Raw genomic sequence first — 72,089 nt, forward strand, 5'->3', positions numbered from 1 at the left:
GATCTTTTCATTTTGCTCAAAACTTAATAGATTTCGAGTTTTAGACGATTTAAAATCGAAGAAAAAATATGAGAATAAGCATTTTCGAAGCTTGAAAACTCATGTGTAAATTATTTTGCGGTTGTCAAGTGCCTAAATTGAAGTTTAAACATTCAATTTCAATATCCTGATGAGTAATCGGAGCTTATTTCAATTTATACCGTTGTTTTGATTGGATTATTTAATTAGCACATTGACAATAATTAATTGAATAAATAAATAAATTATTCAAAAAACTATGTTAATAATAAATTATAAAATATTAATGTCAAGTATTTGTTGGTAATTTTTCACATACAAGTACGTACAATATATAGGGTGAGGCAGATAACTGGCCTATTAGAAATATCTCGAGAACTAAAGGCAACAGAATCATGAAAATTGGAATAAAGGGGTTTTGAAGGATGATCTATTAAATGAAAATATTTTCATCTCTTTGCAACTTCCGGTTATACCGGAAGTTGCTTATAACTTCGTTTTTTTAAATGGGACACCCTGTATATTTTTACATTTTTGGATTCTCTTCGATATCTTCTTTTTTAAAATATAAGGTTTTGTAATATTATACAGGGTATTTTAAAAGATAATTACGTTTTTTTATTAATTTCGTAGCAACATTCACACCCTGTAGAATTGTAGTAGTTTGACATCTAAACCTCTACTTACGTTCAAATTATTTTTAATATACTCTACTATTGTTAAGAATCATTAGTATAGCTAAATTTTTAATTTTAGTATACAGGGTTGGTCGAAACTCGGAATGAGTATTTTCTGAGTTTTCTTAAATGGAACACCCTGTATTTTTGTATTGTAGTGAAATGATATTTTATAGTACTTTTTTATTTCTTAAGCATTCCCTATACCTAACTGCTTTAATTTGTGAGTTATTGGTGATTCAAGCTAAACATTAATTGCAACAAAAAATACGTAAAATTTTATTAGGTTGGCCGTGAAAATACTCAATCCCAAATAATTTTTCAGAAATAAATACATATTAATCCAGACTGGTCCTTAAAATTACCAATAATGGTTTAGCTATCGAAATACCTACTTAGTTAAGATTGTTGGTGCGATTAACAATTAAGCACAAATTAAAGCAGTTAGGTATAGGGAATGCTTAAGAAATAAAAAAGTACCATAAAATATCATTTCATTACAATACTAAAATACAAGGTGTTCCATTTAAGAAAACTCAGAAAATACTCATTCCGAGTTTCGACCAACCCTGTATACTAAAACTAAAAATTTAGCTATACTTATGATTCTTAACAATAGTAGAGTATATTAAAAATCATTTGAACGTAAGTAGAGTTTTAGATGTCAAACTACTACAATTCTACAGGGTGTGAATGTTGCTACGAAATTAATAAAAAAACGTAATTATCTTTTAAAATACCCTGTATAATATTACAAAACTTTATATTTTAAGAAAGAAGACATCGAAGAGAATCCAAAAATGTAAAAATATACAGGGTGTCCCATAAAAAAAACGAAGTTATAAGCAAGTTCCGGTATAACCGGAAGTTGCAAAGAGATGAAAATATTTTCATTTAATAGATCATCCTTCAAACCCCCCTTATTCCAATTTTCATGATTCTGTTGCCTTTAGTTCTCGAGATATTTCTAATAGGCCAGTTATCTGCCTCACACTGTATATAAGAGCGACAGAGACGCACCATAAAAACAACGGTCTATATTGAAATAAGCCCCGGCTACCCGTAATAATCTTGAAATTGAATGTATAAACTTCATTTTAGGTACTTGGCCACCTGAAATCTATTATTTTACATATTTATGAGTTTTCAAAGCTCGAAAATGCGTATTTTCGCGTTTTTCAGATTTTAAATCGTTTATAACTCGAAAACTATCAACTTTTGAGAAAAATGACAAGAGACCTTTTCGGTGTAAAAGTACCTAAAAAACCTAAAAACACTTCCATTTTTCGAGCCAAAAAGATAATTGTGAATTTAAAAAATAATTTTGCACGGCACCCCGGGCCCTTCTGATTTGTTTAAAGGGACACTTTTGAACAGGAATCCGCAAAGAAACCGAATCAGAAAATTTTTTATTCGGACGCGGCCCACACCCACAACATATCATATGAAAAGGAAAACTAATAATATCTTATTAGTTCAGAGAAATAAGGAAAAAAAATATCGTGTTGGTGACACATCCCCCTCCAGGCTGAAACCAAATTTTTCGAGTAATATGGTCATCTATAATAATAACCTATATGTTTCCTGCAGCCGATTTTGATGATATACATAGTTATAAACAAATGAAGATCAAAAAACGGTAAATTTTCGCTTTTTTCGTCTATAACCAAAAAGTTAAGTATTTTAAACAAATTTGAGAGTAATAAACTCATAAACCGTATACAAATCTTCAATATGGCGTTCGATGAATATGTCTATCCTTATTGGTTACTTAGAAAATTGCCAAATAAATCATAAATTTTGAGTTTTTATAAATATTTATAACTTATGTAAAAATTAACTTAGAACCTTCTTATTACATAGAATGCTGAGACTTATGGTGCTTAAATTATACCCTAAATTCCAAAGCAATTGGTCAAATAGTTTAAAAGTTATTTAATTTGTTTATCCAAAATTAATTTTTTTTGCAACACTGTAAGTCAGAAAATGATGAAGTTACAGTAATATTTTGGATAGTTTATGAAAGAAGAAAATTTACAGTATTAATTTAATTTAAAAAAATGACAAAAAATAATTATAGATATTGCAAAATAATTTTGCAAAAACATGTGAATTAAAAAAATGGGGGGGGGGCTAACTTTGTCCCTAAATGTCCTAGAACAGTTGTTTTTCTTTCTAAATGTGTATAAAAATTCAGTCTTTCTAAATATGAAAAAATAATTTTTCTACGGGTAACGGTTAAAAAGTTATTCTAATTGTTTATAAGTAAGCAAAGAATGGACATGTTTTTGCAAAATAATTTTACACTGTTTAAAATTATGTTTTGTCATTTATTTTTTCGTACTTCCGGGCCTAAAGTGACAACTTCACTCCCTTGTGACAGGTACTAAAGTGTCACATTTAATCCCTCCGGGATTAAATATTGACGAAACTCCCGGAACGATTAAATCACAAACAAACGAATTTAAGGGATATTTTATTGAAAAATATAATTAATTAGAATGGTAATTAACGTTAATATTCAAATTAATATTGTGACAGTTCGTCATATTGACCAGTCTTTCCTGGGTTAATGCAGCAGGTAACTGACGAGTAACAGATAGGTCCTTTTCATATTGAACTGGTGTTTGTTTCGAAGATCCTGCGGAAACAGGAAGCGAGAATGAGGACTGTGGCATAACTATAGTGGACGAATCGGCGACTTGACCAAATATTTTATCTGAAATTTTTTGTTTATTTTTAATAGACGATTCAATATATCCCTCGGCCACGTTGGAGGATTTCCATCCTCCATGTCTCTTCAGCACGTCTATTGTTGCTCCCGAATCAGCTAACAAAGACGCAGATGTGCGTCTAAAACAATGTCCCGTATAAGACGTCGCATTTTCTAATTTCAAGAAAGCTGCTATTTGCCGTGGAATTGTACCAAACATGTTTTTTCCTACTACTCGCGTAGTACATTCTTTGTTGATGTATTGAACAAAAAATTTTGAATGAGTTGTCCCTGTCTTTCGCAATGCCACATATTTCCGAAATATCGCCACAAAACTGATGGCACTGTTTTCTGAATTTTTGATCACAAAATTTCGGTCAATTTTATTTTTGGTGTTTCTAATCGCAATTAGGAAGGAATCGCCCAAATCTCTCACATCGTCGATTTCTAAATCAACCAACTCTTTTCCACGACAAGCTCCCGCAACGCCCAAAATAAGTGCAACCTACAAAAAAATTGATTTTTTAAAATTTCTGAATATAAACAAATTTCCAAATTTACCTTAAGCATTAAATATTTATCATCCGGAGCCTCCCGTAAGAACTGATCTACCTGCTCAGACGTGAGAATTCTTGACTTCTTTGGCTTAAATCCCTCATTTCTTCTCTTCAAAAAAGCTAATAATTTTGGAAATTTACTTATATCAATATCTTCTCTAATGTTAATAACCGATTTCAGCATTGAGTAATGTGCCCAGAGAGTTGAGGCACAAACCGCTTTTGATTTATCATCGAAGTAGACTAACAGCGCATTTTCAGTAGGTTGTCTCACATTTTTTAAGCGGCACCACTTTTTAAAAGCATCGTACTGCTGCTCGTATAGTTTTCTAGATTTCGGTGGTAACAATTCTTCACCTACTTCGGCTGCTCTTTTATCAATATCAGATACACCTTCTTCACTCATGATACCAATAATTATCAATAACAATGTTTCTTTACAATGACACTAGTAATGACAATGTTTCTAAATTATAACTGTCACAACGCAATGTTACTATGGTAACTTATTTTAAAGACAGTTTATTAAATGAGTTGAAGAGAGAAAAAACTGATTGAAATTATTGAAATAATTAATAAAATCATACCGGAAGTACGAAAAGTATCGTATATACCTTGCGACTGAAGTACATTTAATCCTTCAGGTAAATTATGGCCCTCCCTGCGGTCGGGCCATAAACTTTACCTTCAGGATTAAATGTACTACTTCAGTCCCGCGGTATATAATGTACTATTAATTAAGGTAATAGTATAAATGTTCTTCTTTCATAAACTGTCAGAAGTATTATTGTAACCTCATAATTTTCTGACTTATAGTGTTGCAAAAAAAATGAATTTGGGAAAAATAAATTAAATAACTTTTAAACTATTTGACCAATTGCTTTGAAATTTAAAATATAATTTAAGTACGAGAAGTCTCGGCATTCCGTGTAATAAGAAGATTGTAAGTTAATTTTTACCTAAGTTACGAATATTTATAAAAACTCAATATTTATGATTTATTTTGCAATTTTCTAAGCAACCAATAAGGTTGGACATACAGTAAGCGAATGTCATATTGATGTTTTTTATACGATTTATGAGTTTCTTACTCTCAAATTTGTTTAAAGTGCTTAACTTTTTGGTAATAGACGAAAAAAGCGATAATTTACCGTTTTTTGATCTTCATTTGTTTATAACTATGTATATCATCAAAATCGGCTGCAGGAAACATATAGGTTAATAATATAGATGTCCATACTACTCAAAAAATTTGGTTTCGGCCTGGAGGGGGATGTGTCACGAGAAAAACCTTATTTCTCTGGACTATATTGTTTTTTGGTCACTGTAGAGTTGAATACTTTCCTGGTACAGTAAATAAAATATAAATTAATTGTGTATTGTTTTGATGTTATTATCAGTAACACAGAAGTAGGTAGATATTGTAAATTGGTACTGAGAATATTTTAAAAGTTAGGAATTTATATTTTTAATATTAATGACGTCTTTCTCAAGTTTTTAGACATCTTCAGTTTTGTACATACATAGTTATTAACTTTCTTTAAATCCACTTATTGAAACTGAGAAATTTAAAATAAATAATCATACTTGGTACAAAATGGTATAGGGAACTTGCATAAAATTTTAAATTCGAAAAAAATGGTATAAATCATAACAGAACATAATTTAGAACATGTATCAAAGATAAAAAAGTCTTGTTTGTCTTTCGTTTGGCCCCTAAAGACGACTAAAAATTCAACTTATACCAACCAGCCACAAACAGGTCGTGACGTCACGGGGTTGTATGTTTAGATTCTACACCAATTGTATATATAATTTTAAATTGGACATTATAAACGTCAGTAGAAAATACAGTTATTTGACGTTACAAGTGTCTTTGATTGTTTGAACTATTCATAGAAAACTTGTACTTTTACAAAATGGTTTTATTTTCAATAGTAAACCTTCTTTCCTTTCCTTCAAAAACTGTATCAAACTCCAATTTTAACAAACTGATATATATTAGAATAGTCCTGTCGCCAGTGGGGGTACAACGGCCTCCTTAATTCAGATGGACTTACCCAAGTTTTTTTATGTATTTTGACCCGTAGAACACGAATTTTTTGGGTAACAGTCGATCCGGATGTCGATAAGATTGTTATAAACAAAGAACTTGAGAAATCACATAACAGCGATTTTTCGCAAAACAAAACATTGTTTTGTATTTTTTGGGTCATTCTAAGCAAAAAATGTTTTTACAAGTTTTTTTGTAGGATGCATAGTTTTCGACATAAACGCGGTTGAACTTTCAAAAAATCGAAAAATTGCAATTTTTGAACCCGAATAACTTTTAATTAAAAAATAAAATAGCAATTCTGCTTACCGCATTTGAAAGTTCAAGTCAAATTCTATCGGTTTTGATTACTTTCATTGCTAAAAATTAATTTTTTTATTGTTAAACAAAACTATAAACACATAGTGATTGAATGATGTTTTCAATGCATTTCCCATTTGAAATCGAACGAGTAGGCGCGCATACACACAATTTCTACGTAGATTACTTACATTAAAACGCATGCATTGGGCACGGGAAACACTATGTGTTTATGGCTTTGTTTAACAAATAAAAACTTAATTTTTAGCAATGCAAATAATCAAAACCGATAGAATTTGACTTGAACTTTCAAATGCAGTAAGCGGAATTGCCATTTTATTTTTTAATCAAAAGTTATTCGGGTTCAAAAATTGTAATTTTTCGATTTTTTGAAAGTTCAACCGCGTATATCTCTTAAACTATGCATCCTATGAAAAAACTTGTAAGACCATTTTTTTGCTGGGAATCATCTAAAAAATACAAAAAAATGTTGTGTTTGCGAAAAATCGCTGTTATGTAATTCCTCAAGTTCTTTGTTTATAACAAACTCATCGACATCCTGATCAACTGTTACCCAAAAAATTCGTGTTCTACGGGTCAAAATACATAAAAAAACTTGGGTAAGTCCATCTGAATTAAGGAGGCCGTTGTACACCCCCTGGCGACAGGACTAGAATATAAATATTTTTCCTTTATTCCCCGACGACGAGCTGGCCAAATACCCAAGTAGGTGGAGCCAATAAACTAAAGAAGAAGAAGAAAAATATTCCTAAATATAACCATAAACGGAACCATAGAGTTAAACTCTATGGCGTCACGGGTCGTTTGAACTATTTTAAGATACCGAAGACTTTAAATTTGTACTTCTAAGTTATTATGAGTTTTTGAATCGTGAAATTTTGGAAATCTCATTTTTATACAAAACTGAACATTATTATGTAATAAAAAAAATGTGCAAGTCCCCTATTAGCATGTATCTTTTCTACATTAGTTTCAGTGCAAGCTGTTTGTTGCAAACTTATTAAATCTGAAAACTATTTTAATTAAATGCACAGCTGAAAAGTACTCCCACTTAACAAATATGATAGAGAGGAAATGAATATAAAAAACACACATGACAATGTTTACTTAAATTCAAAATTAATGATTATAATAAGTAAGTATAACACGAAGGGGAAAACTCTTAAGTTATCAGTGAGAAAAATCACATTATTTATTATGTACAACTAGTACAACCTGTCTGAAGATTGGAGCGAGTTTAGTGCAACTGATTCTCATTAGAGAGTTGAGATATTCATCTGTTGGCTGAGATCTGTACCGATTTTTAATAAAGTGCTTCTTGATAAAGCGGCTTCGCACAAATAAGTTGAGCCAAACATAGTACACAATTTTATGGTCAAACATTTTCAAAATTGCCAAACACTTTATTCTGAATTTAATGGCGGTCCGCTCAAAACTAGCCCCCGGTCCCGGACAATAATTGTTATTGCCTTCCTTATATACCTAAATATCGTATCGATCTCTAACTTTGGGGTTAAAAAATAATTGGAAAGGTTATTAGACCTTTACTTTCTATAAACTTTTTAATTTTTGGTTTTAAACACATATTACTCTCAAATCTAGCCCAAATTAAAGATATTTCTTTTTTTTCAAAAAACATATCTCTTGTAATGGGTTATATTTGACATACGGTGTACTCATATCTTAAACCTACTAAATACGTACCAAGTTTGTAATGATTCAAAAATATTTCTTCTTTTTCTTGTAGCTCGTTCTATCGGAGGTTGGCTATCATCACAGCTATCTGTACTTTATTGGCGGCTGCTCTGAAAAGATCTGCTGAACTGCCACTACACTATGCTCTTAGGATTCTCAGCCAGGAAATTCTTCCTCTTCCTATGGATCTTTTACCCTTAACTTTACCTTGTGTTATGAGCCTTAATATCTCATATTTCGCACCTCTGGTAATGTGGCCTAAATAGTCCACCTTTCTTGTTTTGATAGATATTCTTAATGACCTCACATACGATCTTTTGTAGCCTTTTTAACACTTATTTACATTTGTAATTCGTTGGATCCATGGTATTTTCAAAATCCTTCTATAGCAGCACCTCTTAAATGCTTCCAACTTCATTATATTATATACTTTTAGTGTCCAGTTTTTATTTCATACAACAAAGTCGAGAACAAGTGGCATCTTAAGGCTTGCTTAAGGTGGTATCTCCAGAGCAAGGTCTCGATTAACAAACATTTTTTTCATTTTTATAAATGCTTGCCTTGCAATTTCAATGCGTGTCCTGATTTCTCTACCTTGGTCATTATTTTCATTTACCCAGGTTCCTAGATAGTCCAAGTAATTAAGCTTAAGATAGGACAAAACCTCGCAATTTTTACAGAATGGATCGATTTGCTTGAAAATTTAAGAAAAAGTAGTGGATAGTCCCAGGATCAAAATCTATATGATGTCAAAAGGCAATTTTACCATGGGGGTGGTCGCCACCCCATCTCTGGGGTGGAAGTTTTTCATTACTTTTTGACCGCAAAAATTGGTAAAAATATTCATTATAAGCAAAAAACGTTCTATACATTTTTTTGATAAAATTAATAGTTTTCGATTTATTCGCTATCGAAAGTGTTAGTTTTATATCGAAAGAATCAATGTTTTTAATCAGTTTTCTGCTAATAACTCAAAAAGTTTTCGTTTAATCAAAACAACTTTACTTAAGAAAAATGTACCTACGTTTTGGAAAAATAAACAAAACCGTTTTTTTCAATTTTCTTTAAGACCAATAGTAATCCAGCTATACTTTTTTATATGTTAGCTCTTCTTCGTCAAATGCTAAATATTGTAGTTTCAAAGTCAATAGACGAGAAAACTATTAGGTCTGGATCCCGCGTATGAAAAAAAAGTTGATTAATAGCAAGCTGAAAATTGGTTAATAGCTTAAGGGTGTCTAGTCGGATAAACTTTGATATATGGGAACACTGGAACAGGGGCAGTTTTATTTGTGGAACAGGTTAAAAATTTGGAACGGTCAGACCACGAAAACGGCACATTTATTTTGTCCGACAGAACAGACTTAAACTCTCCGAACAGAGATTAAACTCTCATGCAAAAATCAGACTGCTATTTATCACCTGTCATAATTCCTGTCATTTGACATATTCTACATGTTCCACTCATTAAAACGCCCATTTGGTGATAAATAGCAGTCTGATTTTTTCATGAGAGTTTAATCTCTGTTCGGAGAGTTTAAGTCTGTTCTTTCGGACAAAATAAATGTGCCGTTTTCGTGGTCTAACCGTTCCAAATTTTTAACCTGTTCCACAATTAAAACTTCCCCTATTACAGTGTTCCCATATATCAAAGTTTGTCCGACTAGACACCCTTAAACTATTAACAGATTTTCAGCTTGCTATTAATCAACTTTTTTTCATACGCGGGATCCAGACCTATATGCATTTTTCGAGGATAACTTGTTGAAACTGATTTAAAGTATTTAAAAATATCTATCTCCACAAATAAAAAAAAATCTCTAACTCAAAAATTAAGTGACTTATAATGAAAAGAATGTCAGTCCCTTTTTTTCAGTACAAAGTGGTCAGAAACAACCCCCTAATCACCACCCTAATTAAAATTAGTCATTAACCTGATTTGGTCTTCTTTATTTATGTATTATTAATAGGTTCTAGAAGTTTGAACGGCTTAGAACGCTTAGTTTTTAAAGACATGGAGTTAAAAGCGAATAACGAGTTTTTGTAGTTTGGTAAAAAATGCCCTTTTCTTCAGAATAGAAAGATTAGCATCAGAGATACGAAATAGTTATTTTCCTAACAAGTGCAGAAAGTCATACTTTTCCGCACGCGACTGCAGTTTGCCGAACGACGCGAAGCGGGAGTTCGGCAAGCAGTCGAGTGCGGAAAAGAGACTTTCTGCAAGCGTTAGGAACAATATTTTTTCTACGAGTTTTTAAAAAATGACCAAATCTTAATCAATTAATTTAATTAATATGAAAATACATACACAAATTAATTCTTTGACAAGGTTGTCAAAACCAAAGTTTCAGTATAATTGGACGACGATCTTGGTTTCCATGACGACGATTCAAAACCACTGTTATTGTCTACTGATTTGACTTTCGAATATTATGTCAAAATTATTTTATTTCATCGAATTCTCAGTAGTAATTGCACAAGAGCTCTAAAATTCTATATTAATTTTAGAGATCGAGTGCAATTTGTTGCGATTATTTCATGAATAAAACTGTTCAAAACCAAAATTTTATTGTAATTTATTTATATAAGTACACATTAGTACAATTAAACACACAGTTGTTATAAGTATTTGACGGTTGAAAGTCATCACTTTTATAATTTTTAAAACATTAATTGTCATTAATGTCACTGAATGTATTTTTTCGTAGCAACGAAGGGAATCTTACGTAATATACCTACTTGACGACGGGAAATTATCAAAAATTATCAGCTTAATTTAGATTTCTGTAGCTTTCTATTGGTCAGAATCTCCTATGAATGAAATAATCGCGTTAATTTCATTAAAACATGAACACAATAAGATATATTTGAAATAAATTAGTAAATAATATCTAAATATTAGTTTATTACATGTATTATAATTACTTTAAGGCCATATTAATATATCTAAATTAACACGCGTGCGGAAAAGTAAAACGCGTGCGGAAAAGTAACACGCGTGCGGAAAAGTAAAACTTTCTAAACTAAAATGCGTGCGCGAAGTAGACATTTTTGCACGCTCGTAGAAAAAAATATTTAAATATGAAATTGTAGCTTATTTAATTCCCAAAAAAATTGGTTTGCAAAAATTAAAACTTGTAATAACATGCAAAAACCAACTTTACTAATAGACCAGTAAGGATCTGTGAAAAAACGTCTATTTTTGGATGTGAAAGGTGGCATTCGGATTTTTGCAGATAAAGTTAGGTGACACCTTCAGTAATAATAATTGACTTATGCTCCTTCTCAAATATGCCCGGAACATTAATAAAAAAATTAAAATATTTAAAAATTTCGAAAAACGTCGATTTTTTTCTGCTTTCTTTGCTTATAACTTTAAAACGATTCCTTTTGGAACAAAGTCGTAGAGAAATAAAATAAAGATAATTGAATTTTGTATGATATACGACAGGTCAAAAATGTCTTAACGTATTACCTTTTCTGCAATATAGCAATAAATACAAAATAAGGGGGCAAAATACGCCTGTTGTTATTCAATGTTTTTAACCACTTTGGTGGCACTCAGAACCTTAGTAATTCGCTTAAGAAATTCTTTGTAATATACTTAAACCGTCTACCAAATTTCATTAAAATCGACTTAATAGATTTTGCATAATAAGTTTGCAATCTAAATGTTTTTAAAAAAGTTCAAATTTTTTAAAATCTTTCTGAACAAAAAGTAGACCATTTATAAGTTGTCTAATTTTTTAACATATTTTATAAAGAGGTGCTCTACCTATCTAATACACTTTACAGAATTAAAATCGGATTATTTAAGGGGCCTCAGTAATGTTTTGAACTTATAAACAATTTTTTGGCTTATAAACAAATAGCTTTGTTTAAAAATAAAAAAATTAATTTTTAGCAATGCAAATAATTAAAACTGGTATAATTTGACTTAAACTTTCAAATGCTGTCAGCAGAATTGCTATTTTATTTTTTAATCATTTATTCGCGTTCAAAAATTGCAATTTTTCGAATTTTTGAAAGTTTCACTGCGTTTATCTCGAAAACTATGCATCCTACGAAAAAACTTGTAAGAACATTTTTTGCTTAGAATTACCCAAGAAATACAAAAAAATGTTTTATTTTGCGAAAAATCGATGTTATGTAATTCCTCAAGTTCTTTGTTTATAACAATCTTATCGACATCCGGATCAACTGTTACCCAAAAAAATCGTGCTCTACAGGTCAAAAAATACATAAAAATCTTGGGTAAGTCTATCTAAATAAAGGAGCCCATAGCACCCCCTCCTGGCCACAGGACTAATTTGTTTATAAGCCAAAAAATTGTTTATAACTTTAAAACAATGCTGAGGCTGCTTAAACAATCCGCTTTCAATTCTGTAAAGTGCATTAGATAGGTGGAGTGCTTCTTTATATGTAAAAAAATTGACAAATCTTTGTATATTCTAGTTTTTGTTGTGCAAGATTTTAAAAAAAATTAATTTTTTAAAAAAAGTTTAGATTGCAAAATTATTATTTAAAATCTAGTAAGTCAATTTTAATGAAATTTGGTGTACGGTTTTAGCACATTACAAAAATTTTCTAAGCGAATTAGGAAGGTTCCAAGTGTAACCTAAGTGATGGAAAATCATTGAATAAAGACAGGCTTGTTTTGCCCCCTTATTTTATATTTATTGCTATTTTGCAGCAAGGGTGGTAAATTAAGACATTTTTAACTAATCGCATGTGATAGAAAATTTAATTATCTTTGTTTTATTCCTGCACGACTATGTTCCAAAATGAATGGTTTTAAAGTTATAAGCAAAAAAAAGTAGAAAAAAAAACGAAATTTTTTGAAATTTTTAAATATTTTATTTTTTTTTATTAATGTTCCGGGCATATTTGAGAAGGAACATAAATCAATTATTATTAAGGAAGTTATCACCTAACTTTATCCGCAAAAATCTGAATGCCACCTCTCACATCCACCTAAAAACAGATCCTTACTTGTCTATAACCCTTTCAATGACATCTGTTTTTGTGACTGAGGATTTTAAAAGAATTTAATACTAATAGCCTGATAGATCTTGTAAAAACCAACAAAATTCTGTTTTACCAAACTTTCTAAGATAAAAATAAAAAAGTTCCGGTTAAAAATCAATACATTTTTTTGAAAAAAAAAAAAGGAGATATCCAATTGGAAGCATAATAATGTAAGTTGGCGGTGTTTCTAGTCATTGGCCTTATTTATTCTTCTTTATTTAAGTATTAGGCCAGAAAGCCACTGCGAATCCGCTAGGAAAAATATTTCGATTCGGATTTTTTGCACAATCTTACTCAAAAAGGACTCCTTTTAACAAATTTGCATGTTGCCAGGTCCAAAAGTGGGTCAAAATTTTTTAAACGTTTTTTTTTTTTGTTTTTTTCCTAAAATTATTTTTTTGCATCGAAAAAAGTTTTTTTTAGATTTTTTGGATCACTTTAAACAGAAAAGGTCTTTAGTGACTTTTCTCTAAAGTTGATAGTTTTTGACATATAAGCGATTAAAAATTTAAAAATTGCGAAATCGGCCATTTTTAACCCTCAGAAACTATGTGAAAAACTGAAAATTTCGATGTTTTCAAGGTAAGAATATAATCTTGGAACATCGATTGATGAAATCTCGAAGAGTTTTTTCCAATACAATATCGAAACCCCCTTTGTTTTTTAATTTCCAATCAAGCGGGCGCTTGATTGGCAACCGTTGTATGTATAATGTAACATGCGTAAATATATTATGTGCGGAAAAATATTTCGATTCAATTTTCTGTAACCACCTTGTTTGAAAGTATCCCCTCTTAAAAAAATTTGTATGTTGCCAGGATCAAAAAGTCAAATTTGTTTAAACGTTTGTTTTTTGTTTTTTCCTAAAACTAATTTTTTGCATAGGACAATTTTTTTACGTTTTTTTGGATCATTCCAAATAGAAAACATCTTAAGTGACTTTTCTATAAATGTGATAGTTTTCGAGATATAACGATTGAAAATTTAAAAATTGCAAAATCAGCCATTTTTAGCCCTCAAAAACTAAAACTATCTATGTAAAGCACCGAAAACTTCAATGATACCAAGGTATTATCGATTGATGAAGTCCCGAAGCGATTTTTGCAATACAATATCGAAAACCCCTTTGTTTTTTAATTGCTAGTCAAGCGGTCGCTACACTATTTTTAACCTTTGCATGTATATAACATTGTATGTAATATGCGTAAATATAGGTATGTGCGGAAAAATATTCTGAATAAATTTTTTTTCACCATCTTGCTTAAAAATTATTAACAAATTTGCATGTTGCCAGATTTGCATGATTTTGTGATAATATGTTGTTTTCAACATATTATCACAAAATCATGTGGGCAGATCAACACGTGAAAAATCAGGCTCTCTAAAAATTCAATTTTTTGGCGAATAAGAAATAGTTTCTAAAGTGATTTTAGTTACAGTGTGTCAAAGACGATTAGTGTTAAGTGAAGTTATAGAAATAAACTTTTGAAACAGACTGTAAGTACAATAATATTAAATACAATACATAAACTTAAAACAACAAATACAATTTAATTCAACATCAAGCCAAAAAAGTAGATCATTAGAACGTTGATTACAAGCTCCAGAAACTGGAATTTTGAAAGTTAAAGGTGGGAACTGTTGAATCGAACTGCTCCAAAATAACGTAAAATAATTTAATTTAATTTAATTCAATTTAGGGGTAACACATTCGAAAGAGAAACATATTGCTTGAGAAAATCATCTTCCTCTGGCGCGATAGGTGGGGAGGGTGATTTTATCGCGAGCAATTTCGGTAAGAAAATGAACCCCGACGATTACACATCCGACGATAATCGGAAAAGATATAGAGAAAATGAAGAGCAGTCTTTTTCGAAAAGCAAAAAAGTATCAAGAACCCCAGATAAAAGGAACACAGAGGAAGACAAACTAGACCAAATATTAAATATGATGGCAAACTTAACGAAAGAGACACAAGATCTGAAAATTCACGTAAAAGAAATTAAAGAGGAGCAAAGGCAATACAGAGAACAAATGAGGGAACTCCGAATTGAATTAGAAGAATTAAGACAAGAGAATGGTGAAGTGCGAAGAGAAAATGAACACATGAAAAAGGAACTGGAAGATGTAAAAGTGCGCCTTGAAAGACTCGATAGAGCAAGAAAAAAAAATAATGTTATAGTACAGGGAATGACAATAGATACGGGAGATAGAAGATTACTAAAAGAAACAATGGAGAACTTTATGAAAAAAGAACTAGATATTAATATAAAGATAGAAGAAGCTGTGAAATTAGGAAACAAAACATGTTTAGTCAGATTGCCAAACAAAGAGGAAAAAATAAAAGTAATGGAAAATAAAAGAAAACTTAAAGAAGTAAAAGAAGAAAGAATATATATAAACAATGATTTAACGAAAGAGGAATTACAAATACAAAAAGAAATAGTCAAAATAGCAAATGATGAAATAAAGAAAGGAAAACGCGTCCAAATTAAGCACAACAAATTGATAATAGATGGACGGGAGAGGAAATGGAATAAGAACAAGAATCAGTTGGATGAGGTTTTTCAAAACGTTTCAAAAAACTAGCAACTGATGAGAGAATACAAGACAATACTTATTTGGCGATGGACGAGGCAAATAAAAAGGAAATGAGTGCAGATAAATTGATGTATCACAAAAAAGAAATAAATAAGAGCAGACAAGGAAACAAAAATACAAGACGAAAACAAAAAAATAAAAAACATAAAGAACTGAAAATAAGCACATGGAATATAAGAACGATGTTGGCACCAGGAAAAATGCTAGAAATAAGCAAAGAACTAGCAAAGTATAAAATAGATATTGCAGCACTGCAAGAGATACGGTGGGAGGGACAAGGACAGATTGATAAACAAGACTTTACACTATTATACTCAGGAGGAAAGAAGCAAGGACAAAAAGGAGTGGGATTCATGATTCTAGGACAGCTTAGAGAAAAAGTCATAAACTTTAAACCGATATGTGAAAGAATTGCGTATGTAAGAATAAATAATAAACCATTCAATATATCACTATTAAACCTATACGCACCTACAGAAACAAGCAACACAGACGATAAAGACAATTTTTATGATAAGATAGAAGAAGAGATGGAAAAAATACCCAAAGAAGATGTTATAATTATACTAGGAGACCTCAATGCCCAGATTGGAAAAGAAGATTTTTTACAGCAAATTGCAGGAAAACACACCGTACACAAAAACACTAATGATAATGGGCTAAGACTATGTAACCTAGCAACAAGAACAAACATGATAATAAGCTCAACAAAATTTGAACACCCTAAAATGCATAAAGTAACATGGAGGTCACCTGATCAGAAAACGTATAGCCAAATAGATCACATACTAATAAACAAAAGAAAACAATCTTCAATGAAGGACGTGAGAACTTTCAGAGGTGCGTGTGCGGATTCAGACCACTATATGGTCGCAGCCACCATAAGACAAAAAGTTAAAATCCAAACTAAACAGAAAAATCAACAGAAAAAATGGAATGTCAATAAATTGCAGAATGCAGATATTAGAAAAAAATATGAAGAAGAAGTAACAGTGCAAATAAGAGAGAAATATAAAGCAGAGGACATCAAATCAGAATGGGACATGATCAAAAAGTCAATAGAAGAAGCTGCAAAAAAGCAGGTAGGCAAACACCAGAAGAAAACAAAAAACGAATGGTATAACAACGAATGTAAAGAACTAACAGCACAAAAGGTGCAAGCAAGAATTAAATGGCTGAGAACGGATAAAGAGGAAGACAGAGAAAGTTATGAAAAATTAAGAAAGGACGCTAAGAAAATTATAAGACAAAATAAAAGAAGATGGGCAGATGAAAAGATGCAAGAAATAGAACAGGAAAGAACAAATAGAAACACGAAACATTTCTATAAAAATATTAAAGAACAAACCAAAAAATACAAAGGTAAAACAAACGGAATAAAAAATAAAGAGGGAATAGTCATTGTAGAAGACACTGAATATAGGCAGGTATGGGCAGATCACTACAGAGAACTCTTGACGGAGGAATACACTGGAGAAGAAATGCACGAAGAGGAAACGGTGGACGAAGATGCAGACGAAATACACATTGCAGTCTCAAAAGAGCCAACAATAGATGAACTCGAGGAAGTAATACAGAAGAGCAAAAATGGAAAAGCTCCAGGAAAAGACGAAATTAACATGGAACTTATAAAATATGGAGGAAAGGAACTGAAGGAAAAAATACTATCACTATTGAAAAATATATGGAAGGAAGAGAAGATGCCAGAGGACTGGGAGATAGGGCAGGTAATAACAATACATAAAAAGGGAGACCAACAAATTTGTGAAAATTATAGAGGAATAACACTACTAAGCACAACATATAAAATATTGACTTCGATAATAAGAAAAAGATTGTCAAAGATCACGAAGAAGAGAGTGGGACAGTACCAATGTGGATTCACAGAAGGAAGATCAACAATAGATGCTATACACACAATAAAACAAATAATGGAAAAAGCAAATGAATACAAACTGCAATTAGAAATGCTATTCATCGATTTCAAACAGGCATTTGATTCGATTAAGAGAAAACAACTAATGATTGCCCTGGAAAAATTAAAAATCCCACATAAACTCAGAAAATTAATAAATATGACAATGCGAACTACCAAAATTAGCATAAAGACGCAAAGAGGCGAGACAGATGAATTCATTATAAATAAAGGAGTGAAACAAGGGGATGCCTTATCCACGACACTGTTTAATCTAGCTTTAGAATATGTACTACGAAATATAAACAAAGGAAACCTAAGAACAAGAGGTGGACAAATAATCGCATATGCAGACGACATTGTTATTATTGCAAAAAATAGAAACATAATGAAAGAAATGCTAGAAGAAATAAAAGAGAAAGGGGAGACAATGGGACTCACATTAAATGAAGAAAAGACGAAAATATTAAGACTAGGGAAACCAGCAATAAAAGGAAAAACCAAAATAGGAAATTCAGAGTTTGAAGATGTAGAACATTTCAAATACCTAGGAGTGACAATAAGCAAAACGGGTGAAAGAATACCAGAAATAAAAGAAAAAATATTGGCAGCGAATAAAGCTTATTTTGCAAATAAAACACTACTTAAAAGCAAAATACTGTCTATTAAAACCAAGATGAGAATGTATAACACCATAATTAGACCAATATTATTATACGCAGCAGAAACAATGACGATGACTAAAAAAGATGAAGAAAACTTAAGAATAGTGGAGAGAAAGATCATGAGAACCATACTGGGACCAATCAGAACAGAGCAAAATGAATATCGAAGCCGAACAAATGCAGAGATTAAGAAAGTACTAAAAGAAGATATCGTGACCAAAATAAAGCAATGCAGAGTTAGATGGTTAGGTCACATCTGGCGGGCAGGAGATGAAGCAGTGACATATGCTATGATAGAATGGAATCCAGGAGGAAGAAAGAAAAGAGGAAGACCAAGATCAAAGTGGTTGCAAGAAGTTGAAGAAGACTTAAAAAACGCAGGAGTCAGAGAATGGCGGGGAAAAACTAGAGATAGGAAAAAATGGAGAGAAATCGTTAAGAAGATAACATAAGCAAAAGGGACTGATCCTCCTAAGAAATAGGATCTAGAAAGCTTACGCGACTTAGCCCCATATCGGGGTGTACAGTCACTATATATATATATATATATATATATATATATATATATATATATATATATATATATATATATATATATATATATATATATATGTTGTTTTCAACGAGAAAGGACTAAATAGGGCTTTTCATTCACAGTCATTTGTTTCGAGCTTCTGTCATGTGTCACATAATATTAATATATCTACGTCATACGTTATTGGTATCTGGAATGATACAAACCAAAGACGTATGGCGTAGATATATTAATATTATGTGACACATGACAGAAGCTCGAAACAAATGACAGTCGATGAAAAGCCCTATTACATAATGATATCACCAAAATCAAAAGCAGTTGTTAGATACCTGTATCCTGTACCTATCAAATTGAACAATCGTTACTTCCCTGGTATAATAAAGAAACATAACTCCAAAGGGTTTATACTTTTTTTTATCAAAAACCAGTGTATTTTTACTGATTAATTTTTTATGAAGAAATTTTAAATTATACACCATAAAAATAATTTCTTTGCATTGAAGAATGCTGCGGAATCTTTCACAGTAACGCTACTAGTTCATCTTTTGTTCGTGAGAGAGCACCACAAGGACAAAGCACACTATAAATTCTTACCATTTAAAAATTTAATATCTCTATCCATGACTTATAAAGAATATAACCTTTTTAAAAATATATTTTTCCTCATATGAATAACTATCATAAAATATAACACTTTATGCTGTCCATATTTTAAAGTCGCTTTTAAAATGTGTACTTTAAAAAAAAAATAGGAACTTTTAAAACGACCAGCTGTCAAAATAGTAGTTTTGGTTGGTAGGCCTGCGTGTGCTTTTCGAGAGTGCGGTGTTGTGTGTATAAGGTGTAAAAATTGGAAAAACGAATTAACTGTACATATCTGTTACATTTATTAATTTAGGATTAGATGAAGGTAAGCAGGATTTTACTTCATTAATGCAAAGTACCTCACATTACCCGCTCCTAAAATAAGTCTCGGTGTCATAATATACAACATAATAACCAATAATGTTGATGACTTCTTTTTTAAGACCTTTCCAAACCAGTACGTCACGATGTTTGTTCACATAATGTGATACAAATATCTATTTTCGGCGAGGCCAAATAATCTGGAATACCGAAAGCTAATATTTGCGAACTTTTCAAAGTTTACTTATATGCCCTCTGGCTTTGGTAGTCATTTGTTTACAGGGTCATGAAGAGTTCTTTGAACTTTCAACAAAATCGAACTGCTCTTGCAAAATTATTGTACCAATCGCCAAATTAACAATTTCAAATCATTGGTACTTCTTTTGCACGTATTGTACCATGATTTCTTTACCTAGGAGCTTTCAGTTACCAAATCATAGCTTTCTTTGTGTACAGTTAGCTATTTAATTTTTTTGTTTTTATGTTATAGTAAAAAGACGATAAACTATCAAATATTAATGTATAAAAGTATGCAAATTAATATATTTTTACTTTTATTTCACATTCACAACCCATATGGTTATTGTTTGTTTATTTATTTTGTAATAGTAATAATTTATATACCTAAATCAGATGTGTTTTGTTTAGTTTTATCCAATTTTTTAAGAAGACCTGACACATTTAAACCATATTTTAACTTACTTATTTACATTTGACAAGATATATATTTTTCATTCATAAATTAATTATATACTTTATCCTTTAACCCCTTAACAAACCATTTATTTTTCCAAAAACGGCCCCAAAAAATTCATTTTATTAATGCCCTTGCTTCTTCACTTCTTGCAGAATTGAAAAATGTCATACAATGTTGATTTTTGCTTTGTTTTTTATTTTTTTTAAGGGGTGAAGATATATTATACAGTATACTCTCTCTATAACGAACACGAGTATTATGAGGTTTCACTTATAACGAGGTACATTAGGTGTCCCATGAAATTCCTATTAAACTTTAACCCTCCATAACAAGGCATATTTGGATATAACGAGGGAAAATGAGGTCAAAGAACATGTTTTTACCTGTTTTTGGAGCGGTGATGGCTATAAATAAATATCCCAGCTGCCTGTATTCAAAAATGCCTAAAATCTGTGTGCTTATTGAGGTCAGTGATGTAATAAACCCCGCATCCTGTCAACTTCATCCTGTTTGTCCACTGACTCGGTCAAAAGCAACATTCAATCAATATTTAGCATCTTATATTGCTCAGAATGGCTTCACTAACATAAGTAAATGTTTTAGAAAACTACATATTCATATGTATGCACAATATTATTGTTGTCTGATATAACGAGATCGGCTCGTTATATAAAGAGGTAATTAGTCTGCCATTTCAGTTCTTGTTATGGAGGGAGTCTACTGTAATAACAACTACCCTGAGATATCTCTTTGATGTGGAAGAGGTTTTGTTGACTACCTTGCCTAGAGTTTTTCATGTTCGTTTTTCATCTAAAAGCCATTCCCAGCAAACTAATTCAGCAATCTGTCATCTGAATCTTCACTATACCTTGGCTAGAATTCATAATAAATAAAATAACTATTCAATTTCGTAAAATGTCTTTACATATACACAGAGGGACGCAACATGTGTTGTTTACACACTGAGGTCATTTACAAGCTCTCTTCCACTGATTTATTGATGCCATACAACTTTATAACAACTACTACATCTAAATTTATTCAAATTCCAAAAGCCCACCTTGAAATAACTAAATCAATCGCTTAGTTCCCACTAAATAGCCCAAAACGGGGTTGATTATTTTAGATACAAGTGCAAGACGAATTATTTAGGGGCTAGTTTCTTAAGGGGTTGAGTTATTTTAGTAGATGTGTATACTATACAAAAAAATGGGGGTATTTGTGCATTTATTTATTTATTTAGTAGTCTCCTTTTCAAATTAAAAAATCCCCTATTATTTAAAAATCTACTGAAAAGTGAGAAATAAACAACAGTGAAAATGTACCCAAAATTAGGAAAAAGTCATTCAAATTATAGAGATTGTAGTAAAAGTTTTGATTCCCATACTTTATCTAAAAACCATAGACATTTTTAAAGTTTGATTTACATCTAAATTTCATTAGATTAATCTGCTTTTATCTGTTCATTTATTTTACAATCTACTAGATCTCTGCTCTCCTCCCTCTTCTATAGTTTCCTCTTTGTAAGGATATAGTGGTGTCATGTAATTTGTTTGACTATTTCTGTCACAATTATCACTCCTCATGTTCATGATGTTTTGCTTCGGATAATGAGTAATTAGTCGTATCCTTTACTTGGTCAGGCCATAGTACTTGAGATCTTCCTTTGGATCTTTTGTCTGCTACATTGCCTTCTACTATCATTTGTTCATAATAACCAATAATGTTGATGTCTTCTTTTTTAACACCTTGGCTGTGTTTAGAGATATTTTTTATAAATTTCTGTTGAGTATGTTACCAGGCACATAATATGTCCCATATACCCCATTTGCCCCGGGCGTTATGACACATTCAATGCAGCCAACCATTAATGTAGTACAAGGTCTATTTGTCCCATAATGCAGCCACAATGTTAACACATTAATCGCAATGACACCCGACAGATGGGTTTTAGATCCCGTGGCTGTACATGCTCCTACACTCATACAGAAACCTTCACTACTAGGGCAAACATTAAAGTCTGTCTAAGTTGGGCATGCAGGTCGGATATTTTTTGCTTTATTTGGGCGATTAACATGTTCAGACCTTTCCAAACCAGTACTTCACGATGTTTGTTCACATAATGTGACACAAATATCTATTTTCGGCGAGGCCAAATAATATGGAATACCGAAAGCTAATATTTGCGAACTTTTCAAAGTTTACTTATATGCCCTCTGGCTTTGGTAGTCATTTGTTTACAGGGTCATGAAGAGTTCTTTGAACTTTCAACAAAATCGAACTGCTCTTGCAAAATTATTGTAGCAATCACCAAATTAACAATTTCAAATCATTGATAATTCTTTTGCAAGTACAGTGGAACCCCGTTAACTCGGATTAATTGGGACCGCGGCCGATCCGGGTTATCGAAAATCCGGGTTAGCCGGAGAAAATGGTAAAAATTAATAAAATATGGTATGCTTACAGATAAACTCCGTTATAATTGTCACACAGACACTGGTAAACCACGTTCGCATTCCACACAAAACCACACATACAAAACGTCGTCAAAAGTCTCATTCTTAGCTTTATTAACTTTGCACCGATTAAACTGTCTTTTGTTATCATTTTGAAAAAAAAATTCTTCGATTTTAGTTCTATTTTTCTTCCAATCCGATACTGTAGATGTACCGACACCATAATATAATGCTGCAAGATTCACCTTTATCAATTCTACTTAATGCTTCTAGTTTCTTTTCCATTGCCACTACAACATTTTTACGTTTTGTTGCCCTTATAGACAAAAGACACGCAAACACAAAATCTGAATAAATTTACGAACGATTACAAAACCGAAGCGAACAATAATAGGACTTTACTACACATAATACCGTCTCTGATGTTATGTTATTTAATAAAAGTGATGACTAAGACCATTGTTAAAAAAAGAATTTTAATAGTCTTTTCTAAACAATGCTAACACAGACAGTTTCAAAAAAATAAAGGATAATACAGGTGCATGTTGTTTTCGACAATGAATGTGGTGTACCATGAGTCATTTTTACTATGTTATATGTAGTTCAATCCGGTTCCATTATCTCTCAAATATTATATTACATAGAGTTGGTACAAAACCTCGTGAACCTTTAAAATGCGTATGTATAACCGAAATAAAATGAAGCCAAAAACATACGACTATTTTATTTGCTGCGAATTGCGCGACAGGGTCCCATCTGCACCCTGATATTTTCAGTAATGTCGGATTCATCAATCGTTTCGTTCGTATATTGACGTCACCAAATGAATGAATTAGGTTCACGAGATTTTGTAACAGCAATACATTTTTATTGTTGAAATGTTTGTCTGATAAAAATCGGTCCGGGTTAGCCGGAGTTCCGGGTTATCGGGGGCCGACTTATCGGGGTTCCACTGTACTGTATCATGATTTCTTTACGTAGGAACTTTCAGTTACCAAATCATAGCTTTCTTTGTGTACAGTTAACTATTTAATTTTTTTGTTTTTATGTAGTTATAAGTGACAAAAAGATGATAAACTGTGAACAACTAAAATATAAAAATATGCAAATTAATAAATTTTTACTTTTATTTCACATTCACAACCCATATGGATATTGTTTGTTTATTTATTTTGTAATAGTAATAATTTATATAAGTAAATAAGATGTGTTTTGTTTAGTTTTACCTAGTTTTAAGAGTACCTGACCATTTAAACAATATTTTGACTTATTTACATTTACCTAATAAGATATATTTTTCATTCATAATTTAATTAGGTATATCCTTTATAATTTCAGTTATTTTAGTAGATTTGTAACTATACAAAAAATAGTGGTATTTGTCCAATATAAGTACAGTACAACCTGCCATATCCGGACCTGTCATATCCGGACCTCCCCATATCCGGACGGTTCTGCGCCGTCCGGATCTACCGAAATCTACCGAGAAATGCAGTCCTGCTGTTGGACAACGCACTAAAAGAAGAACTAAAAGATGGCGAAATAATGTATTATAGAATCTATAAAACGTGTCTATCGACGAAAGTTATTGACGGCGTTGATTACTGGAATGTATGAAGGAGAAAACGTTTAAGAGACTGTAAAAGAAGTAGTGGTCTTGATATCCGGATTTTTTCATATCCGGAATGGTCTGTCGCCACATTGATCCAGATATGGCAGGTTTGACTGTACTTATTTATCTAGTAGTCTCCATTTCAAATTAGAAAATGCTTTATTATAGACCTACTGAAAAGTGAGAAATAAACATCAATGAAAATGTACCAAAACTGGCAGAACTTAACAATAGACGACACTAAATAGAAGTACCTAGTAGAACAATAATGCTTGCTAAGAAAGCATACTTCTCTCTGTCTCTGTCACAGGTCTTTGGATCCAAAGACATCCATAGGGAAGTAAAGGTTAAAATATATAAAATCATTTACAGCCAATAGCAACATATGGTGTAGAAACGTGGATCATGACTGAAAAGACAATAAACCTTATTAGTACTTATGAAAGAAAGAAATTAAGGAGGATACTGGCAGTCCCGGATTAAGAATCTTGAGGCCCCTAGGCAACCCAAGCTATGAGACCCCTTAAGGCCTCTATGCCTTCTCCCTCCAAAACCACCTCGGTTACCCCTCCATCTCCATCTGCAGTTTTAAGTGCAATCTCTTTTCTCTGTATATGTAATGATTTACTGACAGCGTTGATGCATTCTAAAATGTTGCCCAAAATGCCAAAACTCATTGATTACGAATGTTTCTTTTTTGACATTTCTTTCAACAAACACTTTTAGCCTCTTGAACTATTTCATCCGTTTGATTAGTGTTTTCACAAGAGAATGCACAGCAGATTTAAAGACGTTGTAACCTTTAGACAAAGCTCTTGCTACGTCAGCCTTTGCACTCCATCTAATGCTGCGTGTTCTTTTAATGACTAAATCATGGCGAATGTGATCGCTTAGTGCGGTTTCATTTAAGCATTTGATCATAACTTTCCAAAGGTGGGTAAAGGCTGAAAAAAAATTTTACATGGACTGAACATACCCAAAATACGATATTGCTCCAACACAACTTTCAGGAGCACTTACTCCAACTAAATTAATTTAAGCGAGTGTGCGGCAAAAGGAATGTAAATTGCAAGTTTGTTAATCTTAGATAAATGAGCCTGGATACCATTATATTTGACTGACATGTTTGTTGAATGATTGTCCCCTCATGTCGTTATCAATGCAACAGTCGTTTTAAACGATTAAAACAGCAAGAAAGATTTTCTCCAGTATGGCTACTTGTGGGTATGACTGTGATAAAACCCTCATAGACTTTACCATCAGTTGGATTTACATATCTTAATAAATAGTCAACTGGTCAATATGAGACAAATCTGATATTGAATCGACACTTAAGGAGTAGTATTTGGCTTCCTTTTACAATTGTATTCAAAACGTGTTTTCCCATTACTTCTATTATTTCTTCCCAGATCTTTGGAGATAAGTAAGAAGGCTTTCAGTACCGTTATTGCCATACTTAGGTAAATGAGAGCTTAAAGAAGATCATATTTTGCAAGTAGCTCTAAAATGCCTAAGTAGTTCCCATTATTTTGTGAACGAAGGATGTCTGTATCACTTCTAAACGCTAATCCGTGAAAAGATAGAAACTTAACCACAGATACTACTCTTTTCAGAACTTGAATCCAGTAATCTCGTTCTTGATTAAATTCAATTTCAAATTCAAAGAACTGTGAATTCGACCATGAAGGCGCTGCCTGTTGATGAGTGTTCGTCAAACGTTCGCCAAAAAGTATACATGGAGAGCAGTAAACATTTCCATTTGAGGGAGAGTATGTTAGTAAATCTCTTTTAATTTTTGTTACACTGATATATTTTCAAAAAACCATAGATTGTGTAAAAAATCTTGTGATGCCCTCAAAATTTCTTTTTGATGCTGAGAAACTTCCATCGAGATTTTTACATTCTGAAGAACCTTTCCCAATCCAAAATTTGCATATTTCTTCAGTTATGGTATTCCATAATCCTATGTTGTTTTCGAATTCTGGGCCGAATTTACCTTTAACTTCAATTTCTAACTTAGTTTCAGTTTCGGGTTCTTTTTTTGAACTGGAATATAACTGTCATTGTATGTTTTTTCATCTTCTTCAGTTACGGAAGTTATGTTTGCCTCAGCTATTTCTATTTCATCACGTGAGTTTTCATTGGTTGCAGCTTCACTAGCTGTGGATTTCCGTGTGAAACTAAGTTTATGGTATTGCGCGATATTTGAATTTTTCAACATATATATGATTTATAGTTTTTACTTAATTCTAATTATTATTTTTTCGTTTTGGGCCCTACGAGGCCCCCTTTGGGGCCGAGGCCCCTAATGGTTAATCCGGCACTGGATACTGGGACCCATTTGCGACAATGGTATATGAAGAATAAGATAAACCACGAGTTATACCAATATTACAGAGAACTCTCTCTTTCTCTGTTGGGCCCTGGCCTCCCCTAACATCTGCCTCCAAGTATCTCTGTCTCCTCTGACTGCTCTCCTCCAGTTGTCCACCCTCAATTGTTTACCCTCCTCTGTTTTAAGACATTTCCAAACCAGTACGTCATGATGATTGTTCACTTAATGTGATATAAATATCTATTTTCGGCAAGGCCAAGTAATCTGGAATACCTATTAAAGCTAATATTTGCGAACTTTTCAAAGTTTACCATGAAGAGCTCTTTGAACTTTCAACAAAATCGAACTGCTCTTCCAAAATTATTGTAGGAATCGCCAAATTAACAATTTCAAATCATTGATACTTATTTTGCGTGTACTGTAGCATGATTTCTTTAAGTAGCTTACAGTTACTAAATCATAGCTTCCTTTGTGTACAATTATCAGTTTAATTTTTTGTTTTTATGCTATTATGGTAAAAAGACCATAAACAATCAAAAATTAATATACAATATTATGCAAGTTAATAAATTTATTTTATTTCCTTTAAATGTGAAGTATGGTTATTGTTTATTTATTTTGTAATAAGTAATAATTTATATACATAAAATATGTTGTGGTTAAGTTTACAAAGTTTTAAGAATACCTGACTATATACTTAAACAATATTTTGATTTATTTACATTTAAGAAGATAAATTTTTCATTCATATATTAATTATATACTTTATCATTTAAATTATTTTAGATGTTTATACTATACAACAAATAGTGTTATTGGTGCAAGATAATTATTTATTTATCTAGTAGTCTCCATTTCAAATTAAAAAATGCCCGATTATTTAAAAATCCACTGAAAAATGAGAAATAAACATCAATGAAAATGTACCAAAAATTAGGAAAGAACCGTTCAATAATATAGAGCCAAGTGTAATAAAAGTTTAGATTTTCGTCCTTTGCCCCAAAAACCATAGACATTTTTAAAGTTTGATTTACATTCAAAATTTCACTAGATTATTCTGTTTTATGTACATTTATTTTACTGTCTACTAGATCTCTCCTATCATATATCTTTTCTCATTCATAAGGATGTAGTGGAGTCATGTAATTTTCTGTCTAATTATCTCTCTCCTGTGCGTGATGCTTTGCTTCAGAGAATGAGTATCTAACAAGTCATGTTCATTATTTGGTCCAGCCATCCTCTGGATCTTTTGTCTGCTATGTTTCCTTCTACTATCATTTGTTTCATGCCTTCTCTTTTTTTATTATGTCCAAAATATCTCGGTATATTATTTTCTTATTCTCAAAAACAGAATGGCTATATACAATAAACAATACTACATCAGTTTTTTTTATTAACACCATCGCTGCATTTAGTGATATTTATAGCCTTATGTTAACTGCGTTACAAGTCATAATATGTCCCGCAGTGAACTTTTGCCACAGTGCATTACAACCCATATAAGCGTTGTAAAGGTCAAGGTATGGTATTATTATTCTTTTTAAGTTTTATTTGGTAAAAAAGTATAGTAAATTAGGTATGCATTTTAAAGCAACCAGTAAATCATTTGCATGTGTATAGTAAGTTTACTGACCCACACTCTTGCAGGCGAAAACTACAGTAAGTTGAGATACTGTAGTCTTCGTTGAAAGAAACAGTGGAAGGTATTTCAAGTTTGAGTCAAACTGTTTTCACTGCATAATTGTAGGTTATGTAGTCTCAATGAAATACAATAAAAAACGATCATTCTAAAGAATTACCTCTACTGTAGGTACACAAACTTGCTTCCAAAAGATGCCAAAAAATTGAACTGTTTACTTGACTTATTATATATAAACCCAGAGGGTCTTACTAGCATTCCTGCGGTTTACCACAATTTTAATTTTTTCATGAAAGCCGAGAATGGGAAGAAAATTCAAAAGGGTGAGACTATTATAAGTATTAGATGGATGCATAAAGTGACAATATGAATAAGACTCTAATTCTAGTTATACCGATTAACTATAGAAACTCATGGGAATATTTTTCCCAACGAACCCGCCGTTTTCGCCTTGTCTAATAGACTCTAATGTAGAAACATGTGTGGTAGGAAGATACAGGAGCGGCCTTGCCTATTTAACATCTGGATGTAAAGTGATAACGTTCTAAATAAAAATGGCGTAATTTTTACGCCTTTGTGACCACTTAAGAGTTAAACATCAAAATTAATAAAGTAAACTGAATAATTTGCACATATCATAAGCAAAATTTGATAAGAGCTCAAACATTTTAGCTCAAAGATGACCAGTATTTGGATACAATGGCCTGAAGTTTTTTTATTTATTACAATGATCTGTTTTTTCGTATTTCTTTCACAATGTAGGTACTCATTTATTTTTTACTTGATTCTTACAGCTAACATAATCTAAATTTTATTTATTTGACTAAACAACTATATTGTTCTGAAGCTATTTCTTTGTGGCATTTATGTTATTTACTATTCTAATTGGGAAATAAGCCACAATTTAGGTTGAAAAATGATTTTATTGACGTTTCGACTTCCACTTCGGAGGTCGTTAATAAAATTCCGCTTCCGAAGTGGAAGTTGAAACGTCAATAAAATCATTTTTAACTTAAATTGTGGCTTATTTCCCAATTAGGATAGTAAATTACTAAAAAACTATGTTTGTTGGTTATTTACTCTTTTCTGAGTTGATAAATTTATTAGATTAAGCTACTTTATGGATCAAGAAGGATAACCTCATGATTTATGGCATTGTAAAACTAGTTTTGCAGGTTTTTAAAATACTAATTTAGTATGTATTAGATAATAATACAATAGTTGACACTTAATAATGATAATATAAATCAGGGGTCACTAATTATATTTCCTGAGGGTTCGTTTCGAGAACTTACGACATATTCGGGGTCCGGAGTTAACACTACCTGTCTGGTTGTTCCAATTCCGTAAACAAATCAGAAGGGTGCAGTGCGAAATTTTTAGGCAGAAATTGTTTTTATCAGTTTTTTAATATGTAAATCCAAAACATCACCTTTTTTGCTCCCGAAAATATGTTTTAGCATTTTTGGGTCATCTTAAACAAAAAATATTTTTTGTCATTTTTCTCAAAACTTGATAGATTTCAAGTTTTAAGCGATTTATAATCTGAAAAATGCGAAAATAAGCATTTTCGAAGCTTGAAAATTCATGTGTACATTATTATTTTTACGGTTGTCAAGTGCCTAAATTGAAATTTAAACATTCAATTTCAAGATTCTGATGAGTTATCGGGGTTTATTTCAATTTCGACCGTTTGTTTTTATTGGCGTATTTAATTAGCACATTGGCAATAATTAATTGAATAAATAAATAAATCATTAAGAAAAAAATATGTTAATAATACAGTATAACATTTTAATAAATGTGAAATATTTGTTGGGCATTTTTCGCATAAGTTCGTATAATATGTGTAATAAGTGCGACAGAGACGCACCATAAAGTGCGATGTGCGGCGGCTTAAAAGTCGAGTGGACTCGCATAATTAACAATTAAAAAACAACGGTCTATATTGAAGTAAGCCCCGATTACTCGTTAGAATCTTGAAATTGAATTTATAAACTTCAATTTAGGCACTTGGCAACCTGAAAACTAATAATTTACATATGAGTTTTCAAACCTCGAAAAGCATAAGTATTTTCACATTTTTCAGATTTTAAATCGCTTATAACTCGACATCTATCAACTTTTGAAAACAATGACAAGAGACCTTTTTTTTTATACAATTTTTGGGGCTAAAAGGTAATTTTGAATTTGTATAAAAATATTGTTTTGTCAGGCATCCCGGGTCCCTTCTGATTTGTTTAAGGGGACATTTTTGAATAGGAATCCAAAAAGAAAACCGAATAAGAAAATTTGTCATTCGGAAACGGCCTCACAACATGGAGTAATATGGAAAGGAAACCTAATAATATCCGATTGTTTTTTGGCCACTCTAGTAGAGTTGAATACTTTCCTGGTACAATAAATAAAATATAAATTCATTGTGTATTGTTTTTATGTTATTATCAGTAACACAGAAGTATTGTAAATTGTTATTGAGAATATTTTAAAAGTTAGGAATTTATAGTTTGGATGTTAATAACGTCTTTCTCAAGCTTTTAGACATCTTCAGTTTTGTACATAGTTATTAACTTTCTTGAAATCCAGTTATTAAAACAGAAATTTAAAATAAATAATCATACTTAGTACGAAATGGTAAATAATTTGTTATTTTTTCTACATTAGTTTCAATGCAAGCTGCCTGTTAGTTGCAAACTTATTAAATCTGAAAACTTTTTTAATTACATGCACATCTGAAAAGTACTCCCACTTAACATTAGTAGAGAGGAAATAAATATGTACAAAAATCGCACATGACAATTTTATATTACAGTTTACTTAAATTCAAAATTAATGATTATAATAAATATAACAATAAAGGGAAAACTCTTTACAAAATTAAATTATCAGTGAGAAAAATGACATTTTTTATTACCTATGTACATGTACCGGGTGTCCGAATAAGAATGGCTCTCGGCCATATCTCAGGAACCGTTTATAGTACAGCTTTGAAATAAAAAATTTTATAACAAAAGTTGCCTCAGGAAAAGCCTGGAAATTATTTTCATAATTGTGCGACCACCGCTAGAGGGCGTAATTGAATATCAAAAATTAAAAAATCTAAATTTTACAAAATTTTTCTAATGAAGGGGCACTGGAAATCCGATCGTCGTATTCTTCATAAAATTCTACGCATATTTGATTTGACAAGTTTAGGTCTACCTTTGGAAATAAGAGGTGGGGGTGAGTGGGAACCTTGTTATGAAAACCTGGCTGTGAGTCAGGTTCTGCTTAATCAAATTTTTCAAACTTGGTCTTGTTGAAGACAGATCTTTTTCGTCAATGTAAAAGTTAGGATTTCGAACCAACTTACTGAGTAATATGCCAGCTAGAAGGCGTTATTTAATTTTTTTCAGAAATCTAGTGTTCCTTGGAAAATATTAAATACAAACATGCATTTTTAATACCATATTACAAAATTAGACAAAATTAGAAACAGAATAGCGAAAACCGCATGTTAATACCTTTTTTCTATCTCAAGATATCTTACAAAACGTGTAAATTTAAAAACATAACTGTTACTGTCACCGGTAAACGAAATTCATTAAAAGTAGTGTGCTATGGAAACAACAAAGAAACATTTTCCAGCTGTCAACGTATATTAGGTCTTTTCAACGCTTCTCATTTGTTTCGAGCCTCGTTCATATCTCGTATATTAATATTATACACGGATTATACGGCATATGACAGAGGCTCGAAACAAATGAGAAGCGTTGAAAAGCCCTATTACAAAGAAATAAAAACAACTATTTAGTGATGACATAAACGTTCAAATTTTTGCCCATCATTTTCGTTGCAAACATTTACTCTTTCAAGAGTAGGTTGAACAGCAGTCTCAATTTCTGCTCTCGATATGCTTTGAATGGCGTTTAGTATTCTCTGGATAATGTATTCTAGAGTAGTGTATGATGGGCAACAATTTGAATATTTAGGTCGTCACTAAGTAGTTCTTTTTGTTCTGTGTTATATTTAATTTTAATAGTATTGTTTCTCTTTATATTGTTGTTTTAATTAATTATATTTTTATACGTTGACATCTGGAAAATGTTATTTTGTTTTTTTCCACAGCACACTACTTTCCATTAACTTAGCTTACCGGTGATAGTAACAGTTATGTATAAAATTTACACGTTTCTCGAGATATCTTGAGATAGAAAAAAGGTATCGACATGCGGTTTTCGCTATTCTATTGCTAATTTAATCTAATTTTATAAAGTATGATTAAAAATGCATACTTGTATTTAATATTTTCCAAAGAAAACTAGATTTCTGAAAAAAATTAAATAACGCCTCCCAGCTGGCTTATTACTTATTAGGATGGTTCAAAATTATCACGCTTACATTGAAGAAAAATATCTGTCTTCAACAAGACCCAGTTTTCAAAATTTGATTTAGCAGAACCGGACTTACAGCCATTTTTTCATAACAAGGTTCCCACTCACCCCCACCTCTTATTTGCAAAGGTAGAGTTAAACTTGTTAAATCAAATATACGCAGAATTTGATGAAGAATACAATAATCGGATTTCCAGTGCCCCTTCATTAGGAAAATTTTGTAAAATTTAGATTTTTTAATTTTTGATATTCAATTACGCCCTCTAGCGGTGGACCCACAATTATGAAAATAATTTCCAGGCTTTTCCTGAGGCAACTTTTGTTAAAAAATTTTTTATTTCAAAGCTCTACTATAAACGGTTCCTGAGATATGGCCAAGAGCCATTCTTATTGGGACACCCGGTACAACCTGTCTGAATTTTGGAGTGAGTTTGGTGCAACTGATTCTCATTGGGGAGTTGAGATATTCATCTGTTAGCTGAGATCTGTACCGATTTTTAATAAAGTTCATTCTTGATAAAGCGACTTCGCACATATGTATAAGTTAAGTCAAACATAATATACAATTTCATGGTCAAACATTTTCAAAATTGCTAAACGCTATATTCTGAATTTAATGACGGTCCGCACAAAAGTAGCTCACGGTCCGGATGCGGACCGCGGTCCGCTAATTGGTGACCCCTGATATAAATAATAACAATTCATTATTCTTTCTTTGCGTTATCTATTGCGTCCCCTGGAATTATAATGTACATTCAGTAACCATTTTTAATGTACATTCAGATCACTATATTGGATTATCATCCAATAAAATTAATTCTGCTTAGAATTCATGACTTAGCCAATGTATATTATAAAAACTATGTCTTATTTAATTATGATTTAAAAATACACTCGTATAAGTAAAAAATAATAAAGATGAAGTTAGTTTTCAATCCTAATAGCAAAATTAATAATATTGAAAATATTAAAAATATTACTAAAAGATTTTTAAATTGAAAACTTATTGGTACATTTCCCTGGTGACACCTCCAAGGCTTCTACAATTTGCAAGCCAAATGGATGCTGCAGTGAAGACAAAGGGAAGGAATTCTACACTATGCAATTCACATCCCCCGTCTGCAGCTCGGTAAAGTTCCAACGGAAAAATGCACCTGGTTACTCTACGGAGTAATACGACTATAAAATAAAAATGTATACCATTTTTATTCAGTTGCAATGCGAAGGCAAAACTTTGTTTACTGTTTGATTGTTAACTTTGTGTTCAGCTTCACCTTGTTAGACCATAGTAGACCATTTAAAATACGAGTTGCTTTCCTTCCTTGCTGTATCCTATGCTGTATGTCTCTTTTTGTAGTTCCTTCTTCTGATATTATGCTTCCTAAATATCTATATTCCTTACATTTCCTTATATTTCTTAACTCTAATTCCGGATCTTCGGTTTCCTCTCCTATTCTCAAATATTCCGTTTTCTCCATGTTCATACATAGGCCCCATTTTTCATATTCGATCTGTAACTTTCTTAGCATATAATCCATATCATGTTCATCGTTGGCAAGAATTACTTGGTCATCAGCAAAAAACAAAGTTGTTAAGCAGTTTTCTTCAATCATTATTCCCGTCCCAGCAACTGTTTTTCTCCATTGCTCCAGAGCTTTCTGGATGTATATTTTAAACAGTGTTGGCGATAAGCAGCACCCTTGCCTTAAACCTTTTGTAACAGGGAATGGTTTCGACATAGATTTTCTCTGCTTAATACAGCTTTTCGGATTTTGATACATATTTTGAATTGCTCGCACATATGCTTCGCTTATGCCTATCGTGGTCAAAATGTCAAAGAGTTTCTTTAAAGGTACCTTGTCGTAGGCTTTTTCCAGATCAATAAATGTTAGGTGAGTAGACAGATTCCTTGCTCTTCTTTTCTCTATTATTTGTTGCATCACGAATATGTTATCTCTGCGCACGATCTACCGGCGCGAAAACCACTCTGTTCTTCCATGTCCTGAATTTCTAATTCCACCCTTTTCTTTAATACTCGGCCATACAACCTCCCCATTTTGCACTGGTTATACTTATACCTCTGTAGTTTTTGCACAACGTTTTGTCTCCTTTTTTGTAAATCGAGCTAATGTATGCACAATTCCAGTCTTCTGGTATTTTTTCTCCCTGCAACATGCATTTGTTGAAGAGTTCCGTCATTATTTCGTGCAGTATATCTGGTCCATATTTTATCAGTTCGATGGGGATATTTCCAGGTCCTGATGCTTTCCCATTTTTTGATTCTAATAAGGCTTCTTTTATTTCTTCTGTAGTTATTCTTCTAACTTGTTCATTTACATTCGTCTTCATCTCCATTTGATTTACCTCAAATTCGGGTCTAGTTTCCCTCAGTAGTATCTTACAGTAATCTTCCCATTCTTTGGTACTTATTAAATTTAAATTACTCTGCCCTTTATTTTCTTTTCTGATATTTTTTATCGTTTTCCATGCTTCAGCTACTTTGGATCCGCCTATGTATCTTTCCACCTCTTCGCACTTTCTTTCCCATGTGTCATTTTTACTCCTTATTACTTCTCTTTTCACTTCTCTGTTTAGTTGTGCGTATACTCTTTGATCTTGTAAGTCCTGTGTCTGTAGCCATTTTTGGTACGCTGTCTTCTTGTTATCTACTAAACCTTTTAGTTTCTCTGACCACCATTCTGGATTTTGTTTATCATTTTTCCAAATATCCTAACGCTTCCTTTGCTGGAAAATTAATTGAATAAATAAATAAATCATTAAGAAAAAAATATGTTAATAATACAGTATAACATTTTAATAAATGTGAAGTATTTGTTGGGCATTTTTCGCATAAGTTCGTATAATATGTATAATAAGTGCGACAGAGACGCACCATAAAGTGCGATGTGCGGCGGCTTAAAAGTCGAGTGGACTCGCATAATTAACAATTAAAAAACAACGTTCTATATTGAAGTAAGCCCCGATTACTCGTTAGAATCTTGAAATTGAGTTTATAAACTTCAATTTAGGCATTTGGTAACCTGAAAACTAATAATTTACATATGAGTTTTCAAACCTCGAAAAGCATAAGTATTTTCACATTTTTCAGATTTTAAATCGCTTATAACTCAACATATATCAACTTTTGAAAACAATGACAGGAGACCTTTTTTTATACAATTTTTGGGGCTAAAAGGTAATTTTGAATTTGTATAAAAATATTGTTTTGCCAGGCATCCCGGGTCCCTTCTGATTTGTTTAAGGGGACATTTTTGAATAGGAATCCAAAAAAAAACCGAATAAGAAAATTTGTCATTCGGAAACGGCCTCACAGCCTGGAGTAATATAGAAAGGAAACCTAATAATATCCGATTGTTTTTTGGCCACTGTAGTAGAGTTGAATACTTTCCTGGTACAATAAATAAAATATAAATTCATTGTGTATTGTTTTTATGTTATTATCAGTAACACAGAAGTATTGTAAATTGTTATTGAGAATATTTTTTGAAAGTTAGGAATTTATAGTTTGGATGTTAACGTCTTTCTCAAGCTTTTATACATCTTCAGTTTTGTACATAGTTATTAACTTTCTTGAAATCCAGTTATTAAAACAGAAATTTAAAATAAATAATCATACTTAGTACGAAATGGTAAATAATTTGTTATTTTTTCTACATTAGTTTCAATGCAAGCTGCCTGTTAGTTGCAAACTTGTTAAATCTGAAAACTTTTTTAATTACATGCACACCTGAAAAGTACTTCCACTTAACATATAGTAGAGAGGAAATAAATATGTATAAAAAACGCACATGACAATTTTATATTACAGTTTACTTAAATTCAAAATTAATGATTATAATAAATATAACAATAAAGGGAAAACTCTTTACAAAATTAAATTATCAGTGAGAAAAATGACATTTTTTATTACCTATGTACATGTACAACCTGTCTGAATTTTGGAGTGAGTTTGGTGCAACTGATTCTCATTGGGGAGTTGAGATATTCATCTGTTAGCTGAGATCTGTACCGATTTTTAATAAAGTTCATTCTTGATAAAGCGGCTTCGCACATATGTATAAGTTAAGTCAAACATAATATACAATTTCATGGCCAAACATTTTCAAAATTGCTAAACGCTATATTCTGAATTTAATGACGGTCCGCACAAAAGTAGCTCACGGTCCGGATGCGGACCGCGGTCCGCTAATTGGTGACCCCTGATATAAATAATAACAATTCATTATTCTTTCTTTGCGTTATCTATTGCGTCACCTGGAATTATAATAGACATTCAGTAACCATTTTTAATGTACATTCAGATCACTATAGTGGATTATCATCCAATAAAATTAATTCTGCTTAGAATTCATGACTTAGCCAATGTATATTACAAAAACTATGTCTTATTTAATTATGATTTAAAAATACACTCGTATAAGTAATAAATAATAAAGATGAAGTTAGTTTTCAATCCTAATAGCAAAATTAATAATATTGAAAATATTAAAAATATTACTAAAAGATTTTTAAATTGAAAACTTATTGGTACATTTCCCTGGTGACACCTCCAAGGCTTCTACAATTTGCAAGCCAAATGGATGCTGCAGTGAAGACAAAGGGAAGGAATTCTACACTATGCAATTCACATCCCCCGTCTGCAGCTCGGTAAAGTTCCAACGGAAAAATGCACCTGGTTACTCTACGGAGTAATACGACTATAAAATAAAAATGTATACCATTTTTATTCAGTTTCAATGCGAAGGCAAAACAATCTTACTTTTCAATTAGAATACGGAGCGCAGTCCAGTCCTCTGAATCGCGATTTTCGGCTCTTATTGGAGCCTCATCGGAAAGAACGTAGGCACTGTTCTCCATACCCCAATTGACCAGCGTCGAGAGTTTTTCCCACCCATTGCAACCGAAGTGAAGGTATTAGGTGACTAGCGTCATCTGGCAATTGAAAGATGAAGTTAGTTTCCAATTTGGCTTGCAAATTGTAGAAGCCTTGGAGGTGTCACCAGGGAAATGTACCAATAAGTTTTCAATTTAAAAATCTTTTAGTAATATTTTTAATATTTTCAATATTATTAATTTTGCTATTCAAGGGAATATAAATATCACGGGAATCAAGTGTCAAACATTGTTTACCTCAACGAACTGTTCCCGTTCCATTCAAACAGTGAAGCGAGATTGCGGCCTACATACAAGAGAGAGGTCCTAGAGAGAGACAGAGAATGTCAGGGAAAATTTGCTACAACTACCAGTACTATTACCACTATCAATTTTTTTGTTTACGAAAGATGACGATTATCTTCCATCCTTCCCTGATTACGCTATCTCATCCTGGCCGCATTAAATTCGTTTCATGCCCATTCCTATTGGATTTCTTTATTACAAACGGAATATCTCAATCATATACAGATGTAGTACCAAGTTTTGATTTATCATCAGATCATAGTCCCATAATTGCCACAATTAGCACAACGGTGATAATCAAAAAGCCAACACCTCGACTGCATAGCTTCAAAACAAACTGGGACACATACCGGCTAATCATAGAACAGGAAGTAAATCTACTAGTGAAATTGCAAACTCCCGAACAAATAGAAACAGAAACTAATGATCTAATTAACTTACTTCAAAATGCTGCCAAACAGTCTAGACCCCTCAACCTGGACAAAAAAAAAAATTTCAACCAACATTCCTCTTGAAATAAAAAGACTAGTAGCAGAAAAACGAAAAGCCAGATCAATTTGGCAAAGAACTCACAGACCAGATGAAAGGACAATTTATAATAACAAAACTAGAAACTTAAAAACAGCTCTAGAACAGATGAGAAACAACTCATTTGAAAACTATGTATCAAACCTTTCGCGTCAAGATAACTCTATCTGGAAACCAATCAAAAACAAAAATAAACCAATAAATACTTCACCTCCAATTCGGAAAAACTCAATACCACCAGGACCATGGGCAAAAAGCAACAAAGAAAAATAACTGAAGTCTTCAAGCCACACGACAGTGACCAAGTACAAGAAGTAGAGCAGGAACTAGCCTTACCAATTAATTAACGAGAGCGACTAACTTTAATTACACCGAAGGAGATCAAAGATGAAATTAATCATTTGAATGAAAAGAAGGCACCAGGCACTGATCTCATAACAGCAACAATGCTAAAACAACTTCCTAAAAAAGGTATAATGAAGTTATTTACATATTAAATGCAATCTTAAGACTTAATTATTGGCCTATATCACTAAAAATTGCACAAGTAATTATGATACCGAAACCTGGTAAAGCTTTAACGGATGTTTCATCATACCGCCCAATAATTTTACTGCCAATAATGTCAAAACTTCTTGAAAAGCTGTTACTTAAAAGAATTATGAGCGACCTAGAATTCCAAAACTGCACAGCTCAGAAAAAGAACTCAATCAAAAATTCTACGCACCATCGCAAATGCCCCGTGGTACATTTCCAACAAAACCCTTCATACAGACCTAAACATCCCGTTAGTCAGCACAGTAATTCAAGAAAGAGCCAACAGACACCACGAGAAATTGGAAGGCCACCCCAACCAATTAATATTACCATTACTGCAGCCACTAAACAACAGAAGATTGCGTATATTATGGCCCATAGATCTTCGCTGAAACTGAGGTGAAACCGCTGGGTGATGTACCTCATAACGCCATTTTAGTGTACAATACTACATTGATATAAGTTATTGTACTTGTTATCAAATTAACTCATCTTCTTTTTCTTCTTCTTCGCGCGATAACAGGATGACTCCTGTTTGTCTGCCTCTTATTCTGTTTCAGTTGTTGTTGACTGTACATTGTCTTTCCACCTTTTCGGCGGCCTTCCAACGGGTCTTCTGCTATACGGCGTGTTTTTTTTACAGATGTTCGCTAATCTATCTGGTTCCATTCGATTTACATGTTCGTTCCAGTTTTTCTTTCTTGTTTTTATCCACCTGTTAATATTTTGAATTTTGCAACGTTCTCGTATACTTCTGTTGCTGTGTCTGTCTCTTAATGATATGCCCGCTATTGATCTTAATACTTTCATTTCGATATTGTTGATTTGTTGTTTCGTCTTTCTTGTATCGGTCCTTGTCTCCGCTGCATATGTTAGGATAGGTCTTACTGTTGCCTTGTATACTTTTATTTTGCTTTTCATGGTCAGATATTTGTTTCTCCATATGGTTTCTCGGACGCAACCCCTTACTCTTGCCGCTTTTGTCGCTTGTGTTGTGGTCTCTGTTCTTATATTCCTGTCACTAGTGATCTCTACTCCTAGGTAATTGAATTTCATTACTCGTTCTACAATTTTGCCGTCTATTTCTAACTTGCATCTACGCGGCTCTTTACTTATCACTATACATTTAGTTTTTTCTACCGATATTCTCATGTTAAATTTATTTGCTGTGAGATTGAAAGTGTGGAGCTGCCTTTGTAGGTCATCCTCGTTATCAGCAATTAGTACTGCATCATCGGCATAGCATAGTATCGTGATTTTATGCGCTCCCATGTGGTATCCATGTCGTTTTCTGACTTCGTGAATTATTTGATTCATCATCATATTGAATAACAATGGGCTGAGCGAGTCTCCTTGGCGGATTCCTCCCTTTAATTCTATGCGTTCTGTTTCTCCTGTTGACATTATAACTCTGGTCTTGTTGTTCTTGTTAATTTCCTTAATTAGCCTTATTATCTGGTGGTCTATTTGTTCAGCTTGTAATAAATTTAAGATATCATTTCGCCTCACCCTGTCAAAAGCACTTTTTAAATCTACAAAGCACATGTATGCTGGTTTTCCATATTCAATAGACTTTTCTACTATTTTCCTGATAATAAAAATTGCATCTATTGTGCTGCGGTTCTTCCGGAAGCCTTGCTGTTCATCTGCCATATTCGCTTTTTCCTCGATTTTATCTTTTATAACTGCCGTCAACAATTTTAATGTGCTGTTCATCAGACTAATGCCTCTATAATTACTCATATATACATTATATATATATATATATATATATATATATATATATATATATATATATATATATATATATATACAGTCCTGTTTTTGTGACGGTACGCGCCGGTACGCCGTACCGGCACCTTTTGGGACAAAAAATAAAAAAAAACAACAAAACTATAAACAAACTCCCGAATTTTTCCCTTGCTCCCAAATAGCTTTAAAACGCCCTTATTGAGGGTAAATTTTAAAAGGTTTCCCCGGGTGGACCCCCCTTATGAACACTTCCTAGGCCCCCTGAACATTGCGTACCGGCACCTATATTGTTACATAAACAGCACTGTATATATATATATATATATATATATATATATATATATATATATATATATATATATATATATATATATATATATATATATATATATATAAAGATAAAGAAAGATTAATCTTTGCAGATAAGTTAAACAGTAAAGTTTTGAATATTGGGGAAATCTGCAAACCAAAACTCAATGCGTATCAATTGTACGGCCTAACGTTTTCGTGAATGATTATTCACTTCTTCAGGGCTGAAATAAAGAAAATGTTAATTAGCCATATATATTCCATGCAAAATGTTAGTTTTCATTACCAATACGTAGAATTGTAGAGTTACGTTGTTAAGTAATAAAAAAGACGATATGTATAAAAACATATCTCTTTTTGTTTGAAGTAAAAAGAAAACACAACACTTCAACTTGGAAAACTATGGCTATATGGTTACAATCAATGAATTATTTACTCAAGGAACCAATTACACTAGCATATAACTACATTTTATGTTGGAAGTAACTTTACATGTAGATGAGAACAATGAATGTTTAAATATGTCCTTCTTTTTTTTTGAACTTTCCCGTTCGGTGTTAACTATATTGAGCGCATGCTCATGAATAGACATGTAGGTTCATTTGACCTACGCATAGAAGTACCAAACACCCAATCGGTACGGACAAAAGGTATTATTAAACAAAAATATTAAGGTTTATTTATCTAAATATTACAAGAGGATGTACCGCAACATAAGTGTCATGTTACATAATTACATATTCTATTTATTTAAATGTTTTTTTTTTTTTTTTTTTTTTTTTAAATTTTTTAAAATTATTGTTGATTATTGGCAAACAAAAATTACTTTTTATTCTAAGAACTATTAATATTGACAATTACGTATTATCAGTCAAGTTGGAGTCATGCAAATTCGATCTATGGCTGGTATCTGATCTGAGTAAAAGATGATAAATATCACTCAGATTTTTGAAGTCACCTTTAACATTAATAGAGGAATCATTAAGGAAGATATAGGACATTTCAATAAATTCCCTTTTAAATTTATTGTTCTCTTGATGAAGAACGAGGGTGTTTTCAAAGTCCATGGAATGACCTGTGGTATGGACGTGTTTAGCCAATGCACAACGGTCGGGCTGAAGACGTGAATCACTTTTGTGTAAAGTGATCCTAAATTTAAGAAGTTGAGAAGTTTGACCAATGTACGATTTGTTACAAGAAGAACAGGGAACTTTGTAGACAATATTACTAAGCTTACCTATTTCTGTTTTATCCTTAACTTTTGAAAAAAGGTTGTTAATTGTTAAAGCTGATCTGAAAGCCACATTGATTTTAAAATGATTATCATTGTTGTTATTGTTACTTTCTAAATTATTAAATATCCTAGTCAACCCCGGAGTAATATCTTTGATATGAGTCTATTCATGAGCATGCGCTCAATATAGTTAACACCGAACGGGAAAGTTCAAAAAAAAAGAAGGACATATTCAAACATTCATTGTTCTCATCTACATGTAAAGTTACTTCCAACATAAAATGTAGTTATATGCTAGTGTAATTGGTTCCTTGAGTAAATAATTCATTGATTGTAACCATATAGCCATAGTTTTCCAAGTTGAAGTGTTGTGTTTTCTTTTTACTTCAAACAAAAAGAGATATGTTTTTATACATATCGTCTTTTTTATTACTTAACAACGTAACTCTACAATTCTACGTATTGGTAATGAAAACTAACATTTTGCATGGAATATATATGGCTAATTAACATTTTCTTTATTTCAGCCCTGAAGAAGTGAATAATCATTCACGAAAACGTTAGGCCGTACAATTGATACGCATTGAGTTTTGGTTTGCAGATTTCCCCAATATTCAAAACTTTACTGTATATATATATATATATATATATATATATATATATATATATATATATATATATATATATGCTTTCTGTTGTTTTCCGGGTTTGACTCCGCGTTGAATAATTTTGGTTTTGATAAAAACCATTATTTTGACGACGTTTCGGCAAGATCTCACTTGCCATTGTCAAGTCAGGTAGTTCCGCTTCTCGCTGCTGCTTGAAGTAAACTGAAGTGTTACTCACGATACCGTCGCTTATGTAGTTGATCCTGATGCTGCTTGCCCTGCGCGAACTCTGGCTCTTGTTATTGGTCCGGTGTAGGTTGCAGTCGTCGGCGGGATGTTACGCGTGGATGTTGCGGCCTGATTTATTTTGGTCTTTTTCTTCAATACCGTTTTCCAAGTTGTAGGAAGCCGTTGCGCATCATCTCTTTGGTTTAAGCCGTTGGGATTTCTTTCAATTTCTATCGATTCTCTGATTTCCCGTTTTCTTTTTATTTCGATGTTAGCTAACGTCGTTGTTTGGTTCAGGTTTATTGTGTGTCCTGTATTTGCGACATGTTGAGCCAGGGATGACGTGGTTTCTCCCCTTTCGATAGCATTTCGGTGTTCTTCTCGTCTTACCTGGATTCTTCGGTTGGTCTGTCCAATGTACGACTTTCCACAATCCCCACACGGAATCTCGTATACACCTTGGCTTTCTAACGATATTTTGGTCTTTGGTGTTGGTAAAATAGTTGAGATCTTTCTGTCCGTATTAAATATCGTTTCTATGTTGTGTTTTCTCAGCACTCTCCCTATTTTCTCTGTCGTACCCTTCACATATGGCAGAATGGTTTTGCCGATCGGCTTATTGTCTTCTGTAGGGTCCTTATCCATTCTTCGAGCATTTTGAGCTTTTTCGATGTTGTATGTTGAGAAGCCGTTTTTTCTTAACGCTGTTTTCACGTTATGCATTTCTTCATTTTGATGTTCTTGGTCTGTCAGTCTTTCGGATCTTGTAATCAAGGTTTTGATGACTGAATGCAATTGTGCAGGATGGTGGTGTGAAGCAGCATTTAGATATCTATCGGTATGTGTCGGTTTCCGATACACTGTATGGCCTAGGTGTCCGTCTTGTTTCTTTATTATTAACACATCTAAGAATGGAATTTGATCGTTTTCTTCCAGTTCCATGGTAAACTGAATTTTATGGTGGATATTGTTGATGTGTTCTAAAAAAGCCTTTAGTTTTTCTTCTCCGTGGGTCCAGATAATAAAAGTGTCATCCACGTATCTAAGCCACAGTTTGGGTTTGTATTCAGCTGTTTCTATTGCCCGCTGTTCTATTTCCTTCATAAACAAGTTCGCTATTACTGGTGACAGTGGAGAACCCATCGGTGCTCCCTCAATTTGTTTATATCTTTGTTCCTTATAGATGAAATAAGTGTTATTTAAACAGTGTTTGGTTAGGTTTAGTGTATCCGGTGATATTGGATACTTTTTGCTTATGATGTCCAGTGATTCATCTATAGGAACATTCGTGAAAAGTGAGACAACATCGAAGCTGACTAGCAAATGTCCCGGCTCAAGAGTCACACCTTTTATACGCTCGATGAAGTGGCTCGCGTTCTTGACGTAAGACTCCGCTTCTTCCGCGTATGGTTGCAGCTGTTGGGCCAGAAACTTCGCCAGCGGTTGTAAGGGAGATCCGATGGAACTCACAATTGGTCGCAGTGGTAATCCTGCCTTGTGTACCTTGGGTAGGCCGTAAAATTTTGGGCATCTAGATGACTTCTCTCTAGGTATGAGATGGACCTGTTGTTCTTTATTGATATTTGAGGCTTTGATCTTGGCTTTTGTTATTTTCTCTAGATAGGTTGTCGGGTCTGACGAGATGCTTTGATATGTTGTATCATTTAAGATGTAGTTTATTTTTGTTTCGTAGTCTTGAATATTCATCACTACCGTAGCGTTGCCTTTGTCAGCTGGAAGCACGATGATTTCTTTGTTGTTCTTCAAATTATGTAAGGCTTCTTTCTCTTCCCGTGTTAAATTTCTTTTTGGTGGTTTAGCTGTTCTTAATATTTTTGATACGTCTTGGCGTATGATCTCGGCTGTTTCTGCTGGGAGATTAGTAATTGTAGTCTCTACCTCAGTAATGATGTTTTCTACGGGAATGTATGTAGGTGCAACAGCAAAATTGAAACCTTTTGCAAGAACACTATTCGTGGCTTCATCCAATGTCAGATTTGAAAAGTTATATACTAAATTGTTTGTTTCTATTTGTGGATTTTCTTTCTTTTTTGGCCGCTGTTGTAGTAACAAATTTTCAAACTTTTTAATTTGTTTGGTCTTAGTGAGATCAGCATCTGTTTCTGCTCGAAAGTTTGTCAGTTGTTCAAAGAAATTCCATAATGTTGGATGGATTGTGTTACTTAGTTTAAGATGCAGCTGTAATGATTCTGCATTCATTTTGTCGATGTCTCGTCTGGTATCATGGATTGCCTCTCTAATAAGCGCCAGGCTTGCTCTTCTTAAGATGTTTTTAGTTTTATAGTTGTTTTTGTGAAAAGTGAGCTTCATACAAGTCGGTATAATGCTTTCGTCACGGCAGCGTTCTAAAAACGTAAGGTTGCATAACAACGTCCTCCGTTTCGATCGTAGTTTTTCGTATCTTCTGATGTCTGGTAGAATTTCCTCCCCGTAGAGGTTAATTATGTTAAACTTGAAGTTTCCGCGGGAGCTATATGTGCTTTCTGTTGTTTTCCGGGTTTGACTCCGCGTTGAATAATTTTGGTTTTGATAAAAACCATTATTTTGACGACGTTTCGGCAAGATCTCACTTGCCATTGTCAAGTCAGGTAGTTCCGCTTCTCGCTGCTGCTTGAAGTAAACTGAATTTTTACTCACGATACCGTCGCTTATGTAGTTGATCCTGCTGCTGCTTGCCCTGCGCGAACTCTGGCTCTTGTTATTGGTCCGGTGTAGGTTGCAGTCGTCGGCGGGATGTTACGCGTGGATGTTGCGGCCTGATTTATTTTGGCCTTTTTCTTCAATACCGTTTTCCAAGTTGTAGGAAGCCGTTGCGCATCATCTCTTTGGTTTAAGCCGTTGGGATTTCTTTCAATTTCTATCGATTCTCTGATTTTTCGTTTTCTTTTTATTTCGATGTTAGCTAACATCGTTGTTTGGTTCAGGTTTATTGTGTGTCCTGTATTTGCGACATGTTGAGCCAGGGATGACGTGGTTTCTCCCCTTTCGATAGCATTTCGGTGTTCTTCTCGTCTTACCTGGATTCTTCGGTTGGTCTGTCCAATGTACGACTTTCCACAATCCCCACACGGAATCATAATAAGATAATCCAGATAATTTTATTATCTGGACCCACGGAGAAGAAAAACTAAAGGCTTTTTTAGAACACATCAACAATATCCACCATAAAATTCAGTTTACCATGGAACTGGAAGAAAACGATCAAATTCCATTCTTAGATGTGTTAATAATAAAGAAACAAGACGGACACATAGGCCATACAGTGTATCGGAAACCGACACATACCGATAGATATCTAAATGCTGCTTCACACCACCATCCTGCACAATTGCATTCAGTCATCAAAACCTTGATTACAAGATCCGAAAGACTGACAGACCAAGAACATCAAAATGAAGAAATGCATAACGTGAAAACAGCGTTAAGAAAAAACGGCTTCTCAACATACAACATCGAAAAAGCTCAAAATGCTCGAAGAAGAGATAAGGACCCTACAGAAGACAATAAGCCGATCGGCAAAACCATTCTGCCATATGTGAAGGGTACGACAGAGAAAATAGGGAGAGTGCTGAAAAAACACAACATAGAAACGATATTTAATACGGACAGAAAGATCTCAACTATTTTACCAACACCAAAGACCAAAATATCGTTAGAAAGCCAAGGTGTATACGAGATTCCGTGTGGGGATTGTGGAAAGTCGTACATTGGACAGACCAACCGAAGAATCCAGGTAAGACGAGAAGAACACCGAAATGCTATCGAAAGGGGAGAAACCACGTCATCCCTGGCTCAACATGTCGCAAATACAGGACACACAATAAACCTGAACCAAACAACGATGTTAGCTAACATCGAAATAAAAAGAAAACGGGAAATCAGAGAATCGATAGAAATTGAAAGAAATCCCAACGGCTTAAACCAAAGAGATGATGCGCAACGGCTTCCTACAACTTGGAAAACGGTATTGAAGAAAAAGACCAAAATAAATCAGGCCGCAACATCCACGCGTAACATCCCGCCGACGACTGCAACCTACACCGGACCAATAACAAGAGCCAGAGTTCGCGCAGGGCAAGCAGCATCAGGATCAACTACATAAGCGACGGTATCGTGAGTAAAAATTCAGTTTACTTCAAGCAGCAGCGAGAAGCGGAACTACCTGACTTGACAATGGCAAGTGAGATCTTGCCGAAACGTCGTCAAAATAATGGTTTTTATCAAAACCAAAATTATTCAACGCGGAGTCAAACCCGGAAAACAACAGAAAGCACATATAGCTCCCGCGGAAACTTCAAGTGTAACATATATATATATATATATATATATATATATATATATATATATATATATATATATATATATATATATATATATATATATATATAAAATAGATGAAATAGAGAATGTGGAAAAATCCCCTTACGAACAATTCACACATCCACCATTTCGGTAATCCACCATTGTTCGTAAGGGGATTTTTCCACATTCTCTATTTCATCTATTTGATTTCGTACGAGTGGTCGTTAAACCAATAACCTTGGATCTTTTGTTCACTGAGTGTGTTTCAAAGATCTACATCTTATGTTTTTAAATATATATATATATATAATCGGTTCATAACGTTCTACGACGTCTTCCGATTCCCAATCGCCATTGCTCTCGATCGTAGCACATGTCTTCGTTCAAGCCTCTTTCTCCGATTTCCCTATGGATTCCTTCTATCCAGCTTTTCCTAGGTCTTCCTCTCTTCCGCCGTCCTTTTGGTGCCCATCGTAGCACTTGCTTGGGTAATCTGTCTTCTTCCATACGTTGTACGTGGCCAAACCATCTTAGTTGCTTTGTTTTTATATCGTCCATTATTGTATGCTTTACATCCATTATCTCCAATATTCTTGTATTTCTGATTTTTTGTATTCTTGATATACCAGCAGATCTTCTCCAGAAGTCCATTTCAGTTGTTCTGAGCATATTTTCGGATTTTTCTTTAAGTGGCCAAACTTCGCTGCTGTATGTTATAATGCTCTTAACAATGCTGTTATAGATGTTACGTTTATTTTCTTTGGAGATACTTTGGTCCCATAGGATTTTGTTCAATAATGCGATAGCTTTCCTTCCTTGTGTGCACCTTTCTTGGATATTCTTGTCCAACGTTCCATCTTGTGTAATTGTAAGACCCAAGTATTTATATTCCTGACAGTGATTAATAGTTATTTCATTTTCCAACGCTAGATCCTGCTGTATACCTCCAACGCACATATATTCCGTTTTCTTGGTATTCACTTCTAAACCCCAGTTCCGGTACTCTTCTATGATTTTTCGGGTCATATATTCAATATCGTGATAATCCTGGGCCATAAGAATCTGATCATCCGCAAAACATAGAGTGTATAGCATGTTATCATCATTTAGCGGTATACCCATATTCTTACATTTCCTTTTCCAGGATTTCAAAACTTGCTCCAAATATATTTTAAATAGTGTCGGCGATAGACAGCAGCCCTGTTTAAGACCCTTATTCACTTCAAATCCTGACGAGATTTCCTTGCCTAGCTTAACTTTTGCTATATTATGTTGGTATAGATTTTTTACAGCTTTAATGAGGTTCAGACTGATGTTAGTTTTTTCGAGGGCTTCCCAAAGTTTACTTTGTGGTACAGTATCGTATGCTTTTTTTAAGTCTATGTACACTAAATGCAGTTCTTGATTGTAGGCTATTTGTTTGTCTATTAACTGTGTTACACAATATAGGTGGTCTAGGTTACACAATATAGGTATATATATATAAATTAACTCATAGAATATGTAATTCTGATTGTTAATAAATGCTTACAAAAAAAATGCCCATTCCATCAGTAGTGACAGTTGTTGGTTTACCTACATTTTTTGCCCCCTTATTTATTTCACCTAGAGGACAACGCTCGCACTAAACTTACAAAAATCGGCTTCACTTTTTCCGCGAGTTCTATATCCTAGTTTATTATAGCTACATCTATGGGTATGGCACAATAATAAATATGTCAATATATCGACTTGTCAATCAAAAGTCTAGTTGAACTAATCTAAAAATGTCGTGTTTCAGGTTAAATTATGCCACGAAAGGACAAATTCGAAAACAACGGAGGTTCTACAAATCGTCGGACACACACCTACATGTCTGCGGAAGATCAAGCGAGCGGCAAAAAGTCCTACTGGACAGAATTGGAGATAACAGGGACTATTCGAAATCTAAGCTCCAATCTGTTCCAGTTAACGCATCTAACGGCTTTGTACATAAAAAACAATCAGTTATTGAGACTGCCACCGGACATTTGTAGTTTAGTGAATTTAAGACATCTCGATGTGAGTAATAATAAGTTACGGTCGTTACCCGCGGAGTTGGGAGAACTCATACACCTTAGGTGAGTACATTTCATTCGTATTAAAGTAACAAAGGCTCAGTTACACGGCGCTAGCAACTCGTACGAGATACCAAAATCGAGCACTGACTTTTAGTATCCCCCTTGTGTAAATTGGTATTTTATATTCTAGTAGAGTACTCGCTGTGAGTATTTATGCCAGTCGAGTAAATAGAAGGCAATTCTATTTACTGGAACGAGTAGGTTCCCCCACCATTACTTCTCCCACGCATTACTTGACTGTATGACTCATTAGCACCGTAGAGTGTAGAGGCCTCGAGACCAGTTACACGCTTCTAGTAGCTGGTAACAAATATTAGGCCGGTCGTCCATTGGAAGCGTAGTCGCGCGACTTGAAGGTAGCGCGTATACGCCCGTATAGAAGCGACTAATCCTAACAAATAAAATGTAACTAAACAACGTCCACTGCAAACGACTTTAAGCGACCGGGCTCGGCCGACCACAAGCGACTGGCGACCGGGCTCGGCCGACCACAAGCGACTGGCGACCGGGCTCGGCCGACCACAAGCGACTGGCGACCGATCCCCCTAGAATGGGATTAGTCGCTGGTAATCGCATGTTGATGCTACACTGGATTGCAATAAACATCTGTGCAGGTATTTTTGATACAGTATTAATTTTGGATAATTGTGTTATTTTCGATATGGAAATTGATAACGAAAAACTGATTAGTGCCGTTTATGAAAAGTCTCCGTTGTGAACATTAATGACAAGAGATATCATTCACGTGATGTTCAAAGGAAATTGTGGTCGAAAGTTGCAGAAGAAGTAGGTGCTAGTGAAAAGAGTTTTTAAATATTATTATTTTATAATATATAATTACAATGTAAACAAAAAATAAAAAAATAGAGCGTGGTACTTGCAGAGTGCCGACGGAAGTGAATAAGTACTTCTTATGGTTTTAGGATTAACAAATTTTCGAAAGAATTTTTATTTGAAATTTTTACAATAATAAACGTCTTACATCTAAACCAAGTAAATATAAAGTTACATAAATCTTTAAATTATTTTTATTAACAAATTACTTAATGTTTTTTTTTGTTCAATTTGGCGAAAACTATAATTAAATACTGATAAAGTACAGTAAATATTTAGTGTAAATTTGAATCGCTAACAATATAATAATATGGAAGAGTCGATTCCAGTTAAAGGGGGGCCATTGTACAAAGATACCAACCTTTTTAAATAAATAACAATGTTAATAAATTACATACATATTTGTGTAATAAATTATTCCTTTCAAACTATGCTTTCGATGTATATTTTACACGCTATTCACAAAAATACACTTTCTTTTGATGATGACAGTCAGTTTGACAGTCGCGAACTAAGTAGTATACAGTCGCCTGCAGTGGATGATACCAGTCGCTCAGTCGCATGATCGCACATACACGGACGTATACGCTGTGAGCTCGTACGTAGAGGGGATATTTACAAATTCGCGAGCGCCAGTAGTGACAAGTCTGTAAACCTTTACCGGAAATTTGACATAAATGTCAAAGTGAATAATTTAAAATTAAAATTAAAAACATTAATTATAAAAAATATTAGTTAGTCAAAGCTGTGGTATATATTTTTACCTTAAATATACTTACGTTTTAAATACTGAATTTAAGTTTTTTTAATATTCCGTAATATGTAAATCTTACCGCCATCTACACGATAATTGTGAAAATATCCGAAGTAAGAAATTCATATTTTATCAATAGAACGTCAAAATAGCAAAATCTTAAAAAAATCTATTACAATTTAATTACTTTTTTGCTTTGTAAATATTAAGCGATAACAATTAAATAATAAATTTAAAAATTACCGGTGAAAGTTGAATTAGTAGTCCGCTAGGAGCGACACCAGCGAAGCTCAGAGCGTATATGCGCTACCTACGAGTCGCGCGACTACGCTTCCAATGGACGACCGGCCTTTTTGTAGTTGATGTGCTACGAAGTCTCTGATAGCACGTCCACACATTAAGACTCGATGCACATTTGCGTGTTTTCAAGTTGCGTGCACGCTGCGCGCTTCTACTGAACCCCCCTACACATTAAAAAAATTAAATTGACTCCTCTAAGAAATGAAACCCTAAGGCCATCTGCACACACAGCTACTAAAAAGAAACAAGTTGGTAACTTTAGTTACCAATCAGTTACTTAGTAGTCACTGCCCATGTATTTCAATGAGTGTCCGCACACAGCGCTACTAGTTAGCGGCCGGTCTATAATGCGGGAGTGATCAGTCGACAGCGGACTGGACATGCAGGTCGCTTGGAGACTAGTTTCTAGCCTTTTGTGATATTTTATTAAAGTTTAACACGCGGAATTGGCGGAAGAGTCGTTTAATATAAAATTAGTGCAAGAAGTGGAAAATATCCGTGCCTATATAAACTTAATTAACTAGTTTTGATGGGAAATAAGCCACAATTTTACTAAAAAAATGATTTTATTAACGTTTCGACGTCCAAATCGGATGCCGTTGTGAAAATACAAAAAATATTAATTAATTGTTGCTTAGTAACAATATGCTTGTTGCATATTGTTGCAAAAATGTTGTTTTCTAGTAAAAAATTCTTCTAATAATTTATTTATTCTGACTCATTTATATCGGCAATTCAGACATATATTATACATTTTAAAGTAGAGGACATTAAAATGATAATGCCAATATTTATGAGTTGCGTTCCTGGGACGACTTTACTGAAAGATAGTTCATTCGATTACATGAAATCAACCCCAACTTAAGAATATCCGTTACAAAAAATCATAACATGTAATCTATCTTTAAAAATACAACTATATGCAACAGTGGCAATAAATAATAACAACAATATCATTTTAAAGTCTTCTACGTTAAAATGTATAATATATGTCTGAATTGCCGATATAAATGAGTCAGATTAAATAAATTATTAAAAGAATTTTTCACCAAGCAACAACCTTTTTGTTTCCGATCTGGACGTCAAAACGTTAATAAAATTATTTTTTAGTAAAATTGTGGCTTATTTTCCATCAAAAACTAGTTCATTACAAAAATTCCACAAGAAAATATCTTCAGAACAACATATTATATAAACACCGCCTAACAAAGCTACTCAGTACAAAGTACAGTCAAGAAGTGACTCGTTTTATTAATTTTCAGTAGCGTAGTGTGCGAGCCATAGTTGATAACCAGTTGATAATTCTAGTTACCAACTAGTTTAGATTCTTTTTAGTAGCTGTGTGTGCGAAAGGCCTAAGGCCATCCGCACACACAGCTACTAAAAAGAAGCCAGTTGATAACTTTAGTTACCAATCAGTTACTTAGTAGTCACTGCCCATGTATTTTAATGAGTGTCCGCACACAGCGCTACTATTTAGCAACCGGTCTATAATGCGGGAGTGATCAGTCGACGGCGGACTGGGCATGCAGGTCGCTTGGGGACTAGTTTCCAGCCTTTTGTGATATTTTATTAAAGTTTAACACGCGAAATTGGCGGAAGAGTCGTTTAATATAAAATCAGTGCAAGAAGTGGAAAACATCCGTGCCTATATAAACTCAGTTAACTAGTTTTGATGGGAAATAAGCCACAATTTTACTAAAAAAATGATTTTATTAACGTTTCGACGTCCAAATCGGATGCCGTTGTCAAAATATAAAAAATATTAATGAATTACACAAAAATGTTGTTGCTTAGTAAAAAATTCTTCTAATAATTTATTTAATCTGACTCATTTATATTGTCAATTCAGACATAGGATACATTTTAAAGTAGAAGACTTTAAAATTATATTGCCAATATTTATGAGTTGCGTTCCTGGGACGACTTTACTAAAAGATAGTTCATTCGATTACATGAAATCAACCCCAACTCAATAATATCCGTCACAGAAAATTATAACATGTGATCTGTCTTTAAAAATACAACTACATGCAACGGTGACACTAAATAATAACAACAATATCATTTTAAAGTCTTCTACTTTAAAATGTATAATACAGCGTGTCTACTTAAGTTGGAAACATATGGGAAACTTTTTTGTTATTCATTTTACGAAAAAAGTTATTCTTTATAAAAAGTTCTGCATGCTCTAAAACCTCAGATTCAATCATTGGATATCAAATTTTGTCAATATTATACGAGGTATGTTAAAAAATATGAATTTCGTTTAAGAGTAAAGTACCTTTATTTCTCTCAATATGGAAAATTCTTATTATGAAAAGTTGTTTGGAAATAAAAACTAAGATCAAATATGCAATTACATGCTTCTAATTGGAAAGAAATATTTTCCAAATTTTTCTCAAATTTATTGATACTTAACTTCGTTTTTATTTATTACACATACGATAACTCTTTTATTATTACGTTTACGAAAAAAATGTATTCTTTATAAAAAGCTCTGTATGTCCTAAGACCGAAGATGCAACCATCAGATATCACATTTTATTAATTTTATACGAGGTATGTCAAAAAATATGAATTTCACTCAAGAGTAAAGTACCTTTATTTTTCTCATAATGGAAAATGCTTATTAAAAAAGTTGTTTAGAATTAAAAACTATGTTTCAATATGCAATTACATCCTTCTAATTGAAATATTGTGAAATATAAAGGTACTATAATCTTCAGCGAATTTCATATTTTTTGACACACCTCGTATAAAATTAATAAAAGTTATATCATGGTTGTGTCTTAGATTTTAGACCATGCAGAGCTTTTTATGAAGAATAACTTTTTTTCGTTAAGTGAATAATAAAAGAGTAATAATCATATTTGTAATAATTAAAAACGATGTTGGGTATCCATAATTTTTTTTTCAACTAGAAGCATGTAATTGCATATTTGATCTTAGTTCTTAATTTCAAACAACTTTTTATCATATGTATGATAATTTATCGTACATTTATCATACAGTATCATTTCGATATTGAGAGAAATAAAGGTACTTTACCCTTGACCGAAATTCATATTTTTTGACATACCTCGTATAATATTAAGAAAATTGGATATCTGATGATTAAATCTTAGGTTTTGGGGCATGCAGAACTTTTTATAAAAAATAACTTTTTTTCGTAAAATTAATAATAAAAAAGTTTCCCATATGTTTCCAACTTAAGTAGACACGCTGTATATGTCTATGTATAATATAATTGCCGATATAAATGAGTCAGATTAAATAAATTATTAGAAGAATTTTTTACTAAGCAACAACATTTTTGTTTAATTAATTAATATTTTTTGTATTTTGACAACGGCATCCAATTTGGACGTCGAAACGTTAATAAAATCATTTTTTAGTAAAATTATGGCTTATTTCCCATCAAAAACTAGTTAATGACAAAAATTCCACAAGAAAATAACTTCTGAACAACATATAATATATAAACTTAAACTCCGCCTATCAAAGCTACTCAGTACAAAGTACAGTCAAGAAGTGACTCGTTTTATTAATTTTCAGTAGCGTAGTGTGCGAGCCATAGTTGATAACCAGTTGATAATTCTAGTTACCAACTAGTTTAGTTTCTTTTTAGTAGCTGTGTGTGAGAAAGGCCTAAATGTAACATTTCAATGGACTACTAAACCTCGCTTTCCAAATATTTTCCCTGAAGGATGGCTTGTAGGAGGGGTTTATACCTTTTGCTTTCTCTTCTTCTTGCAGTACCGGCTTCTATCGGAGTTTGGCTACCATCACAGCAATTTTAACTTTGTTGGCTGCAGCTCCGAACAATTGTATTGAACTGCACCCGTACCATTCCCTTAAATTTCGCAACCAGGAAATCCTTCTACGCCCCACATTTCTCTTTCCCTAGATTTTTCCTTGGATTATGAGCCTTAGCAGGGAGTTTCCCCTCTCATTATGTAGCCTAAATATTCCAGTCTTCTCGTTTGTATTGTTTTTATGACTTCGCATTCCTTCTCCATCTTCAGCAAAACATCTTGATTTGTTATAATCATAAATTTACTCTTTTTGATGTGCAATGTTCAATTTTAGACCATACTTGTTGGTATGAGTGTTTATATTTTCCAGCAAATACTGTGCTAGGTTATCTGTTACTATTATTATAGCGTGTCATCAGCGTATCGTATATTGTTAATTAACTCTACGTTAATTTATACCAATATTTTGCTCTAGGGGCGCTTCCCGACATGTTATTTCGCTATGTATATTGAATAGCAGTGGAGAAAGCACACAACCCTGACGCACACCTCGACAAATCTCAATTTCTTCGGTTGTGCTTTGTAGTTATATATACAGGGTGTCCCGAAAAGAATGGTCATAAATTATACCACACATTCTGGGGTCAAAAATAGTTCGATTTAACCTAACTTACCTTAGTACAAATGTGCTCATAAAAAAAGTTATAGCCCTTTGAAGTTACAAAATGAAAATCGATTTTTTTCAATATATCGAAAACTATTAGACATTTTTTATTGAAAATGGACATGTATCACTCTTATTGCAGGAACATCTTGAAACAAAATTTTAGTGAAATTTGTCCACCTAATAAAAAATTTATGGGGATTTTGTTCCCTTAAACCCCCCCAAACTTTTTTGTACGTTCCAATTAATTGATTATTGTGGTACCATTTGTTAAACACGACGTTTTTAAAACTTTTTTGCCTCTTAGTATTTTTTCGATAAGTCAGTTTTTATTGAGATGCGGCTTCTTTTTCAATATATTTACGTAAAAATTGTATGGGGGGTTTGTTCCTTTAAACCCCCCAAATGATTGTGTACGTTCCAATTAAAGTATTATTGTGGTACCATTAGTTAAACACAGTATTTTTAAAACTTTTGCCTCTTAGTCTTTTGTTCATAAGTCACCTTTTATCGAGATGTAGCTTCTTTTTCAAAACATACCTAAAAAGGTAAATTATAAATAAATTTTCAGATTATTAACAGGTCTCTATAATCGTACTTAAGCATATACAAATATGTGGTGGATTCGACAAATATTCAAAATATCTCGATAAACACTGGCTTATCGAAAAAGTACTAAGAGGCAAAAAAGTTTTAGAAATAATGTGTTTAACTAATGGTGCCACAATAATAATTTAATTGGAACGTACACAAAAGTTTGGGGGGGTTTAAGGGAACAAAACCCCCATAAAATTTTTATGGGGTGCACAAATTTTACTTAAATTTTTTTTTAAGATGTTGCTGCCATATAAATGTTACATGTCCATTTTCAATAAAAAATCTTTGAGAGTTTTCGATATATGAAAAAAAATCGATTTTCATCTTGTAACTTCAAAGGGCTGTAACTGTTTTTGTGTGCACTATTGTATATAGGTAAGTGAGGTTCAATCAACCTATTTTTGGCCCCAGAATCTGTGGTATAATTTATGACCAATATTTTCGGGACACCCTGTATATATTCTCCGCTGCGGCGCTCATTCTCTTGCACGCTGGATTGGACTTTTCCAGCCTTTAATGGGGACTTCTTCAACAGTTGGTTCGTTTTATCTTCATAAGTCTAGCCCTAGCATATAATGGATCGAATCCTATAGTTTCAGAGTGACTGTTCAGGGTGACTTGGTCGAGCGCTTATTTGATAGATATTTCTATGAACTTTGACAAATGTTTAATAAGTTTATGTTATAAAATGCATCATTTTACCGGTATTTAAGCTTGAATACTTAGATTTGGGTACTCGATGAAAGAAATATACATTCAATTACCTATAACTTACTTTTAGTTAACATAGAAAGGTTTTTCTAGTAATGAGTTTATTTGATTTTTTATTAGCCTCAATTTTGATAATAATTTTTGTAAAAACTTATAGTTTTTGAGTTATTTATGAAAAATCGGTTAAAAACATGAATTTTTCTCACGAAAAATTAAAATCTTTGATCTTTAATAACTCAAAAAGTTTTGATTTATTGTAATAACTTTGTATAACAAATTTTGCTTATAATTTGTCCCTCTATCGAATTGTGGGGTTATTTTTAATAAAATAATTTTTACCCCCGAGGAGGGGTGGCATCCACCCCCAGGTTAAAAGCGCAAGTTGACACCATGTCACCTTTGTTCCTTGAGATATCCTCTAACCACTCACCAATTTTCATGCAAATCGATGGAGGTTCAACGAAATCGGAGGTAATAGCTCATATCCACCTTCAGTGGCTGCACTATAATAAGTATTTTTGAAAAATGTATACGCAGAATGAAAGATTACATTATTACCGAGAGCCCAAAGTCCCTCAGAATAACCAAGAAGTTTCTTTTGAATGAGATATTTGAAATTAAGTCACACTAAATTTTCTGTTTTTTTACCCTTGTAACTTATTAAAATAAACACTATAGAAGTTTTCAGGGACTTTCGACACTCGGCAATAACGTAATCTTTCATTTAGCGTTTAAATGTTTCAAAAATACTTATTAGTTTTCTCAGGATTCGAAAAAATGAATATGTTTAAAACACATTGAACATTTTTTTTTATTTAATGGCATAGACATTAGTCATTCAGCCAGTTGCAAGAAAGAATATACAATCCTATCCCTAATACAAAATTAAACAGAAACAATATAGTGATACAATAAATAATACAATACAATAATAATACAATAAAAACAATAATGGATCTCTGATAAAGTGATATAACATTTAAGATAAAAAAGGATGCAAATCTGAACTTAAATCATAAAAAATATCATGCCCGAGTACAAATCTTATAAGACCATGCGTGTATCTGATAAGAAATTTATAATGATATTATTGAACATTTTAACAGGCGAAATTTTGCGCCTTTGCACTTAAACATTGTTACCCTCGAATTTAAAGTTTTATTTTGTTTTTAGGGAGTTAAATTTATCGAATAACTCTTTAAGAATACTCCCGTATGAGCTTGGCAAGTTATTCAATCTCCTGAGTCTCAATCTAGGTGGGAATCCTCTTAACAAGGATATCCTTACCATCTATAATGAACCAAATGGGACAGTGAAGCTGCTAACGTTTATGCTGGATAATTTACAAGGTAAGCATTTATTTAATTACAGTGGAATCTCTCTATAACGAACGTGGATATTACGTGGTAACCTCTATAACGAGGCATATTTGGTTATAACGAGGAAAAATTAAATGGAAGAAAATGTTTTTTACCTGTTTTTAGCGCAGTAATGGCTATAAATAAATACCCCAACTGCCTGTATATACACAGCTGTGTTATTATCAAGGCCAGTGCTGTAATAAACTCCGCCGCCTGTAATAAACTTCCTGTTTATCGACCGATATTGAATGATGTACGAAATTTACAATTTAGGATGGCGAAGTCTCATTATTCACCGTTCAGATCGACCATCGACACCTAATAAACTACGTAAGAAGCATCAAAACATTTCAATATTATTGTTGTCTGATATAACGAGATCCGCTTATTACGAGGTAATTAGTCCGCCATTTCAGTTCTCGTTGTAGAGGGATTCTACTGTATAATACAGTATGTGTTCACTTTCACTGTATAACGATTCAATTGTGTGTAGGTAGTCGTATTGAATTATTTGTTTCTATTTATATAATGACCTAGAATTTTTGATTGGATGTGAAGTTAGGTTTGACATTAATTGCAGGATTTCGTGTTTTGTGTGTCCTGAACTGTAAGCAGCTCAAGAAACATATTTTTTTAGTTATTTTATTTCGTACTGTGACATTAAAATTTTTTTAAACCTTTGTCATCTTCTAACATAACTTGCTATCACCAATCAATCACTGATATCAATCCAGTGATAGGCCTTCCATAAAGCCACTTTTGTCAAATTTGAACTGCATAGTATCCGTTTTAACTTTAGTATGTATATCTTCTAGCATATCTTGTCTTCCCAGTGCTTTCTGCTCAATAAATGGCGATTTGCAACCTCATAAACTAACATATTTCAAGCAGCCAGATTGCAGATATTTTAGATTTTCTTTACTACTTCTCTCCATTTCTGTCTGTTCCTGGTTTTGATTTTCCAGTTCCTAATTCCGTATTACTAACTCTAAACCTGATAAACCCATTATTTCGTCTGTTTTCTGTGTCCATGTTTTGCCATTCCCAGCATATTCCAACATTTCTAATTCAAGGATATTTTTAGCTTTAAAACCACGTTTTACTTCTGTCAATTAATTACAGCAAGTTGTATTAAAGTCTGTTCTCCCTTTAGTTTAGAGATCAGTTTAGAGTTAAGCATCTGATTTAAGCCTCCAATAGCTCTACTTCTTCTTGCCATTTAGTTTGTTCAATTTCTATATGATCGATCCTCTGACTTGTTTATAGCAGTTAACTCTAGGTACTTAAAATTACTCACCTTGTCAAATTTATATTCTTTGCCATCCATACTCCTTAATTGTATGGTTCCTTTCCTGCGCACCTACTTGTTTTGTTAATATTAATTAAATGGCAAATTTCTTTACTGACTCCTCCAGTTTTTTACAAATTTTCAAGTTCAATTTTTGATCTTGTGATATGCCCTATATCATCTGCAAAGGTTGTAACTAGCTGCTTCTTTATATTACCTCTTCCGTCTGCATCCATCCGTTAGGATGGATTCTAAAACAAAGGTAAACAAATCCATGGTCCCATTGTCTCAAGTATTTGTACTTGTGAACTAATACTATTTCGTTTCAGTCGACTTTTGGATTTTCACTTGGTCCCAGATTTTTCACGTATTGTGTATTTCCAGAATTTATGTTTAAACCAACTAACTTCCTTACAGGCGGCATCTAATTCAATAAGCATAGTTCCAATTAGGGCAGTTAATGAGGGTATTTGGCTCCGAATTACATCCTACTAAATCGATTTACTTGATATTTTTACTGTAAGTAGGGAATAGCTCAAGAAACAAAGTCTACCCTATATACTATGGCACTTTTTATCTTGGGAGCTGTTCTCACCCCCTTCAAGGGGGTGGAAAATTTTTTGTGGAAAATTTTTTGTTTAAAATAACCACGGAAGTAGTTAGTGAACCTAATTCTAAGCAAAAACTGTTTTATATTTTTTGTTGAAAACTCGATACTTTTTGAGTTATTCGTGGTTGAAAATTAGCCATTTTCATTGAAAAATTACACCTTTTCGGACGGTTTTTTTTGCGAATACCTTAAAAACTATGCATCTAACTAAAAAAACTATATAAAACATGTTTGTAGCTTATAAAAAACAAAGAGATTCTTTCCTTCATAAATCTTGTAGTTATAATACACAAAGAGATATGGTAAAAAAAATAAAATAAATTATAGAGCGCATTTTTAATTTTTTTTAATCTCCCTTTTTCTCCATGTAACTCGAAAATAATAAGAGATACGAAAAAAAGATACCCTACAACAATGTAGGATTTTTTTAGATAAAAATTTTGTTTTTATTTTTCATTACTGTATCTCTTATTATTTTCAAGTTGCATGGAGAAAAAGGAAGATTTTTAAGAAAATTTAAAAATGCGCTCTATAATTTGATCTTGTTTTTTTTTCAAAAACCATTCATTTTAAACCCGTCTAACTTTTGAACATAGACATAACACTATAATAAAAGGTATTGTAGAAGGAAAACGATACATTTAAATTCTGATTAATGAGGGGTTAAATAAATAAACTTCCCATTTTTTCTTAAAATACATTAGTCATAAATTTTTTTGCACCATATCTCGCTTAGTTTGAATGTGATCGACATTTAATATTGCTCATTTTAAAGGTCTTTTCAAGCACTACAAAAGGTATTGGTAGCATTATACACCTAAAATCCACCGTTTCTCTGTTATTTCAAGTTGAATACACCGATTTGAGCATGCACAAAAAAAAACAAACTTTTTCACCTGCCATATCTCTTTTTGTATTATAACTAGAAGATTTATGAAGGAACGAGTCTCTTTGTTTTTTCTATAAGCTACAAAAATGTTTTATTATAGTTTTTTTAGTTAGATGCATAGTTTTTGAGGTATTCGCAAAAAACCGTTCGAGAAGGTGTTATGTTTCAATGAAAATGGCCAATTTTCAATCACGAATAACTAAAAAAGTATTAAGCATTCAAAAAACGACTATAGAACAGTTTTTGCTTAGAATTAGGTTCTCTAGTCAGTTCCGTGGTTCTCTAGTCAGTCCGAGAAGGGATGGGAACCGCCCCCAAGATAGAAGTGCCATAGTAAATAGGGTAGACTTTGAATTAGGAGATAAGTAGAGGGTATTCCCAAAATTTCATTAAAATCCATGCAGTAGGATAGAATTCGGAGGTAATATCCTGTTCTTGCTCTCATTGACTGGCGCTAAGTGATCTACTATCAGAACTGTGTCGTCCGCAAATCGGTGGGAGAGCATTTCTCTGTCGAAGAAGAAGAAGAATTTGGAAGATGACGTGTCTTCTTGTCTCATTCTTCTTTTGATTTTTGTACATTTCTTATCTTTGCATAATTTTACGATCATGGTTGCATTATGCCTTTGATATTTATTGTTGTCTTCGTTATTCATTATTGTAGGTATATTGTCTTCGATCAGTTTGGAGTATCGATAATATCTATACGATTTTCCTCCAACCCTCTCATTACGCAGGACTAATGGTCTGTAGTATTTGATGAATTTTTAATAACCGCTTTTAATTAAGATAGTTCAAATAAGATAGCTCAAATAATCATCATTTCTATAATTAGAAAAAACACCTTTGTAAGAACAGGAATATCTCATATAAAACGTTATTTACAAGAATGTTAAATTGATATCATAATATTAATGTACTTTGATTTTTTTTAATATTCTGAAATGTAAAAAATAAATAACCATTGTCAATTTCGTTGCAACACGAAATTACAGCCGCATCATTATTCCAGTTCAATCAGAGAGTGCAGCAAGCACCTCTACCGGTTTCGAAACTTATTAGTCTCTCATCGGGAGGCACATATGCTGCTCTCTCTGACCCAACTAGGACAAACCCCGGCGTGCAGTCACGGATTGCAACGAACGAAATGGCAGGGATGCCCTAGCGGCAACTGCTAGCAAAAAACTAAGTTTTCAATCTAATAGCACACAAAACAACATCCAAAAATGTTACTCTACATCCTACCAGATTGAAAACAATGAGAACCTTCTCTGGTAACACCTCCGAGGCTTCTACAATTTGCAAGCCATAACGGATGCTGAGACTAAGGAAGATGAGGGAATTTTACAATTTATAATTCACGTCCCATCTGCTCAGCGTGGTAAAGTTCCAACGAGAGTTGTTTTATGTGCTATTAGATTGAAAACTTAGTTTTTTGCTAGCAGTTGCCGCTAGGGCATCCCTGCTATTTCGTTCGTTGCAATCAGTGACTGCACGCCGGGGTTTGTCCTAGTTGGGTCAGAGAGAGCAGCATATGTGCCTCCTGATGAGAGACTAATAAGTTTCGAAACCGGTAGAGGTGCGTGCTGCACCCTCTGATTGAACTTTAATAATGATGCGGCTGTAGTTTCGTGTTGCAACGAAATTGAAAATGGCTATTCATTTTTTATTTACATGTTTACTCTGATTGGTGTACGAAGGGAACCATTCTCGTTGGAACTTTACCGCGCTGAGCAGATGGGACGTGAATTATAAATTGTAAAATTCCCTCATCTTCCCTAGTCTCAGCATCCATTATGGCTTGCAAATTGTAGAAGCCTCGGAGGTGTAACCAGAGAAGGTTCCCATTGTTTTCAATCTGGTAGGATCTAGAGTAACATTTTTGGGTATTATGTGCTATTAGATTGAAAACTTACTTTTTTTTTATTCTGAAATGTTTTTAAGGAGTTATCAACATTCTTCTAAACAAGATAGAGTAGACAAATAGTTGATTTATATTTTGAAACTCAACATTAAGTGGTAAACAAATTTTGACATATTTAATATGTAATTATTGTAAAACCTGTTTGTCAGCTTAAATTTATTTTTTAATTATTTTAGCTATTCTATAATTCTATGCCATCCCTAACATGGTAAAAACACAAACGCGTTCTGCATAAATAAAGTATATAGAATGTGTATACATATTTAGTTATTACATCACAAAAATGTTGTTCCGTTGTGATGTGTATATCGCCTACTAAATAGACAACCAACATTACTGCAATAATTAGAAATTATCTTACTTGTTGTAGCGCTACAATATTTTAATTTTATTCATTTTATCGGGCTTGACTCCTTTGTGTCCTGCATGGTTGTTTGTAATAACCAATTTTGTCGAATCTAACGATGCATTATATTTATATTTTTTAACAAAAACTAAATTAGAAAATTGTTTTTATTTCCTTCTTACCTGAATATCATTGGAGGACCCAGTTATCACTAAATTCCATAATTAATTATACATTTGATTTTAAAAACGACAGAAAATCTAATCCCCACGTTCTTAAGAGCGATGTTCATACCTACTTGTACCGGGTGTCCCAATAAGAATGGCTCTCGGCCATATCTCAGGAACCGTTTATAGTACAGCTTTGAGAAAAAATATTTATAACAAAAGTTGCCTCGAGAAAAGCCTGGAAATTATTTTCATAATTGTAAGTCCACCGCTAGAGGGCTTAATTGAATATGAAAAATTAAAAAATCAAAATTTTACAAAATTTACCTAATGAAAGGGCAGTGGAAATCCAATCATCGTATTCTCCATAAAATTCTGCGCATATTTGATTTCACAAGTTTAAGTCTACTTTTGCAAACAAGAGGTGGGGGTGAGTGGGAACCTTCTTATAAAAAAATGGTTGTTCTGCTCCGGTTCTGCTAAATCGAATTTTGCATACTTGATCTTGTTGAAAACAGCTCTTTTCGTTAATGTAAGTGTCTTATTTTCGAAATAGCCTATTAAGTAATATGCAAGCTAGGAGGCGTTATTTAATTATTTTCAGAAATCTAGTTTTCTTTGGCAAATATTAAATACAAGTATGCCATTTTAATCCTGTATTACAAAATTAGACCAAATTAGCAACATAATACCGAAAACCGCACGGCGATACCTATTTTCTATCTCGAGATGTCTTAAGAAACGGGTAAATTTTAAACAACTGTTAATGTCACCGGTAAACGAAGTTAAGCAAAAGTAGTGTGCTATGGAAAAAACAAAGAAACATTTTCCAGATGTAAACGTATATAATTTATTAAAACTACAATTAACCAAACAATACTATAAAATATAACAAAGAAATAAAAGCAACTATTTACTTAGTGACGACCTAAATGTTCAAATTGTTGCCCATCATTTTCGATGGAAGCATTTACTCTTTCAAGAGTAGATTGAACAGCAGTCTCAATTTCTGCTTTCGCAATGCTTTAAATGGCGTTTCGTATTCTCTAGATTCTAGATCATGTTTTCTCGAGTAGTGGGCCTAGCGGCAAAAACAAGGCCCTTAATCCGTTCTCATAAATAAAAGTCTAAAACAGTTAAATCTGTTGGTATTCAATCTGCTCTTGAAAGAGTAAATGCTTGCATCGAATATGATGGGCAACAATTTGAACATTTAGGCAGTCACTAAGACTAAGTAAGTAGTTGATTTTATTTCTTTGTTATATTTTATAGTGTTGTTTGTTTTATTGTTGTTTTAATTAATTATATACGTTTACATCTGAAAAATGTTGATTTGTTTTTTCCATAGCACACTACTTTTCCTTAACCTCGTTTACCGGTGACAGTAACAGTTATGTTTAAAATTTACACATTTCTTAAGATATCTCGAGATAGAAAAAAGGTATCGACATGCGGTTTTCGGTATTATGTTGCTAATTTGGTCTAATTTTGTAATACATGATTAAAAATGCATACTTGTATTTAAATATTTTCCAAATAAAACTAGATTTCTGAAAATAATTAAATGACGCCTCCTAGCTTGCATATTACTTATTAGGCTATTTTGAAAATAGGACAGTTACATTGACGAAAAAACTGTTTTCAACAAGACCAAGTATGTAAAATTCAATTTAGCAGCCGGACTTACAGCCATTTTTTCATAAGAAGGTTCCCACTCACCCCCACCTCTTATTTGCAAAGGTAGACTTAAACTTGTGAAATTCCTTGAAACTTGAAAACTAAACTTGAAACTTGTGTAAATATGCGCCGAATTTTATGAAGAACACGATGATTGGATTTCCAGTGCCTTTTCATTAGGTAAATTTTGTAAAATTTTGATTTTTTAATTTTTGATATTCAAATACGCCCTCTAGCGGTAGACCTACAATTATGAAAATCATTTCCATGCTTTTCACGAGGCAACTTCTGTTATAAATATTTTTTTTCTCAAAGCACTACTATAAACGGTTCCTGAGATATGGCCGAGAGCCATTCTTATTGGGACACCCGGTACAGTGAAATCGATAATTTTAACAAGTTAATCAACAAATTTGATAAATACATTTTTCGTTATTTTTTGTTTTATCTTGTGGCATCTTTCGTTACAGTATCTACTTGCTCGACTTCTAAAAGATGTCATTGGATAAACTGTACATTTAGCGATGGTTTTGTACAGTGTGGACACCACTTATGTAATAAAATTGTTTCTGTTCTTATATTAGAAAAAGTAAAAAATAACACTGTGACCCGTCAACTTTTAAATTTAAATGTGCGTTTTTTAAACATAATTTAAATGTACAGGGGATTTACGCGAGTCTAACATACTACATAATTTTTATTTTTAAAGAAACAGCTTATACGAGTTCATAGTTCTGGATCCCACGTATGAAAAAAAAGTTGATTAATAGCAAGCTGAAAATTTGTTAATAGCTTAAGGGTGTCTAGTCGGATAAACTTTGATATATTGGAACACTGTAACAGGGGCAGTTTTAATTGTGGAACAGGTTAAAAATTTGGAACGGCCAGACCACGAAAACGGCACATTTATTTTGTCCGACAGAACAGACTTAAACTCTCCGAACAAAGATTAAACTCTTATGCAAAAATCAGACTGCTATTTATCACCTGTCATAATTCCTGTCATTTGACATATTCTACATGTTCCACTCATTAAAACGCCCATTTGGTGATAAATAGCAGTCTGATTTTGCATGAGAGTTTAATCTCTGTTCGGAGAGTTTAAGTCTGTTCTGTTGGACAAAATAAATGTGCCGTTTTCGTGGTCTGACCCTTCTAAATTTTTAACCTGTTCCACAATTAAAACTGCCCCTGTTCCAGTGTTCCCATATATCAAAGTTTATCCGACTAGACACCCATAAGCTATTAACAAATTTTCAGCTTACTATTAATCAATTTTTTTTTTCATACGCGGGATCCAGACCTATTATATATTGTTGTTTTTAAATTTTAAATCTCAAATTCAATTACCTGGACAACAGAGAACATAAGGGAAGCAGCAAAAGCAACAAGAGTAAATTGCCTCCGAGAAGCCATATGGAGAAACAAATATCTGACCACGGAAAGCAAAATGAAAGTATACGAGGTAACAGTAAGACCAATCCTAACATATGCAGCGGAGACAAGGACCGATACAAGAAAGACGAAACAACAAATCAACAATATCGAAATAAAAGTATTAAGATCAATAACGGGCATATCATTAAGAGACAGACAAAGCAACAGAAGTGTACGCGAACAATGCTAAAATTCAAAGTACATATTAACAGGTGGATAAAAACAGGGAAAAAAAACTGGAACATACATACATGTAAACTGAATGGGACCAGATAGATTAGAGAATATCTGTAAAAACAACAAGCCGTATAGAAGACCTGTTGGAAGGCCGCCGAAAAGGTGGAAAGACAATGTACAGTCAACAACAACTGAAACAGAATAAGAGGCAGACAAACAGGAGTAATCCTAGTCGCACGAAAAAGAAGAAGAAGTATGTACTTTGTGTGTTTACTTTAATGTGTGAATCCTGTTGTAACTATACGCTCTGAGCTTCGCTGGTGTCGCTCCTAGCGGTTACTAATTCAACTTTTACTGGTAATTTTTAAATTTATCATTTAATTGTTATCACTTAATATTTACAACGCAAAAAAGTAATTAAATTGTAATCGATTTTTTTAAGATTTTTCTAATCATTTTGACGTTCTATTGATAAAATATCAATTTCTTACTTCGGATAGTTTGACAATAATCGTGTAGATGGCGCTAAGATTATAATAGATTATTTATAATTAGATATTACGGAACATTAAAAAAACTTAAATTCAGTATTTAAAACGTAAGTATATTTAAGGTAAAAATATATACCACAGCTTTGACCAACTAATATTGTTTATAATTAATGTTTTTAATTTTAATTTTAAATTAATCACTTTGACATTTATGTCAAATTTCCGCTAAACGTTTACAAACTTGTCACTACTGGCGTTCGCGAATTTGTAAATATCCCCTCTACGTACGAGCTCACAGCGTATAATAACAAGTAGATGTAGATGACCACGAAGAAGTAGAAAGATTTGTGTCATTTGTGAATATGTAGTACATTTCTAAAATGTAAATCCGAATCTGTCAAATATACTACTGAGAACCAATGTTTACTTTCACATAAAAAGGTAAGATTTATATAAATCCATAGATAACTTCAGGAAAAAACGTTTATCCAGAATGTAATACCCTTAACGAGGCAAGATATTCAAAATATCATCAAAGACCTTATTTTTCGTAATCGTTAGAGATAGTAAAAAACTCCTAAAACTTAATCTTTCCTCATTCTCTTTCGATGTTTCTCTGTTGTCCTTCGGAAACATAATCGTTAAAAATTAAAAGGAAAACCTCCACAGAATTTTAATAATGTTCCTTTCATCTCGACGAAATGCGAAATTCGGAGTTTAAAAAAAACGTTAACAAAGCGAATATCTGCAGACCGTCTACAAAGCATTCCTTATCTGGAAATCTCGTTCCCTTCAAGGATTCCATTGTCCTGTTGCGCCGGGCGACGGTACTCGCTCAGAGTTTCTAACGGTCAGATGGACCAAGAGAAATGTATCAAAGTCTTTGCATGATATCATTTTCTCAGTAACTTTTAAGTAGAGCTTTTATTATTCTTATGCAGAAATAAAATAAAGTAAAATAAAACATGTCAAATATTGGTGTTTACAATTATACGGAAATTATAGTAAAGTGCAAAAAAATAAGTGTCGATTTTCACAATTTACTTTAACATTTAACTTTAAACATTAAAAAGGTCCATCGATCCAGATGAGTATGAAAATGATTATTGGTTTATTACGCCAAGGAAATAAGGCAAAAATATACCATGTTCGGGACACTTGAGCAGCCAGGTTGCAAATGGGTTTTTTGGGTACTATATACCTAATACATTATAAATACAAAAATGCCCGTCACGGTTCGGACGAGAAATTTAGTTATTAACAAATAAGGGTCAAAAATGGCAGTTTTTTCGTTTAAACCGCTACAGGTAAAAATAGGGTAATTAAATATCTTATTTACAGTATTCTTCTTTTAGGTTTTAGAAGGTTTTAAATGGCGGTTTTTGAATCTTTTTTAGATCTTTTGTTGCTTCGAAAACTGCAAAATAAGACTAAAATATCAAAAATAAAAAAATTGCTATAACTGTGGCGAAAATGAATTTAAGACTTCCATATTGCACGAAAAGCTGAGTCAAACAGTCCACATAATGCACAAAAAAATTTAAGATGATTCGTCAATTAGTTTAAATTGTATTCAATTTGTTTTTCCCAACGAGCTTTTTTTCGCAATGTTATTGTTCAGAAAATATTAATGATATAGCAATTCTGTGGAAACCACATAAAAGAAGAATAGTAATATTTTCAAGGTGTTTAAAAATATCATTAAATTCACTTCGAAAACATTTTACTAATATAGTCATTTTTGGCTTATAAACAATTTGATTAACTTTGTTAATATTGACTATAGGCTAAAACTACAGAAGGATTTAAAAAACTGGTATTTTTACACGAATTTTCAAAAAAAAATTCTCCTAGCTTAATTACGGTCAAAATTAGCCACTGTTTTATTTAATTGACGGCTACTTTGTTTATAAACATTATAGTCTGGGCTGATTATCGGAGAATAGGCCATTTTTGGGAAAAGTTATTTACCAGCAATTTTATTACTGGAATCGAATCTTACGATTGTATATATTAATAATATAGGTATGCAAAGTCCGCAGATAGTGTGCTACTTTTTTTATAAACAAAATGGCGCCCGAAAATCGTGTTTTTTTCAATTGTTGCTCTATAACTCCAAAGATTTTAACTTTACACCAAAAACACCCAAATAAAAATTCAACGCAATTAAATTCTGCATAGAGACGTGTTTTTTCCGATTCACTTCGACGAAAACTTTCCCCGGAAATAGCGGGTTATTCCAACAAAATCTTTAATTTTCAACTAAAATTTTACATAAGTATTTGTTAATAAATAATTAAATAACTTGGTAATGTAAAAGCACTTTTCGTAAAGATTATAATTCCAGAAGCCAATGGAAATTAAATAAACAGTTTAGCAACAATTGAATTGTTAATTAAAAATTTACGGTCGCTTTAATAACGACAATAATTACGATGCATAAGAATAACTATGATTTTTTCATAAAAATACACTATACCTATCTAACGTATTTTACAGAATTGAAATTGGACTATTTAAGCGGCCTCAGGAATATTTTAAAATTATAAACAACTTTTTGGCTTATAAACAAATAAAATATCTCGGGAAATATTAAACTAAATTAAACTATGAAAACGGTATCCGAAAAACAGCGACAGGGCGCTTCTTTTAAAAGAAAAAACGTTTAATTATGACGAGTGGTTCCTGAGATACAATCGGTCAAAGTTGACCGGAACTTACGGCAAAGATATAAATAAAAGGATCATAATTTTCAAACCGTCACCTTTTTATTTTTGTCCTCTTTCTCCACACCAATTTCCATATCTATAGAATCATCATCATTCTCTTTGCCTTATCCCTATGCGGGGTCGGCTTCCCTAATTGCATTTCTCCACACAATTCTATCTTGGGCCATATCAATGTTAATCCCCTTTACCAACATGTCCTGCCTTATCGTCTCCCCCCAGCTCTTCTTTGGTCTTCCTCTCCTACTCCTTCCAGGAATCTGCACTTCAGCTATTCTTCGTATTGGGTGGTTAACGTCTCGACGTTGAACATGACCAAACCATCTTAACCTATGCTCTCTCATTTTGGCATCAATTGGTGCCACACCTAGACTTCCCCTAATATACTCATTTCTAATTTTATCCTTCTTTGTCACTCCACTCATCCATCTAAGCATTCTCATTTCCGCCACATGCATTCGCTGTTCCTCTTTCTTTTTCACTGCCCAACATTCAGTTCCGTACATCATAGCTGGTCTTATGGCTGTTTTATAGAATTTTCCCTTCAGCTTCATTGGAATTTTTCTGTCACACAACACACCACTCGCTTCTTTCCACTTCATCCATCCAGCCCTAATTCTACTGCATGCATCTCCATCTATTTCTCCATTACTCTGTAATACCGATCCTAGGTACTTTTTACAATCATTTCACCATCCAAAGATACCATTTTATTTGTAGTAGCTCCATCTTTAAATGAACATTCCAAATACTCTGTTTTTGTCCTACTAAGTTTTAAACCTTTTTCCTCCAGAGCTTGTCTCCACTGTTCCAGTTTTTGTTCTAAGTCTCTTTCACTATTTCCTACTAACACGACATCATCAGCATACATTAAGCACCATGGAATGTTCCCCTGTATTTTCGCTGTTATCTGGTCCAAAACTAATGAGAATAAATACGGACTAAGCACAGAACCTTGATGCAATCCTACTTTCACATGAAATTTATCAGTCTCTCCCACACCTGTCCTAACACTAGTCGTTACTCCCTCATACATATCCCTCACAATCTTTACATATTCACCAGGGACTCCTTTCTTATTGAGTGCCCACCACAGAATCTCTCGAGGAACTCTATCATATGCTTTCTCAAGATCAATGAATACCATATGAGCGTTTGTTTCTTTACTCCTGTATTTTTCCATCAACTGCCTTATAATGAAAATTGCATCTGTTGTTGATCTACCCTGCATAAAGCCAAATTGATTCTCGGATATTTCGGTTTCTTCACGTATCCGTCTATCAATTACTCTTTCCCATATTTTCATGGTGTGGCTAAGCAGTTTTATAGCCCTGTAGTTTGTACATTGTTGTATATCTCCCTTGTTTTTGTAAACAGGTACCAGTATACTGCTTCTCCATTCGTCTGGCATTTGTCCAACTTCCATAATTCTATTAAATAGACCTGCTAGCCACCTTGTTCCTGTCTCTCCCAATGCTCTCCATACTTCCCCAGGAATATCATCTGGTCCTACCGCTTTTCCTTTCTATAGAATACTCATAACATATATTATTATAATAAAAACTATCGATAATACGTGTGAAAATTGCCAAAAATAGCAAAATTCCAATCAAAAATTAGGCTGGAGAAAATGTAACCCTCAAAGTTCAAAATCGGTATACCTTAAAAAAATGAATTTTCTCGGCTTCCCATGGAGCAATTTCCTTCATTCTTTTTTTGTTCCCAAGTAACTCGAGTAGAGCCATCGAACTAACTCATTATT

At 32.9% G+C, this 72,089-nt stretch overlaps 1 protein-coding gene across 1 annotated transcript; it reads left to right on the top strand.

Annotated features, from left to right (window-relative positions):
- The first annotated feature begins 19,574 nt into the window (after positions 1 to 19,574).
- On the top strand, positions 19,575 to 58,621 carry LOC114326542 (CCR4-NOT transcription complex subunit 6-like). Its single transcript, XM_028274936.2, has 3 exons — positions 19,575 to 19,691; positions 49,298 to 49,616; positions 58,408 to 58,621. The coding sequence occupies exons 2-3, from the start codon at positions 49,306 to 49,308 to the stop codon at positions 58,619 to 58,621; spliced, it is 525 nt and encodes a 174-aa protein (XP_028130737.2). The 5' UTR covers positions 19,575 to 19,691; positions 49,298 to 49,305.
- Positions 58,622 to 72,089: the final 13,468 nt, after the last annotated feature.

This window comes from Diabrotica virgifera, chromosome 7 (assembly GCF_917563875.1).
Source record: "Diabrotica virgifera virgifera chromosome 7, PGI_DIABVI_V3a".
In the NCBI taxonomy this organism is placed as follows: Eukaryota; Metazoa; Arthropoda; class Insecta; order Coleoptera; family Chrysomelidae; genus Diabrotica; species Diabrotica virgifera.

Coding starts and splice junctions, on each gene's coding strand:
- LOC114326542 (XM_028274936.2), top strand. CDS start 49,306: ATGCCACGAAAGGACAAATTCGAAAACAACGGAGGTTCTACAAATCGT. Junction 49,617..58,407: donor GGAGAACTCATACACCTTAG/GTGAGTACATTT, acceptor TTTTGTTTTTAG/GGAGTTAAATTTATCGAATA.